The sequence below is a fragment of the Aristolochia californica genome, unplaced genomic scaffold (genome assembly GCF_029961685.1).
Source record: "Aristolochia californica isolate CCGP_79_NKW_82.1479 unplaced genomic scaffold, dmAriCali1.0.hap1 SCAF_10, whole genome shotgun sequence".
NCBI lineage: Eukaryota > Viridiplantae > Streptophyta > Magnoliopsida > Piperales > Aristolochiaceae > Aristolochia > Aristolochia californica.
Window position 1 is genome coordinate 6677734 of NW_027181771.1, and position 72089 is coordinate 6749822.

Consider the following 72089-nt stretch of genomic DNA (forward strand, 5'->3'; position numbering starts at 1 on the left):
CCACTGTCATCACCACAAACATGGCCTTCTTACTTGGCGTATCCAATTATTCAGGAGCGCCATACTTCATTTCGTCCGACAGGTCCGGGATTTCCCTAAGGGCATTGACACAATCTGTTTCAACATTGCGCTCGTTATGTTTCATAACACTATTCATTACTTGAGCGATTCAGTTAACTGCATCAATTAATTGTCTACTTTCTTCAATGGACAATTCACTTCTCTTTCTACGATGGCCTGAAGATGACCCTTTACTTCTACGAGATTGATCCGCTGTCGAATCATTTCTGCTAATGAATTGCGGGAGTTTCCCTAACTACTTCAACATTGTCAGGCTCGTCCATCGGGATAGGAGCCGACTCATGGATGAGTTCATCGCCCAGATCTATAGTTGTACTACCAGACCCTACGACTATTGAGTTTCCCACTACCAAAGCCAATTTTTCGTAAAGGGGGCAACCTTATTGTCTATACTTTTCAGCATCTTTATGCTCCTACAAGAATAAAACATCATGTAGATGACTTGGAATAGAGTTCTAGTGATGCAAAACAATACAAACTGTTTTACAATACATCATGATTTACTGACCTTAAAGTAGTTTTGCAATACAGAATGACATGCAGTAACTCGTTGTGTGATTGCATCCCAACCGAACCCACTAGTGTTGAGACAGCTTGTTACCGTTTGGTATGTTTTCTTCCATGATCTTGTTCGAATCTTAAGTTGCTCAACAGTTTTTTTATTGACTGCGTCTTCATTGAACTTATTGACACATTCCGTACATACCTCATGCTTCCAAACACCATTGGGCAACTCATTCCCTATATTTACCTGCTCGACTAAAAGATCGAGCATTTTGTTGTCTTCTTCAAAGCTCCAAAAGTCATATGATCAACCACTTGGTTGTCTTCTTACAGCCATTTATAATCTAAATCTAAGATTGTCCTCATGAAAAAAACTTTATTAGACAACCATTACCCATCACAACAACAAAAACCACAAATAAGAAAATACCATGTGGTGGATATTTATAACACCCGAATCTCCTCACCACATGGCAAAAACAGTCCATAACACTTCAAAAATTTTAAACAACATTCTAAAACAATCCAAAATTAATCAACTATTTCCATTGCAGATGCACTAAACAATACAAACACACACACACACACATCAAGTCCAAAATCACACAACACCCCTGGTAGAGCCCCATATGACTTCACAATCACTAAGAATTGTACCTCGACAATGATGGGGGTCAGGTTTCGTTGGCGAATAGATGCCCGTGTAGGCAACTCAACCTTGTTTCAACTGGACTAAACATCATTAACTCTAAACCGTAATTGAGAACCATAAAAACCCTATTAAACCCTAAACCCTCAACCCTTAAAACCCCTAACCCTAGACTCCAGACCCCCTAAACCATAAACCCTAATTCTAGAACTTAAACAAAAAACCCTAGATCTTAAAAACCCTAAAAGCCCCAAACCCTAAACCCTAAACCCTATCACCCAATAACCCTTAACTGAATTTTTTTTGAAAAAACACCTAAACCCTAACATTACCATAAATCCTTAACTCTAAACACTTAACCCCTAAATACAAAGCACCAAACCCTAAAAACACTAAACTCTAACCCTAATAAAAAATTTAGACCCTAAACTGTGACACTAAATCCCACAATTATGCACAAATAACCCCAAATTAGGCACTGAAACTAAAATTAAATCAAATACAACACTCATTTAATCGGAAAAAAAATTAGGGTTTACTCATACCTTCTGAAATTTGGGGAAAACCGAAGCCGAAGAGTGAAATCGAAGCCAAATGGGGAAATCGATGCCGAATCAAAGTAGAAATTAAAAAATTGAAGCCCAAATGTCAAAATCGAAGAAAATCAAAACTTAAATAGGGGAAATCGGTCGAAATCGGAAGGTATTTTGGGGGAAAAGAGAATAGCGAGAGGGAGAAGGGAGTGAGAGGCCGAAAGGGAGAAGAGAGGGAGAAGAGAGAGAGAGAAGAGAGGGAGGCCGAGAGGGAGAAGCGAGCGGGAGGTTTAGAGGGAAAGCAAGTCCGAGATGGAGAGAAGGATGCCGAAAGGACGTTCGTAGCGAGAGATGGACGCCGTAGAGAGGGAGACCGGAGAGAGACGGTGGAGACGAGAGAGGGAGCAGAGAGCTCGGGGTTTAGGGTGACGAGAGAGGGGGTGCGGGAGATAGGGAGAAAAAAAACGAAATGAGAAGAGAGCGTGAGAGGGTGTGGAGAGAGAGAGGGGGGAAAAAAATAAAATCGTTGAGGGTTCGAACCCCGGCGATCGTTTCATGTGGATGAAGGGCAAATATGGGCGGAAACCACATTCCGTCGCTTACGCCTTGGAGATGATTTTTGAAGTCATGTTAGTCATCTCCTAAGTCAAGTTGACTAGTTATAACATTAAATAGGACAATTGGTCAATTAATTAGCACAAATCATCAGGTATTCAATTATTTTCTTAATTGTTTAATTATTAAATATATTTTTTGCTAATTAATTAACTAGTATTTTAGCTTTAATCAAATGATTATGTATTACATCAAGGTTATTTGGTTTTTTAATACAAGAATAAGTTAATTGACTACTTAGTTATATAATTATACTTTATTAAGTTTTATTGATTAATTCTACACTAATCAATAGGTAGTTATTACATTGATCGATTAATATTTCTATTAAATTAAAAAAATTAACTACGTAAGGATTATGACAATTATGCTAATTATGACAATTAATATAGTATAGTGGCAATTATGATTAAAAACTTTATTTTGGTCTATTTGAGTTAAAAATATTGTTAAAATGAAAAAAAATGGAAAAATATAATTAATCGTACTAAGAAAATTAATGTATCAATTAATTAATTCATTAAATAATTATAATGTGTTCAATTAATGAAAGTATGAAAGTTATCTTTTCTTTCATTCTACTTAAATTAGTTAATTAATGATTAGTTACATAAGGATTTATACACATGAGATGTTAATAAATATGTAAATATGGAAGAAAAGAATGGAAAGGAAGATGAAAGAAGGAATAGATTTTCAAAGAGAGACTTTTAAAACTTTTCATAACGAAATTCAGAAATTCGTTAAGAGAACATTAAATTAACAATCTTTACCAAATTAATTATCTTTCTTCACAAGGAAAAAAAAGTGAAGAAGGAGAAGAAGAAAACAAGGGGAAGAAGGAAAGAATGAGAAACACCATAGAGAAAATAAAAGAAAGCATTTCCCAACAAGTTTGAAAATTCAGTGGGAGAGGGAACCCTCTCCCAAAATATTTCAAAATTCGTTGGGAAAATATTTTTCCCATCTTTTTAGTTTGATTCTCTTCTTTCAAAAGGCAGAAATTGAGAATATGGGAAAAAGATGAAGAACAAAGAAAAGGAAAAAAAGAAGGGGAGAAAACTTCTCCTAGCGAATTTCATAATTCTCTGGGAGAAATATTATTATTCAAGTTATTTAGTTGAGTTTCAAAGACAAATGAAAACAGCAAAAAAAAGTATGAAATAAAAAATAAAAAGAGGAAAAACTACAAAAAAATTATATTAAAATCTTTTCCAACAAATTTAAAATTCACTTGAGAAGGTTTTAAGATTTTTTTGCAATGAATTTTGTAAAATTCATTTGGAGAAGCTTTTTTCGAGATGGAGGAAAATTCGTGAGAAGGGATCTCCCAACGAATTTTTAAATTCACTTGAAGAAATTTTACTTCTACCAGCGAATCTTCCACCAGCGAATTTAAGATTCGCTAGCAAAAGTCCACTTTTGATAGAAAATTTGATTTCGTTGTTGGGTTTTTTATTGGCTAAACTTGTTTTTCTTGTTGTGTGAACGTTGTATTGAGGAGCAGGATCGTAAGATGAAGAACTTTGAGATGACTATGTTATGGTTCTTTCAGCAAATGTAGACTATGAGGCAGTCACCCCTAGATCCCTCATGTTGATGGTGTATATTTTTATTTTATTTTTATAATTATAATTTTTTTATATTTTTAAAAAATTTTGTTGTAATCTATAAAAAGAATTGGGATTTTATTTTATATTATTTTATATATTTAAATATTATAATATTTAATTTTTTAATAAATGTATTCATTAAATATGGAAAATATTTAAAGAGGTTATCTCTACAAACGAATTTAAGAAATTCGTTAGCAAAGGATATAGTACATAATGGGACCTCCGACCTACAAAAATGTGAAGTTTGCCGGGTAGGGGCTGGACTCTCTGTCATTCGCAGGCGCATATTCAAAATCTCAGCCAATGAAATTAATTCTCTGTGATTTTGACTGCATTAACTTTACATGTTGAAGTTGCCATACCGAGATGAGGAAGTTCTTTTGACCATCTATCGGTGGTTGAGGAATCTATAACTTTAAAATTATTTCAGTGATTGCCAATTCCGCCATCCCTTCAGGTTTTAATTAGCAATGACACGGGTCAAGCACAAACACCAAACGTGCCTCGCCCCTAGGGGTGGCATCGAGCCAAGTCGAGCCCGAACCTGCCTATGTTCGAGCCGAGCTTCGAGTCGAACCTCGTCTCAAGCCTAAAATTGTTATCGAGCTCGAGCCAAAAAATTTTAACCGAGTTCGAGCCAAGCTTTGAGTCAAGCTCGAGCTTCAACATACATTTAAAACTTTTTAAAAAATATATATAATAAATCATATATAAAATTATGCATATATTTTACATAAAATTGGGTATGACCTCTACATAAAATTGGGCATAACCTATATATATAATACATGTATAAGATTGGGTATGACCTCTACTTAAAATGAGAATAATCTATGTATATAATACTTATATAAAATTCGGCATGACCTCTACTTAAAATTGGGCATAATCTATATACATAATATCTGCATAAACACTTTGTAAATACTCCATAAAAATTTCTATACATTCCATAAACACTCCATGAAATTGTTTATATACTCCATAAAATAGTCTAAACACTCCATACAATGCATAACATTATGAATAAATTCCATACATTAATCAAACATAACAAAATTAAATGAAATATCACTATTAATTTACAATCACCCAAATAAAAACTATAAATCCTTTAAATAAAATCCTATTACTATTAGAGACTTACTATAAAATTACAAGAAATATTTTAAAATTTTTTAGGAAAGTTAAATGGACCTCTTATTACCTTTTCGAAGGAAATAAATAATAATTAATAATTAATATAATATATTATTATACTTATTGCTAAATTTTTAATCAAATAAAATGTCAAACACAAAATTGCTATGAAAATTGCCTCATGCTAAAAGGATTATATCATCAACTATCAAATACTTATTCAAAATTTTTCTATACGGTTTTCTTGCCCTTCTTGGCAAGAAAATCTTACTTTGAAAATTATATGATTTTTTTTAAAAAAATTATAATTAGAAAAATATTTTCAAAAAACATGAGGCGCTAATTGTCCCTATATTTCTATTAAAGATGTCTTTTTAACATTTATTGAAAAAACCACTAATAGTATCTAGAAACGTATTTCTACTCCAATATCTTTTCAATTTCTTTAAGAGCCATTTGGAAGGGACAAAGAGTTTTTTTTTTTCCTTGTTTATGATCTCGCACGTAGGGGTGACTTTGAATAAATTATATATAAAATTATGCATACATTTAAAAAACAATAATGATAGGGAAGGTTCAGGATTGAATTTCAATAATAGATTAAAATATACTAATATTATTTTTTTTTACTCCAATTGTTGTCCAACTTGTTTTGTAATTTTTGAATCTGGCTATAAATTTACTATGTCCTCCTTAGTGCCCCTAGATGAAAATTTACATTCTAGGATAAAGTAGAAATATTTTCCTATGATACATATTCCCAAAAAAAACCTTTAAATAAAATCCTATTACTATTAGTGACTTATTACAAAATTACAAGAAATATTTTAAAATTTTCTTAGGAAAGTGAAACAGACCTTTTATTGCCTCTTCTAGGGATATAAATAAAAATTAATAATCAATCAAATATATTATTATACTTATCGATAAATTTTTAATCAAATAAAATGTCAAACACAAAATTGTAATGAAAATTGCTTCATGCTAAAAGTATTACATCATCAACTGTTATATACTTATTCAAAAATTTTCTATATAGTTTTCTACCCATTTTGGTAGGAAAATCTTACTTAGAAAATTATATGATTTTAATAAGAATTTTCAATTAGAAAAATGTTTAAAAAAACATGAGACATCATAGAAACTTATTTCTATAAAATGTATTTTTAATTTTTTCCAAGAGCTATGAGGAATGAGAGTTTAAAGAATTTTTTTTTTTTTTACTTTATTATCTCGCACATGCAATTTCGTACGTGCGAAATCATCTTCACGCGAGGGAGGGGGGAGATTATTTCTCCCCTAATTTCTCCCCTGAACTTACTGGTTCAGGTTTTCCACCGAGACGACGCGGAGGGAAGGGGGTTACGACGCCGAGGAGGACCTGTCGTCGGGGATGACGGCTGCGACGGTGGCGACGGAAGCGGCGGTGACGACGAAAACAAAGGCGGCCGGCGAGCAACTGTCGACGATGGTAGAGGCTGCGACAACAACTGACGGGAGGGGCTCGACAGTGACGAGGGCGATGGGAGAGGCTCGACAGTGACGAGGGGAGGAAAATTCCCCCCCCCCCCCCCCCCCCCCCCCACCCCCCAATACCGATCTTGACTCACCTCGAGCTGGCTCGCGAGTCGACGAATCGAACCTAGCTTCGATCGAACTCGGCTCGTTAAGTTAAACGAGCCGATTTCAGAGCTTGAGCTCGATAGATAACGAATCAAACCGAGCCAAACTGGAGCCGTTCGCGAGCCATCTCGGTTCAAAGTCATCCCTACTCGTCCCCATCATTCACTAGCTACATCCCCCTGTCCCTCGAGAAAACAATGCAATGGTTTCAAATATATAAGGAAACTAACCTTCCTCTCTCAACGCTACTCACCCTCTCTTGAGCTTCTGTACCGATACTAGTCCCCCATGGCCCAAGTGTTGGCCATGAAGAATAACACCTTTGCAGCTCTCTCCACCTCCTTCCTCACCCTCACATGGGACACTTCCTCCGACGTCCTTACCAGCGGCATCACCGCTGGTTTACTGCCTACGCTTCCTACCACTGGCCTCATCGTAGTTGCTTCTTTCCTCTTCGTCCTCTTGCTGTTCAGATCTGATAACTTGAAGAAGAGCAAGTCAGTAATTGAGCTTTCGCTAGGACCGACTCCTGGCCATTTCTTGGTAACCTTGCTAGGACCGACTCCTTGGCCATTTCTTGGTAACCTTCCAAAGATCTTCTTCAACAGGCCGGCGTTCCGGTGGATCTTGGGACTCATGAAGGGTATGAACACAAACATTGCATGTGTCAGACTTGGGAATGTGCATGTGGTGCCCGTCACTTGTCCTAAGATAGCCCAGGAGTTTTTGAAAAAGCAGGATGCAATCTTTGCATCCAGGCCGTTCACAATGGGAACGGAGTATTCCAGTCGGGGCTATCTCTCCATTGCAGTGGCACCATGGGGAGACCAGTGGAAGAAGATGAGGAAGGTCGTGGCATCAGACATCATGATGTTAGATAACTTTAATCTTAAATCATAATCCATATTTTTCATCACGCTTGAATATTAGGATTCAGGATACATACCTGGATCCATTCCGAAATTACGTCTTTCTTATGCAGAATTACTATAACGAATGGAAAAACGAAGAACAGTTTTATGATCTTCCTCAACTAAATCACCCTTATTGTACTACCGGACCGTCGTCACTCTTCCGAATGGGGAGAAGAGAAATCGTGTTGGATTTAGTGTGTTGGGGACCACAACCCTGATGTCCTATTTATATTGCTTAATTAGGGTTCCCATAATTCCCTAATTAAGACAATATGGGTATCTACTCAATTAGCCCATATTCATTCTTTAGTAGTCTATGTGCTTACCAAAATTAGTCCACTTAATTTTAGCCAATATTAAATATAATTGAATAAAATATGTTACCCAACTTAGGAAATGTGAGTTTCCTAACAGTCTCCTGCTTGGGTTACATATCATTCCTGAAACAATTATATCACAAATTCTTTAGGCGCGCATATGTATACTATGGAACCATCTTAGATATTAATAATGGAACCACCGCGACTATCATCACAATACAATCATGACTAAACCACGATGATCACCATATTAATACACTCAATGACATATCTCAAATATGGATGAGTAACATGGAAATTACATGCAATGTGATCTCGTACTTGCCTATTTCCAACCGGTCCTTCTTTAGTCTTTAGTGAGATCTTTCCAAAGTCCTTAATGCAATGCGAACATTGCTCATAAAAAGAAACACAAGCAAGTTCAGAAATAGAATAATAAGCAATCAATTTTATTACGAAAAAAAATTGAATAACCCAATGTCTAAAGCAAACATATAGTACATAAATGACTCCCACTAAACCAAGGTATCCTCAGAAATAACGCTCATATGAGCAGTGTGCCCATGAAAAACCTTAGGCGTTAAGCCCTTGGTTAATGGGTCTGCTAGCATAGAGTCTATCCCTATATGTTCTATAGAAATCTGCTTATCCTGAATTCTCTCCTTAACAACTAGAAACTTGATGTCGATAAACTTCGACTTCGTCAAGCTCCTGTTGCTATTGGAATAAAGTACCGCCGAGTTATTGTCACAATAAATCTTTAATGGCCTGTCAATGCCATCTACCACTCGCATCCCAGTGACAAAGTTTTGCAACCATATTCCATGGTTGGACGCCTCAAAACAAGCAATAAACTCCGCAACCATGATTGAAGAAGCTAAGAGAGTCTGCTTAGCAGACTTCCATGAGATAACTCCTTCCCCCAACATACAGATATAGCTTGATGTGGAGTGTCTGCTATCTTGGCATCCAGTAAAGTTGGAGTCAGAGAACCCAATGATCTCTAATTGTCTTATCTCCGATAAGTGAGGATGTAGTCTTTTGTTCTCCTCAAATAACGCATCACGCGTTTGGCTACCTTCCAATATTGCATACTTGGATTGCTCAAATATCTGTTCAGAACTCCTACTATAAATGCTATGTCGGGACAAGTACAAACTTGAGCGTACATTAAACTCCATACTACAGATGCATAGGGAATTTTCTGCATCTCTTTTCTTTCAAGGTCATTATTAGGGCATTGTTTGAGACTAAACTTGTCTCCTTTAGCAACGGGTGTGTCTCCTGGTTTACTATCTTTCATGCCGAATCTGCTTAAAACCTTATCGATATAGCTCTTTTGTGACAACCTAAGGATACCTTGAGTACAATCTTTAAGTATCTGTATACCTAATACAAAAGAGGCATCACCAAGATCTTTCATCTCGAATTTCTTCGTCAGAAATTTCTTGGTTTCGTGCAGTAAACCTATATCGCTACTAGCGAGCAGAATATCATCGACATATAATATTAGGAAGATGTATTTACTCCCACTAAACTTATGATATACACTGTCATCAACAACATTCGCCTCAAAACCGTATGTGGTTATGATTTGATGGAACTTGTGATACCATTGACAGGAAGCCTGTTTGAAACCATAGATGGATTTCTTCAATTTACAGACTATAGACTTTGGATCACCAGATACAAAGTTTTTTGGTAACCATATAAATCGTCTCATCAATGTCTCCATTGATAAACGCAGTTTTGACATCCATCTGATGTAGCTCTAGATCTAAATGAGCCACTAGTACCATTATTGTTCTAAAAGAGTCTTTCGAAGATATCAGAGAGAAAATCTCTTTATATTTTATGCCTTCCCTTTGAGTAAAGCCTTTAGCAACTAGACGGACCTTATATCTCTCGACATTGCCCTTTGAATCCCTCTTGGTTTTAAATATCCATTTACAACCAATGGGCTTCACACCTTTAGGCAACTTGATGAGATCCCAAACGTCATTATCATTCATAGACTTTATCTCATCCTTCATGGCATCAATCCACTTTTGAGAGTTAGAACTGCGCAAGGCTTGATAGAAGTTAATCAGGTCATCTTCTGTCAATTCGACGCTATCCTCATGTTCTTGGAGAAATATGATATAATCATCTGGAATCGCATTTCTCCTCTCCCTAGTGGATCTCCTTAATGGCACTTCTTGACGTTGTTGAGTTTGTTCTAAAGGTGGTGCAGGAGGAAGAATCTCATTGTTGCCTTGATCTGGAACAATGTCAGGAATAGGAGTATGAACATTGTCCTCTAGTGCCTGAACTATGTCTTTAACAACAATAGGTATGGAGACCTCATCACTGTCAATAACAGATTCTTCTTCAAAGACAACATTTTTTATGTTTTCTTCCCCTCCAAACTCAATATCTTCAAGGAATCTCTCATTTCCCGTTTCAAAGAAGGATCTTGATGTGGGATCATAAAACTTATAGCCCCGAGAGCATTCAGCATAACCAACGAAATAACAGCTAACCTTCCTTGAGTCCAGTTTGTTTTCATGTGGCCTACAAGGTTGTGCCTTAGCTAGACAACCCCAAATGTGCAAGTACCAAATGCTAGACTTCTTGCCTATCCTCATAGGGGTTTTTGGCAACTGCTTTGCTCGGTACTCTGTTAAGGATGTACACAACGGTCGTTAAATTTTCTCCCCAAAGTGACTCTAGCAAGGAGGAATGACTAATCATACTCGGTTTTGTCGCTCTACAACACCGTTCATGCTAGGTTTGCCCGACATGGTGTATTGCTGAAAAATTCCACACTCTTTGAGGAAAATTGTGAAGGGTCTTGGACATTGTTCTCCTGGTTCGTCATACCTTCTGTAGTATTCACCACCACGATCAGATTTAACGCCTTTATTCTTATTCTGAGAAGATCCTTCCGCTACATCCTTATCTCTCTTCTTCTTCTTGTTTTGAGAGGTCGAGGCCAAGTGAGCACTTTTAGTCTTATCCTGCTATTGTCTCTCTTCCTTGTGCACATAGTGAGATATAAGGTCATTTAGGGATCAATTATCCTTCTAAGTTTTATAACTCACTTTGAATTGATCAAAGTGTGCAGGAATATATATCAAAACCAAGTGCACGAGCAAGTAATCAAACAACTCCAACTTAAGTGACTTGAGTGTTTGTTGCGAAATGAGACATCTCCTTGATGTACTCCCTTATGTTCCTTTTGCCTTTGTACTCCATCGAAACGAGTTTAGCCAAAAGGCTACTCGCCTCCAACTTTTCTTTCTTGGAAAAATATTGATCAATTTCCTCTAGGAACTTCTTGGCGCTCTTGCTCTCAGTCATCAAGCCCCGAAACGCCTCCGAAATGGAGTGTTTCATGATCATCAAGCACATCCAGTTGGAGCGCTCCCAATTCTCATTTTTCACCTCATTAAGGTTTTTCGGAGTAGAAGTGGGTGGTTTCGCCCGAAGTGCAAGATCCAAATCCATACAATCGAGGATAATTTCCACGGTATCTTTCTATGCCTTAAAGTTCGTCCCTCTCAGCATTGGAACATTGCTTATTTGAGCAGTAACATTTGTAGCAATAGCAATAGAAATTGTATATAGAACAAAATGAACAAGCATACTCACATTAACTAGCATGTCATATAAAGAAAAACAAGACATGTACAAACAATCCAAATTGGGGACCCATCTCAAGATACCTAGTACAACATTAATTTATAGTCTTTGGACATAGAAATTAACTGTAAGTGGTGCTCTCTGTGCAATGATCAAATACTGACAATCAGTTCCGTCAAACAATAGCCTTTCTTTGGACCGACTATTGTTCACATGAAAAGTCTTTATAATTGTCACACATTTATCATCACAAGTACGTTGTTGATTTGGCCAAATTGTGTCTTCCTTTGGGCCAATCACAGTTTGCATAAATAACTTTGCACAAACATCTATGTATTTTTATTCAAATTAATCTACACTACAGAGGTTACTTTGGTAACATGTAGTTTCAATCAATTTGATTAAGATACTAGACCAATTGCAAAAAATCTCAAGATACCTAGTACAACATTAATTCCTAGTCTTTGGACAGAGAAATTAACTATAAGTCGTACTCTCTGTACAATGATCAAATACTGACAATCAATTCTGTCAAACAATAGCCTTTCTTTGGATCGACTATTGTTCACATGAAAAGTCTTTATAATTGTCACACATTTATCATCACAGGTACATTGTTGATTTGGCCCAACTGTGTCTTCCTTTGGGCCGAGCACGGTTTGCATAAATAACTCCATACAAACATCTATGTATTTTTAGTCAAATTAATCTACACTACAGAGGTTACTTTGGAAACATGTAGCTTCAATCAATTTGATTAAAATACTAGACCAATTGCATAGAAACAATAAGAATTTTCAAAATTGAAAAATCAACTTAAATATGCACATTAAACAACTAAATGTGCATGCATAAATAAAAATTGCATAAAAAATAGATACTGTAATTTCTGAAATTTAATATATACACTATTTTTTATCCTATGATAACACGCGGATGCGAGTTGGTGTACTGGACGTATGCGTCAAATGCACACACTTGCGCACGGGTTTGAATCCCCACGGGCCCAAAAATTTAGATTTTTTTTAGGACTGAGTCAGGTCGATCCTCTCTTGGGCGAGCCAGATCAGCCCATCTGAGTCGACTTGAACCGTTCAATTCGACCATTGATATCCGAGTTGAGACAACCCGTCCAACTCGTCTCACCCTGGTCGAATCATCCCAATCGGTCCGAGTTGACTCAGCCATGTCGACTAGTTATTTAAATCAAAGGAAACCAAAGTTCAAAAAGAAAAATTTCTTTCTTAATTCCCTACCCGCGCGCGCTGGAGGTCATCTCCAACCTCCAGCCACGCACAAAGGAGGGCTTCGGTTTTCACTCGTGGCCCTCTGTCGGACATCGGACTCCTGTCTGACGTCGGCCGACATGCAGTGCCAAACCGAGTTCCGTGGAGAGCGACACACACAACGTCAGGGCTGTACAAAACCATCTTTTTTCTCCACAGAACTCCTCCATTCCAATCCCAATAATCTAACGGTAATGCTGCTCTGACACCACTTGTTACATAACTTTAATCTTAAATCATAATCCATCTTTTTCATCACGCTAGAATATTAGGATTCGGGATACATACCTGGATCCATTCGGAAATTGCGTCTTTCTTATGTGGAATTACTATGATGAACGGAAAAACGAAGAATGGTTTTATGATCTTCCTCAACTAAATCACCCTTATTCCACTACGGGACCGTCGTCACTCTTTCGGCTGGGGAGAAGAGAAACCGTGTTGGATTTAGTGTGTTGGGGACCACAACCCTGATGTCCTATTTATATTGCTTAATTAGGGTTCCCATAATTCCCTAATTAAGACAATATGGGTATCTACTCAATTAGCCCATATTCATTCTTTAGCAGTCTATGGGCTTACCAAAATTAGATCACTTAATTTTAGCCTATATTAAATATAATTGAATAAAATATGAAACGTGAGTTTCCTAACACATGAGCCCCGCCAGACTCCTGTGGCTCCATGATAAAAGAATCGAGGAGGCTGATAACCTCATCAGATACGTATACAGCGAGTGCAAATCCTTCGAGGAGGGTGCAGTTGTGGATGTTAGGGAAGTAGAAGGCAATATAGTGGCAATGTGATCAGGAAAATGATGTTCAACAAGAGATACTTTGGGAAGGGGAGGGAAGATGGAGGGCCCGGAATGGAGGAAGTGGAGCAGGTCGATGCACTCTTCACTGTACTCTCCCATCTCTATACGTTCTGCGTCTCCGATTATATGCATTGCTTGAGGTGGTTGGATTTAAATGGGCATGAGAAGACCATGAAGAAGGCCATCAAGATAGTGAACAAGTACCACGATAATGTGATTGGGCAAAGAATAAAAGAATGGAGGATTGGACTGAAAAAGGAGCCTGAGGATCTTCTTGATGTTCTTGTCTCCGTAAAAGACTGCAGTAGGAAACCTTTGCTTACGACGGAAGAAATCAAAGCACAAACAGCGGTAAGTTAACCAGAACTGAAGAACCGTATTTGTTTCTGTTATAAATCATTTTTTTTCACATGATCGTTAAAGACACGCCACTCATCCTTCTTCAAATAAATAGCATAACTTTGGAAATTCAAAACCTGGTTAAACAGAAGAGTTTGTAACGTGTGCTTAATTTGTTGAACTTTCAGGACTTGATCTACGCAGCAGTAGACAACCCATCAAACGCAGTTGAATGGGCCTTGGCAGAGATGCTGAACGAGCCGGACATGCTTCGCAAAGCGGTGGAGGAAGTAGACCGGGTGGTGGGGAAAGACAAGCTGGTTCAAGAGTCAGACTTCCCACAGCTGAACTACGTGAAGGCCTGCGCTAGGGAAGCATTCCGTCTCCACCCTATTGCCCCCTTCAACCTTCCGCACGTCTCCACCTACGACGCCACCTTCGCCAGGTACTTCATACCCAAGGGTGCCCACGTTCTGCTGAGCCAAATAGGCCTAGGAAGGAACCCCAAGGTTTGGGATGAGCCGCTCAAGTTTAGGCCGGAGCGTCACATGGGTTCCGCCGAGGTGGACCTGCTGGAGACGGAGCTCCGGTTCATCTTCTTCAGCACCGGCCGCAGATGTTGCATGGGTGTGCCCCTCGGCACCGCCATGACCGTCATGCTTCTGGCCAGACTTCTCCAAGGCTTCAACTGGAGCATGCCGGCCGGCTTGTCAAGCATTGATCTCTCGGAGTCCCCGAATGATCTCTTGCTGGCCAAGGCTCTGCTGGCTCAAACTAAACCTCGGCTAGCTGCACACCTCGATACACCCCACTAGAGTGGGTGGGAGCATTTCTTTTTGAAGATTTTTAACTACGTATATATATATATCTTGCATTGGTGGAGAGTAAGAGAAGAGAATGAGAAGTGATTTTTTTTTTGGCAATTATGCTCATTTAATTCTGTTTATTTCATTGAAATTTTTAATAAATGTAGAACTTATAAGGATGAATCGTTGATTTGTGTTGGCGGAATTAAAATAAGTCATAGCGTCCCAAGTTCCAACATAGAGGAAATATACTTGGATGTTGCCTTGTTAGTGATGATCCCAATTCCCATATAGTCAATGGTGAATTTAGTGGATCAAGCATCTCCTCTAGTGTACAACCCATTTTTTTTTAAACTAATAACACAAATAACCAATTTTTCAACTTGATATCACAAATACCTAACTTTGACCAGTCAACTACACATGTACACTGTCAAAGGTGACATGTAAGCTTTCACCACTGGTATTTGGCATCAATGTACATTCTCCATCTGGTATTTGGCATCAATGTCTCGGGCATCCTTCAAATAAAGTATTGGTTTCATTTCCTTTTTTTAATGAAAACTCTTGGATGTATATATTTTGCCTCCACTCATGCCCACAAGTCATCCAAATTTGATGCGCATGCAATCCGTTACATTTTTTTTGGGTACCCTTATGGACAAAAATGATATAGAGTATATGATCTTTAAATACATAGAGTGTTTGTCTCCCGAGAAGTTACTTTCTTTGAAAAATAATTATCTCTTAAACACATTTCCGCTGCAAATAGGAGTCCCATGATTCTTCCTCCCATAACATTTGGCTTTTATGATGTCCCTATACGGGACACACCTACTCAGTCAGAAAGTTATGAAATTGTAAATGTTGATAATGCTTTTTCCCTTCACATACCCTCTCCCACTCCCATGCCACCCTATGCTCATCTCCTATCTACCAGACCAATTAATTGTCTCAGCTTCCTTCAAAATTTTTATGTGGAAGTGACCCTACCTTCACGACCTGGACAATGATCTGCTTCTAGCGTGGTCACAATATTACGTATACCTTATGAACTCTCTCAAGTGTTTTCTTATGCCTAATTATCCACCTCTCATAAAGCTTTTTCCAATTCATTAACCATTACCAAAGAACTAACTGGTTTCTTATAGGCCATACAAAGTCTAGAGGATCCTAAATGGCATCAAGCCATGCAAGATGAAATTCAAGCATTACAAGCTAATCACTGATGGACACTTATCTCCCTTCCACCTGGCAAGAAACCCATTGGATGTAAATGGGTATACAAAGTGAAGCTGATGGCACCATCGAGCATTACAAAGCCCGCTTAGTTGCCAAAGGATACAACCAGGTTTGAAGACCCGATTATCAAGAGACATTCACCTTAGTTGCTAAGTTGGTTACTATATGTGCTCTACTGAGTGTTTCCTCTATTCAAGGATGACATCTTCACCAACTCGATGTCATTAATGTGTTCTTACATGGTGATCTTGATGAAGATGTATACATGTCCCTACCTCCATATTTTGGACGAAAGGGGGAGACTCGAGTGTGCAAACTCAACAAGTCATTATATGACTTGAAACAAGCTTCTAGACAGTGGTTTTCGAAGTTTTATACAACCCTAAAGACTGCTAGGTTTCATCAGTCAAAGGCAGAATATTCATTATTCATTTAATCCCACAAGGAAAGTTTTACGGCAATACTTGTGTATGTTGATGACGTGGTTTTGGCAGGTAACAATCGGCAACAAATTGAAGATGTGAAATAGTTATTATCCAAGCTATTCAAACTTAAGATCTTGGTCAACTCATATATTTCTTGGGCATAGAAGTTGTAGGGTCTTCAAAGGGGATTTCCCTCTCCCAAAGAAAATATGCCTTGGAGATATTAGAAGATACTCAATTTCTAGGAGCGAAACCTACAAGATTCCCAATGGAGCAAAACCTGGCTCTTACACATTCCGATGGAGAAATCCTACATGATCCTTCACCATATAGGCATCTTGTGGAAATATTGATCTACTTGACCATTACTAGACCAGATCTAGTCTACGTTGTCCATGTTCTAAGCCAATTTGTGGAAAACCAAGTAGATAACGAAAAAATCTTTTACTACCACTAAGACAATTTATTCTGAGACCATTATACCTGATCTATTGGGTAAAAGTTCAAGTAGGGATCCTATCATGCATCTATACAATTTTTTATTTGTGGTCCGGTCCAAGAATCGAGCATAACTAGTGGTTTAATTTTTCCTAACTTAGGAAAAAATTAAATCAGCGTCTTCTTCCTCACGGCGCTGCGACGGAGGCAACCTTGTGGGGACACTACGAGGGTTGCGACGGAGGTTATGTGAGAGAGGCGGCCCTGCAACGGAAGGGGGTGCTGCAAGGGCTGCGATGGAGGCGGTGATGTAACGGAGACGAGTTCTGCATCGGGAGGCCGGAAGGTACAGTGGCGTGTTGCGATAGAGACTTTGGGACAGACAGAGAGGGAGAAGAGAGGGAGGCCGAGAGGGAGAAGCGAGCGAACGAGCGAGAGGGAAAGAAAAAAAATTTGCCCTCCAGCGATGACGTGTCCCATTTGCTTCATCCGGATGATTTGAAAAATACTACGGAAACTGAAATTCGGAAATTAAACCGTGGGTGTTATCTTTGGATTCATCTAATTCATCAACTTGAATCAGGCGTTGGTGCACCACTAATGACATCAGGAGATGAATTGAGTAATGCGGCTGAAGTTCATCTCCTGATTCAAGTTGACTAACCCCCCTAAATGCTTTGACACTATTCATGTTTTCTGACACATCATCATGCCTTGTCATCACTCGCCACATAAGGCCTTGTCGACCTTCTTGTTTTTTTCATTGGCTCCCTCTCGTCGCTCGATCAATTGACTCTCCTCTAGCACTCTCGCCTTCTCATCGTTCCTGTTGTCGCCACAACTCCCCTATTGCCGCAGCTTTACCTCTGATCCTCTGCTACCACCACTCCACCAATACTCCGTTGCTGCCGCCGCTCGGCCTCGCCCTCGCCCTCGACAACCCTCTTCTCAACCACCCTCTCTTTCTCTCAACCTAGACTTCATCTCTGTCACGTCTTTCACTCTTCTTCTTCATTCCCTCTTGTTCATCCTCTCGTCGCCCCCTCTCAAAACAACAGCCCTACTCACCTCCAAACCCGAATTTTAGAAGCCAATCATTTCATCTCCTCGCCACCCTCTCTCTCAAAACCAAAGCCTATCATTTCCTCTCAGTGCCCCCTCTCTTAATACCCTATCATTTCATCCTCTCGCCGCCCCCTCTCAAAACAAAAGCCCTACTCACCTCCAAACCCGAATTTTAGAAGCCAATTTAGCAAAGTGATTTTTAGGGTTTTTGTTAATTGAATCTAATTACTGTGTTTAATTATCATATTATTTTAATTTGTATTTAATTATTGTATTTATTTTTGTGTGATTTACTATTTAATTTTTATTTTCTGTTAATGAACTTCTGTCAATTATAGATAAATCAAAGTTATTGCTAAGTTTAATTGAAACTTGATTGAATTGATCTCTGGATTTATTAGTTTTTTGTATTTTAGTTTATGGATTCCTATGCCATTGAATGTTGTATTTGATTTTGGTAATTTTAGCAATTTATTCAATAATGATGATTTTGAATGTAAAGGCTCTATGCCATAAACCCTCAATCCTATAACCTAAACCCTAAACCCTCAAACCCTATGCCCTATGCCCTCTATCGGTTTCATATTTATAAAATTTCAAGTTTACTTTATTGAGATAAGATTTGCAAGATTTGCAGTTGCTAATTGTTGTTAAATAAATTTGAAGTGCCATGGAATGATCATGCCGTGTGGTGAGGAGATTCGGGTGTTATAAATATCCACCACATGGTTTTTTTTTTTTTTATATTTTCTTGTGTTTTCCCTAGTTACTAGGATGGGTACAAAGTTTGATTAAGAGTAGGCCAGGTAACCAAGGGTGCATTAAACCCTCAATCCTATGACCTAAACCCTAAACCCTCAACCCCTATGCCCTATGCCCTTTATCGGTTTCATATTTATAAAATTGAAAGTTTACTCTATTGAGATAAGATTTGCAAGATTTTCAATTGCTAGTTGTTGTTAAATAAATTTGAAGTGCCATGGAATGATCATGCCATGTGGTGAGGAGATTTGGGTGTTATAAATATCCACCACATGGTTTTTTTTGTTTATGTTTTCTTATGTTTTCCCTAGTTACTAGGATGGGTACAAATTTTGATTAAGAGTAGGTCAAGTAACCAAGGGTGGGTTGAGCCTGATAAAGAGTAAGTTGGGTAATGGAGGGTGGGTTGAGTCCATTTCAAACTTGGTTGAGTTGCCTGCACGGGCATCCATTAGTCAATGAAACCCGACCCCCATCACTGACGGGGTATGATTTGTAGTGACTGTGAAGTCATATGGAGCTCTAACAAGGGTTTTTGGTGAATTTGGATTTAAGTGTGTTTTTGTATTATTATCACTAGTCATCTGCTATGGAATTAGTTTGATTAATTTTTAAATATTATAAAATATTGTTTGCCTTGTCCTGAGCAGATTCGGGTGTTATAAATATCCACCACATGGTATTTTTTTGTCTATGTTTTATTGTGTTTCCATGTGTCTCTTGTTACTAGGAGTGGTAGAGAGTCCGATTAAGAGTAGGTTGAGTAATGGAGGGTGGGTTCAATCTAGTTCAAACTAGGTTGAGTCACCTGCACGGGCATCCATTAGCCAACAAAACCTGACCCCCGTCACTGAGGAGGTATAGTTCGTAGTGACTGCGAAGTCATATGGGGCTCTACTAGTGGTGTTCGGTGAATTAGGACTTAGGTGTGTTTTTGCATTGTTAGGACTAGTCAACTGCTATGGAATTAGTTTGATTAATTTTTAAATATTATAGTAACATTAAATAATGTTGAAGTGCTATAGAATGATCTTGTCATGTGGTGTGGAGATTCGGGTTTTATAGATATCCACCACCTGGTATTTTTTTCTATGTTTTATTGTGTTTCCCTGTGTCCCTAGTTACTAGGACCGGTAGAGAGTCCGATTAAGAGTAGGTTGAGTAATGGAGGGTAGGTTGATTCTAGTTCAAACTAGGCTGAGTCACCTGCATGGTTGTCCATTAGCCAATGAAACCCGACCCCATCAGTAACGAGGTATGGTTCGTAGTGACTGCAAAGTCATATGGGTCTCTACCAAGGGTGTTCAGTGAATTTGGACTTTGGTGTATTTTTGCATTGTTAGGACTAGTCATAAAAATTTGGACTTGGGTAGTATTTTGGCATAAAGAGACTCTTACTAATGTATGTAGATTTTGTCGATAATATGGCATCAATTGTATTGTTCTTTTGTCGATACAATGGAAAATTGAAGGAGAAGTTTGGTTATGTTGTTAGTATGGCGAAGGTCAATCACGAATTACAAGGATTACAGTTTCGACTAATTTTAGTGAGTTCTTAGTAATGATGTACAGAGTCATGGGATGAGATGGTGATACTCATCAAACGATTATTAAGGCAAAAGTTCCATTTTCTAACAGGAGTTTTATTATCTTTAATGTGGAAGATGATCATGATTTGACTGAATTATTTGAGTTTGCTTCAAGTAATCAATCTATGATTGAGATTTACTTAGAAAAGGTCTTAAGACAAAAACCTTGTGGAACGAAAGGTACGAGGAATCGAAACTTTATTGGTGAAACATCCTATCCCCAAGAATTACCACGTAGATTTGATGATATAAAGAAGTATATATATTTATGATATGAATTGTAATAAGTTTACATGACTTATTTTTAAGTACTAACGATTATCTATATACGTATAATACACAAGGGCTTGAAGTGGAGTTTTTGAACCCCTTGCCTATAACATCACTATCTAAGGCTGGAACATCTTCTCCCATGTAATTTCTTATACCCTTTCTTTGTTAAATGTGTGATATGTATACTATCCCTACTAGGATTTTCATGTTTATTGTTGTGTGCATTCAAGGTTGTTAGTGATGATGATAGTGATAGTTTTAGTGATAATGATGTTAGTAGAAGTGTGTCAATTGCTATTGACCATGAGGGGGATGAGATATTCGAAGTCGGGGTTCATAGTAACAAAGTTAAAAACCAGATGGAATTGGGTACCCAGATATATATGAAGATGCATGGGAGGTTAAATATTTGGTGGATTAGTCCAAAATGCAAATTTTTTAATGAAACAACTCGATTGAAAGACATGTCGATTATAAGACATTGAGTTCTAGCAGTTATGATTATAAAATTTATCAAGATTTTGGTCTTGGGGTTGAGGTCTTGGCTATTCGGGTCAATTGGGTTCTCTTCAAGATTTTGGTCTTGTGGTTGAGAACTTGGGGATGATTCAAAGGGGTTTCCTTCTTCATCGTCAAAATTTAAAGTTGGAGTTGGATTTGGTGAATCTAATTCATCAAACTCAAGATGAACCGACTCCTCGACTCTCATAGATATCTTATTATAAACTATGTAAGCCTTTCTATGAGAAGAATAACCCAAGAAAATTCCTGTATCAACTCTAGAGTTAAATTTTCCTAATTTTTCCTTTGATTTTTTCAATATGAATATTGCATCCAAAGGTTCTGAAATATGTAATGTTGGGAAGAGTGCCCGTATACAACTCATATGGAGTGCATTAAGCTTACTTGATTAATGATATAACATGCGGTGTTCATAGCTTCGGCCTAAAACCTATGTGGCATGTTGTATGCATGAAGCATAGCTCAAGCCATTTTAATTAAGGCTCGATTTTTTCTCTCAACAACACCATTTTCCTTAGGAGTTTGTGGAGCTGAGAATGTTTGATCTATACCATGCTTTGTGAAATATTTCACAAAATGTGAATTTTCAAATTCTCCTCAATGGTCACTCCCAATTTTGATAATGCTATAGTCTTGTTCCTTTTGAATTGTTTCACATAATTTAACAAAGTCAGAAAAGCATAATCCTTAAGGGCTAGGAAGTCTACCTATGTCAACCTTGAAGAGTTGTCTATCACCACCAGGGTGACGCGTTTCCCATTTAAGCTTAAGGTTCAGGTGAGTCCAACTAAATCTATGTGGATTAGTTGAAGAGGACGAGCAGTTAAAATTACATTTCAAGCCATGAAAGAGGTTTTGTGTTACTTTCCAAGTTGGCAAGCATCACAAGGTTTCTCTCTTACCATTTTTTTATCCTATAGTCCTCTCACTAAGTTATTTTTCACTAATACGTTATAGGAATCAATTCCTATATGTCCTAGTCTCATATTCCATAACCAAAATTCATCAATTTTTGTGCCCAAATAGATGGCACTAGGTGAGGGAATATTGACTATGTGAGCAACATAGAGATTTGAATTTCGATGTCCCTCTAGAACTAGTTCATTATTTTCATTCTTTACTAAGCATTTGTCTTTTTCAAATGACACCTTATTTACTTTATCATAAAATTTACTAATACTAAGTAAGTCATGCACCAACCCTTCAACGTAATAAACATTAGATATGAAAGAGGTTGAGGTATCGATGATACCAATTTCTTTTATGGTACCTTTCGATATTGTCTCCAAAAGTTACATAACCTCCATCTTTGGGATTGAGTTCAACGAACTTCTTTTTGTCACCAATCATGTGCCTTGAGCAACAGTTATCCAAAATCAAAACATTTTTCGGTGCCTTGGTGGGAGACATACCTACACCATAAGATATTTAACCCTTAGAGACCCATTTAAGGGTGGTTCCCTTAGGGATAACATTTGGGGAGTTAGCTGATTTTGGCTTCCAAGTTTGTTTGCCCAAGTTATTTTGGGCTAACACAACCTTTGTGGTTGATTTGGGTACCCAATTTTGTTCGATGCAACTTTCAATCTTAACTTTGCAAATGTGGGCATAGTGACCCAATTCATTGCAATAGTATCATCTAATATGAGGAATGGGGGAGAACTTATTATTTTTATTTATTTTGTTCTTCCCAAATTTTCTCTTGGTTGTGAATTTGAGAGATAGAGTTTTGAATTGCTTCTCTAAGTCTAAGCTCTTATTCTCAAAAGCAAGTCTATCTCATGATAGCATCTCTATCAATATCTCTATCAATCCACTTTGTGTTGAGGCATTAGTTATGTGGCTTTCATTTGCCCCTTCAAGACAATTAGCTCTTCCTTGAGCTTTGAAATCTCATTTAATTGAGCATTATATTTTTTATATTTATTTAGACTATGAATGGATTTTTCCAAAAGTAATTCAAGTTCATGCTCATAGTCTGAGTCGCTTGCCTCTTTGGAAATTGTAGACTCGTTATCATAGTCTGAGTCACTTGAAAAGCCATGAGTCCTACATCACTGTCTTCTTCTTCTGATTGGCTAGACTCTCCCTCCATTGCATCCCAAGCTGAGATCCAAACTTTCTTCTTCTTGTTCTTTGGATCTTTGCTTCAGGATGGGGTTATTTATTCTAACTTGGGACATTTGTTCCTTCTATGACCTGATTTACCACACTCAAAACAAACATCGGTTTTCTTTTTAAATTTGTGATTTTGAGCTATGAATTGAACTTTTCTAAAAAAATTCTTCTTCCTATAGACTCCCTGAAGATATATAGTGAGAAAACTTATTTCATTTGAGCTTTCTTCACTAGAACTACTTCATGCACATGTTTTGACAGTAAGAACAATTTCATCTTCTTAGGTTTTTCTTCCTCTATATCTTCAGGTTCCATATCATAGTTAGAATTCTCATGAATGGTTATCTTCCTCAATTCCCATGACTTTGGATGTGCCTTCAGAAGGTTGTCATTTTGCCTATAAAAGGAATTTCTTCTCCTAAGATATTCAACTCATTTATAATATGAATGAACCTTGAATTCATCTCAGCAATTGACTCAACTAGTTTCATTTTGAATTCATCATAATGGGCTATCAAAATGTTGATCCTAGAGTCTTTTTAGTCTAGTGGTTCCTATGTACGAACTCAAGTTTTCCCCAAATTTTTTAGGGGTCTTACGTGTGGAGACCCTATGAACTCATTTGGTCCTAAGGGACATCAAAACAGATTTATGGCCTTGGAGTTTGTTTTTAGTTTCTCCTTGTGTTCCCTAGTTAATTCATTAAATATCTTTGCAACCGAGATGACATTGTCAAGTTTTTTTGGGCTGAAATGGTCCATTCTTGGTTACAAGCCAAATGTCTCAATCTATGGATTGAAGGAAGAACTCCATTCTTACCATCCAATATCCATAATTTGTTCCATTAAATAGCGATGGACGATAGGCAGATTGTCCTTTGGGAAGGAGCAATTTGTCTTGAGATGCTATTTATTGTTTTTCAAAATCAAGGAGGTTTTGAATTCAATTAAGTTATTGGTTTACTCTGATACCAATATTTGGCCCAGGTGACTTCTCAAGAGGAATGTGAATTGAGTTATTCAAATTAAAAATGATTTGTGCATGTAATTAAAATATCATACATAAAATCAATTCAATATTAAGCATGCACACACACACTAGGGACAAAAAGATTTTTTTTAATTTTTATGTTCCCCCCTAGTTGTAGTCATCTCCCAAGAACCCATGCTTGGTAAATTTTCCACTATTAGACTCTAATAGCTGGAAAAATACAAAGATATTACGGCTCTCTTTGGTTATGTGTAACTCTATACACGAATTTTACACCAACTAATCTCCCCAAGAGATTGTTGCTAGATTCTAGCTCTAGTTATGCATTTCTATCTAGATTAACAGGTTCTAGATGAACCTGTCACAAATTCATAAAAGAAAAGGAAAATTTTATACCCTTACATGGAGAGATGCTTCTCCTTGAGAGTTACATCTACCTCCTCATTTGTAGCACGTTGTGGAATGATCAAGGAGCTTACACTATAATGCATGCAAAGATGATTGAAAGAGATAGAATATTCTCAAAGGTAGACTCTCTCTTTCTCTCTAAATCACTTTTGATGGGAATTTGCAACGTAAAGCTTTGTGGCTTGAGAATATGCCAATTAATACTCATTCACTTCTTTACTCATGGTTTGGTGGGGTATTTATTACTTCCCCAACTCAAACTAGTTGTTATTTTCCCATTGGCAAAAATTAGACTATTGATTGATCGATCACTGGTAAGCGACTATGGTTGATCAATCATGCTTTATATTTTTGGCTTCCATAGTTCTGGATGATCCATCACAGTCAGTGACTGATCAATCATTCAAATGTCAGATAAAAATATGTCGTTATAAAGCACAGGAATTTCTCTATAAGTTCTTTAACATGTTTCTAACTAATATGTATGATGATTCTAAACATATCTATATGCAAATTAAATCCTAAACCTCCGATCTCCCAAGTTCATATGGACTAGGTGTTCGAACATTCTCTTACATAAATTGATTAAGTTTAAATGTAAGCCTTGATTCTTGATCTCAAGTCTTCTCCCTTGTGGGTACTTCTTCAAGAGTTGCTCTTCATTTTTTCTTGAGGTCTTCATTTTGGCTTTGAAGCTTTAAACCTTGAGATGCTCTTGAAAATTAAGTATATGAAATACTAGATTTTCAAATTACAATTAAATTTTTAATCATCAAAATCAGTGTGGGAGTCAACCTACAGTCAACACTTATTCGTGTATTTGGACTGCTTTACAAATGTGTCATTTTCAAGGAAGAATGTGAGTTTACCCATTAAACTCATTTCAAACTCATTCTTCATTACACTAACAAATTGTTGACATTGAGAGGGGATTGTATAACCAAATATGATATCATCCCCATAGATTTGAATGATAATCAAGCTTTGATCATGGTTCTTTGTGAATAGTGTCTTATCTATGCTTCCTGTGTTATAACCTTTCTTTTCTAAGAATTCTCTTAATCTTTCACACCAAGCTCTTGGAGTTTGCTTTAAACCCATATAATGTTTTATGCAATTTCTATACATGGTCAAGCTTACTCACATCTTTAAATCCTTTGGGTTGTTCAATTTATACCTCTTCTTGACCCATTTAAAAATGCACACTTTACATCTATATGGTATAATTTGAATTTCATGTGACAATCATAGGCTAGGAGGATTCAAAATTCTTCTAGTCTTGCCACAGGTGAATAGATTTCCTAAAAAACTATGCCTTCTTCTTGGTTATATCCTTTGGTAACTAACCTAGCTTTGTTTCTCACTACTTGATTTTCTTCATTGGCTTTGTTCCTTAAGACCCATTTTGTTCCAATGACTTCATGATTTTCGGGTCTAGGTACTAGAGTCCAAACTTTGTTTCTTTCAAATTGATTCAATTCTTCATGCATTACCATAATTTAAAAGTTATCTATTTCAGCTTCATCAAAGCATTTGGGCTTTATTTGAGAAACGAATGCACTATTTGCCATAGCCTCATGAGTTGCAATTCTGCCTTGAGGGTCATCAATGATTTGTTCTAGGATGATTAGCCATGAACATATAGTTCTTTGGCTCCATAGGTGGTTCTTCTTGGTTATTCAGGTCACTTGGGCTCTCTTCAAGAATTTGGTCTTGAGGTTGAGATCTCGGGGATGATTCGAAGGGGTTTCCTTATTCTTCATTAGAATTTGGAGTTGGAGTTGGATTTGGAGAATCATATTCATCAAACTCAAGATGAACTGACTCCTCTACTCTCATAGATGTCTTATTATAAAATCTATAACCCTTGCTATGAGAAGAATAACCCAAGAAAATTCCTATATCAGCTCTTGAGTCCAAATTTTTTCTAATTTTTTGTTTGGTTCTTTCAATTTGTATACTTTACATCCAAAGGTTCTGAAATATGTAATGTTGGAAAGAGTGCCCATATACAACTCATATGGAGTTTTGTTGAGAAATAGCCTTTTGCTAAGTCGGTTAATGATATAGCATATGGTGTTTATAGCTTCGGCCCAAAACCTATGTGAAATGTTGTATGCATAAAGCATAGCTCTAGCCATTTATATTAAGGTTCGATTTCTTCTCTCAACAACATCATTTTGCTGAGGAGTACGAGGAGCTGAGAATGTTTTTTGGTTTATACCATGCTTTGTGAAATATTCCATTAAATGTGAATTTTGAAATTCTACTCCATGGTCACTCTTAATTTTGACAATGTTATTGCTTTGCTCCTTTTGAAAATTTTCACTTAGTTTAGTGAAGGCTGGAAAAACATCATCCTTATGAGCTAGGAAATCTACCCATGTGAACCTTGAATAGTCATCTACGGTGAGGTGAGACACTTCTTGTTTAGGTTTAAGGTTTGTGTAGGTCCAACTAAGTCCATGTGGATTAGTTGAAGATGATGAGAGGTTGAAACTTTATTTTTAGATTTGAAAGAAGTTTTATGTTGCTTTTCAAGTTGGCAAACATCACTAGGTCTCTCACTTAAAATTTTTTGATCCGGTAGTCCTCTCACTTGATTCTTTTTAACGAATTTTTTGAATTAAATCTATTCCTATATGTCCTAGTCTCTCGTGCCATTACCAATATTTATTGATTTTTGCACCCCAAACAAATGACAGTAGTTGAGGAAAAATTAACTATGGTAACTACATATAAATTCCTATTTTTGGTCCCTCTAGAACTAGTTCATCGTTTTAGTTCTTTACAAAGACTTTTTTCCTATTAAAATAAAATTTTGTTTCCCATTTCGCAAAATTGATCAATGCTAAGTAAGTTATTCATCTACCCTTCTACATAATACACATAGGATATGAAAGAGGTTGAGGAACCGATTTTACCAATTCCTTTTATGGTACCTTTGCTATTGTCTCTAAAAGTTACATAACCTCTGTCTTTGGGATTGAGTTCAATGAACTTCTTCTTATCATCGGTCATGTGCCTCAAGCAACTGCTATCCAAAATCAAAACCTTTTTCGATGCCTTGGCTCGGAGACAAACCTCTTCGGAAGTGGTAGACTCAACATCATTGTCTTCAATTGCCATGAGTCCAACATCATTTTCTTCTTCTTTCGAGTGGCTAGACTCTTCATCTATAACATCCCAAGTAGAGATCAAGACCTTCTTCTTTTTGTTCTTGGGATCTTTACATGTGGATGGGATTCTTCCTTCAAGGTTTGGACATTTGTTCCTTCTATGTCCTAATTTTCCACACTCAAAAAAAATGTCACTTTTCTTATAAGAGATGTCAGTCTGAGTTCTGTTTGGCCTTTTCTGAAATTCTTCTTTTTCCTGTAAATTCTTTGAAGATTTCTATTGATAAAACTCACCTCATCGAAGCTTTCTTCACAAGAGTTGCTTTTAGCACTCATCTCGACCTTAAGAGTAATTATTTTTCTTTTGGGTTGCTCTTCCTCAACATCATGAGGTTCCATCTCATATGATAGAAGGATTCCTAGTAGCTTTTCCGAGCTCATGGTTCTAAATTTTGTATTCTCATGAATGACGGACTTCCTTATGTCACATGACTTTGGAAGTGGCTTGAGAAGTTTGTCATTTTGTCTATACAAGGAAAACTCTTCTCCTAGGATATTCAACTCATTTATAATATGAGTGAACCTAGAGTTTATCTCAGCCATTGGTTCACTCAATTTCAGTTTAAATTCATCATATTGAAGAATCAAGAAGCTAATTCTAGAGTCTTTAACTCTAGTAGTTCCTCATGTGTGATCTCTAACTTTTCCCAAATATCCTTGGAAGTCTTACATGTGGAGATCCTATTGAATTCCTTGGTTGCTAAGGTACATAACAAGAGGTGTATTGCCATAGATTTTATTTTGAGCTGCTCTTTATCTTCTCCAGTCAGCTCATTAAATTCTTTTATAACCGAAATGTCATTCTCAAGTTTTTGAGGCTCAAAAAGCTCATTCTTGGTTACATGGATTAAATTTCATTCTTACTTTTCATTCTTTCATTGAAGGAAGAATTTTATTCTTACTTTCCAATATATATAGTTTGTTCCATTGAACAAAGGAGGACGATTGGTAGATTGTCTTTTGGGAAGGAGGAATTTATCTTGAGATGTCATTTAATCTTTTTTTCAAAATTAAGTGGATTTTGATTTCAATCGAATGTTTGGCCTACTCTGATATCAATTGTTGGCCCAAGTGGCTTCTCAAGATGGGGGTGGATTGAGTATTTCAAATTATAGCTATGTACGGCGTGTAAACAAAAGCTCATGCAAATTCACAATTTAATTGAAATGTAAACATTGACACACCATACCGCAAGGAAATTTTTTGTTATCGATGTTTCCCTAATGGTATTCACTACCCAATAACTCTTGCATGGGAAATCCTTCTATTTTAAAGCTCTAATAGCTGGAATTTATACAAAGAGGTTCCAACTCTCTTTAACCGACGTATAGATCAATACAAGCTTTTTACAATCACAATCTCCCTAAGAGATTGTCTATATTCTAGCTCTAACTGGCCCTTTCTATCTAAATTGAACATGTTCTAGATGAACCTTTCACAAAGTGAATTTAAAGAAAGGTAAAAACTTACACCCTTTATCTAACTGGCTCGTTTACAAAAATCAAACCGTTAATTGATCACTCACTGTAAAGTGATTGATCGATCAATTGATCATAAATGGTTCTTTTTGAGTCAAGATGTGACATATTGATCAATGGACTGATCGTTCAATATGTTACCACTGGTCCTTAAAGGTTTGATGCTTGATCATTGTCAAAGGATGATCGATCACTTAGAATTCACTCTGGCTTTGCAATGCAAGTATGATCGATCATGCTTTAGTCCATGTCTGACAAGGTTCTGTAAGATCGATCAATCATGTAGGATGATCGATCAATCTGTTGGAAGATAAGATCAAGCCCAAATAACCAAGGAAGGCCCACATATGTAAGATTATTATAAGATGGGCCACATGACCAAGGAAGGCCCACAACATGGGCCCAAGCCCATAAGAAGTAGGACCCACAATGATTACCAAGAGCTAGCATCCTTATCTCTTCAGTAGGAAGATCAAGAAGGACTCACAAAAGTATCTTTATCTTAGGGTCACGACCAAGAAGAGTTTTAGTTTAAGTTATATTTGTATTTTATCAATATTGAGTTACCTAATTATGTTAGGACTTACCTTAAGTGTTAGAGTTTGGGTGTAATTGGGACAAAGGTAGTTTTATTGTAATTAAACTCTACTACCTTCCTCTATTATAAATAGAGGTTCATGTACTATGATTACAACAAGTTATTGATGTCAATGAAATATTTTACATTTCCATAAATTCAACATGGTATCAGAGCAGGTTCTGTGATTTGACTTGGTCAACTCACGGAGGTAATGTGATTATTTTCTCTAAACCCTAAACCAAGGTCTAGGTTCGTAGTTGTTGTTTTTTAGTCCCTACACCTGCATATTTCATTGCGATTTTCACCTCTATATGTATTTTTTTCATATTCAAAAATATATTGACGGAAATATATTTGAGTCTACTTTCCAAAAAAGAAATATTTGCTCCAATTGGAGTTATCGATCGAGAGATATCGATATTTCAATGAGCGAAGGTCAGAGTGCAAAAAGGTTCGAGTAGCAGCAGCAATCTTCAGATTCCAAGGTATTTTTTGCTATCAAGAATTAGACTTTATATGAAGAAATATATATCAAAAGAAATATCTGTAAGTCTATTCTTTTACCTATTCAACCAATTTTTTATCTGAGTTATCTTTCAAAGAGAAATTGATATTTGAAGCCAGAAAGATCAGATTGAAAAAGAGGTTCAAGCGGCAGCAGAAAGCATCAATTTCTGAGGTATTTTATGCTATCAAGAAAGAGACTTTTTATGGAGAATTATATATCAAACGAAATATAAGTAAGTCTATTTTTTTACCTATTCAACCAATTCTTGGAATTTTTTATACAGAGATATTGATCTTGGAAGAGTCAATGGTCTTTCTAAAAAAATTAGGAGAAACAAAACTTAGTTCAATTAGATGACAAAGACCAAAAACTATCAGATTATTTATCTTATGATAATTATATTTAATGAAGTTATCTCATACTTGGATGAAAGGTATTTAATTCTAGCTTCATAAGGAAAAAATTTCATGTCAATTTGATCTATATTGAAAGATATATTCGAATTGGAAGAATCAAAGGTCATGCTGGTATTCTATTGTATAGAAAAATCCGAATTTATGCCAATTGTTTTGAGTCACTTTTTGAGTTGATCAGGAAAATATCTCACTTCTCCCTGGTTTGAGGGCTTATTTATAAATCTCTTTTATTTGGGTTTATTGCTACATCTATGATATTTGGTTCAAGCTGGGATCATTGCCATTACCTCTCAGCTTGAGGGGGAGAAGTAGAAGATGAACAAGAAAGAGGTATTTTATGCCGTATGTTGTGGATAAGTTTATGTGACCAAAATATTAAAAAAAGGGGGAGCACAAAAGATTAAGCTTGTACATCAAAGAAGAAATTTTTATATCGAATTATTTCATGGGTTCTTTGACAAAGTTTACTATTTGGTTCGTGTTATATATGTTGGAAGATGGTCGTGTTATATTCAACTGCAGCTATTATGTCTCTTTGGGGACATTATTATTGAATAAGAGGTGGCCTCATGTCATCATTTATTTTACCCCGTCAAAAAGATCAAAATTATTTGTGGTTGGGAGTCCACGACGGAGGAACTTTATCCCCGTCAAAAAGATGAAAATTATTTGTGGTTGGAAGTCCATGGCGGAGGAATTTCATCCCCGTCAAAAAGATAAAAATTATTTGTGGTTGAAAGTCCATGACAGACGAACTTATGATTACATCTATGTTATCCCCCCCTATAATGGCTTTTATGTCTCCTACCACTAGAGATTCGTTGTCCTGTGGAGGGACACGGTGGTGGACACTTCAAAGCAATGCCAAGAGACACACTACCGATAGAAATGGAGTGTGCCCTACATCCAGCATTAAGACTGGAGTATGAAGCAATGGCTTACCGGCTAGGAGTGATTTTTACTCTCACTTATAATGCCACAAGGTGACATGGAAGGACGCAACAGCGTGAGGGGGAATGTTGGAAGATGAAGGTATATTGGAAGATGTGCTATTTTATACCAAAATATTTTATGCATCATTTGCAGCAAGCTGGGAGTTCATGTTGTTCTCTCACCCCCAGCTTGAGGGGGTTGGAAGAAAAGATCAAGCCAAAACGATCAAGGAAGACCCATATATGTAAGATTATTATAAGATGGGCCACATGACCTAGGAATGCCCATAACATGGGCCCAAGCTCATAAGAAGTAGGACCCACAATGATTACCAAGAGCTGGCACCTTATCACATCAGTTGGAAGATCAAGAAGGACTCACAAAAGTATCTTTATCTTAGGGTCACAACCAAGAAGAGTTTTAGTTTTAGTTATATTTGTCTTTTATCAATATTGAGTTACCTAATTATGTTAGGACTTACCTTAAGTGTTAGAGTTTGGGTGTAATTGGGACAAGGGTAGTTTTATTGTAATTGGACTCTACTACCTTCTTCTATTATAAATAGAGGTTCATGTACTATGATTACAACAAGTTATTGATGTCAATGAAGTATTTCACTTTTCCATAAATTCAACACAATCCTTGCGAAATTCATTTGCCTGGACAAAAGTTGACCAATCATTTCAATGCCAATTCAACTAAGTTAACTCTAAAAGCATGAGAATGATTTTGTCTATGTACTCCAACATGTTCTGAGGGATGTTTATGATGTTCCTGAACATGTTTATATGCAATTGATTACCTAAAGCTCCATATTCACTATTGTACTTAAAGAAGGGAGTTAGGAATTCTTTCTTACATTTGTGACAGACTTAGTCTTCTCGTTGTCTTCTTCTTTGTGGGTACTTCTTCAAGAGACATCCTTCAATGTTGTCTAAGGTCTTGAAATTGATTGATTGTTTTAAAGTTTTTGAAATTGAGATGCATTGACTCTTAAAGGTAAAATATCTGAAATACTTAGTTTTATAAATTATCAAATCTATTTTTTTGTTATCATTAAAAGTAATAAGGAGTCAACCTATGGTCAACACTCAATCCACCCCCCTCACGTCCACCTCCCGAGAAGTCACTTTGGGCCAACACAAATTTATCTAAATGCTCTATTCTCCGTTGACCACCCAACCTAGTAAACAATTATAATAAAATTCATTCAACGGTCCCATCATATTCCCCCTCTTTTACGATGAATTTTTTTCTCCTCGCTGCATGAAAAAATATTTTATAATGTTTCAAACAATTGCCTGATGTATCTCCCCCCTTTCCCAGTGGAAAAAACAAAAACAAGAATTCGGATGATGATTGCAATGGAGGTGGTGGAGACGACGACATGTTATGCACACAAAAATATTATTCTTTTAATTATTTTTTAATTTACTTTATTTTATTTCAGTTTTAAGACATAGGGGTATTTTTGGAATATTTTATTTATATGGATATTTTTGTAATATTTTATCTTAAACCCTATAAAGGTGAAACCTATTTAAGGGGTAAGAGTAATGAGAAAGTGAAACATTGATTTTAGGTTAAATAGGATTTTGAGTTCTCCTCAACAAGTTCAGGAGTGTATTTTCTCCTTAGCGAACCTAGAGTTTTTAAGCTTCCTTTTGACTTGATTTTCGTATGTCCTAGGGTTTTCCAGCCTCCCTTTGGCTTGATTTTTGTATATCCCAAGAAGAATGGATTGCTATATATGAGGAAGAATGGATTGCTATGCTCGATTCATTGGAAAAATACACAAACAAGGGAGAAATACGCGCATCGTATGAATCTTCCATTAGAACGTTCTAAGGGAAAAACTCTCTGCCGCAGAAAAGAAAGGCACGGTATGAATCTTCCGTTTGAACGTTCTTTGGGAGAAACTCTCTGCCGCAGAAAAGAACGTCATACGACCTAAATTCTCCGAGCACGAAAAATTCACTGAACGAAGGTAACAGACGCTCTCTCGGAGAATCCTCGACTTGTTAGTGCGATAGATAAAATCTCTGCCACAGTCTCAGACGGGCAGGAGACGCAAGAACTCAAAGAGCCTCTGTCCCTCCAGCGGCGGCGAAATCCGAAATTGGGGACTCAGAAATTCCTTCATCGGAAAATCCGGAATGGGGTTCGGCATCAAACCCTTTCTCACGGGAAGACATACGTCTTCCACAGGCGACGCACACCACCCTGAGACACCTCGCTCTCGAAAAATCGACAAGCAAAGAAGCCCCAAAGGCGTGCTGGTCATCGTCGAAAAAATCCCAGCGGGCGACCAACCACAACGCCTTTCCGTCGGTGTCCGTCGTTCCAGCGGCTGGCATGGCAAGGAGAGAAAAGAAGAAAGGTCGACGGGAAAAAGGAGAGCCAGAACGCCTCTCAGACCATGAGACGGAAAATTCCCCATCGGAGAAGCCACGGCGTCCCCCTGCTCTTTGCCACCAGAAACTGAGGAGGCTCCGTCGGCGCCGTCAGAAACAAGTCTGATGGGATTTGACTTCCGGGCACCTCCTCTCACTCTCAATCCACCTCTCGGCAGAACAGAGAGAACCCAATGCCCAAATTTTTCGGGGTAGGTATCGGCAACGTCAATTTTGTATTCAATTTTTCGCCAAGATAGGAAAATTTGTGCAGCTGTGTGATGAAGGCTCTACAATACAAGATAAAAAAAAATTGGGATTCAGATAAGGGACAAACAATCCAATGGATGATGTTTTATCTTTCTCTTAACGAGAACAGCAGCAATGTTCATGTTCTGTATCAATTTGACAACCTTGTGTTTAATTTTGTGGATGATTTGTATGTTGCTCGACAACTGTTTGTCAAAATTCTTCAACCAAGGCAGGGTGATGAACTTTTGTTGGGTATTCAACCTTATGTGTGGACTGCCTCTGGAGGAAAGGGTTCTTGTGCCTCAGGGCCAATGCCTTTCAAGCACGAGTTCACTTATAAATAGCCTTTGAATTTAGCTCTTTTTGTAGGAGGAAATGAGTCAAGAGAGAATTCTCATATTTCTACTCAACGATTTAAGAGGCCTCCTGAAGTGAACTTGAGAAATGTGTTGAGTGGTATAAAGGTGAGGAATGCCCAGAATGTTGGAGCCTCAGTTGTCCTTGTTGTGGATGACACCAAAGAACCGCTAATAACCATGGATTCGCCTCAAGAGAATGAAACATCTGCCAAATATATTCAGAATATAACCATCCCTTCTGCCCTTATTGATAGAAACTTTGGTGAGAAGTTAAAGAAGGCTATTGCCAATGGGGAAATGGTTCATGTGAACCTTGACCGGGTGGAGTATGAGTGGGACAAGATTGTGAAGTTTAATAGACATGAGGTTATGGTTTATACTGATGAAATCAACAAACCTTCACTTGGGCAAGGTCTTAACAAGGCGGCTGAAGTTACACTAATACCATCAGCTTTAAGGAAGTCACCACAAGCCTTGCTAGAGTATAAAATTACTCTAGAGTTGGATCCATCTAGGAACATTCTTATGATCCAGCAAAATAGAAGCTTGCCACTTAGAGCAACCAAAGTAGAAGGCTTCAAACTGGATTGGAAACAAGAAACTCCTATAACCAATAGTCATTCTCTCAATGTAGTTGATGCGGCACTTTTCATGGGAAGTTCCTTCCGTGTTGGGTGGGGGGACCTAATGGCATCCTTGTTCATACCGGCACACCTGTAGGCAGTACTGGTTACAAAAATGAATTGTCTCCCATAATCCATGTAGAGAAAATTGCAAGCAATAAAGCAGTCAGAGATGAAAATGATGAAGAAAAAGTGGCACTTGTCATTTCTTGTTTTGTTTCTCCACTAGAGCTCCACAAATCAATAGTCCATGAAACTACTGGTGTTGTAGCGGATGGCTTCAGATTAAAGCTTCGAAAGCTCATATGTAGTCGTTTAACACTACCAGAAATTTGCAGGGAGTATATTAGGATTATTGAGACATAACTTGAGGTCTCTGGGTCTTCTGCTTCTTCTTCTATGTATTTGATGCACCAGGTCATGGAGTGGGAGTTGATCAAGGTTCTGTTTTCAGAAAGGGAAATAAGTAGTCAATCTAAACAGTGGAGGCCGATGTGGATGATGGAGGGGATATGATTGATGATGTCAAGGATGGTCCAAGGGACTAGGATCCTGAGGCCTACCCTCTTGTTCGCAGAGCTGAGTTCAGTTATTGGTTGTAGGAGAGTGTTTGCCACCGTGTGCAAGAGGAGGTGAGCTCTTTAGGTGACTTGAATGATTTAGAGCACATATTTTTTCTCTTCACTGGGCAACACCTGGATTCAGCAGTGCTTGTTGTTAATAATCGACAGTATCGAGGGAAGTTAGAGAAAGGTGTTGTACTGAAGGCTATTTGTGCTGGTTTTGCAGCAACGGGGTTCTTCCTCGTTTTGTGTTGTTGCTATGGCACTGCAACAACCAGTGTTGCCACCAATGGCACTGCTGAAACCAGTGCTGCCAGCCAACCAAGCAAATAATGTTGTTGTGGCAGTCCAACATATATTGCTGCTAGGCAGCCAAGCCAAGGTGCTTCTTGCGGATTCAGTTGGCTATTTTCATGCAATCAAGGCACTAAACCAGAGTGCTGGAAAAGGGAAGTATGATTCAGGTCCTCTTACATTAGCAGGTGTTGAAGTTGATCAATCTGTTGAAGATGTTCCTTGTGGGAAAACAGTTGCTTTGATTGAATTGGATTAGTTCATTACTAGAAATGCTACTTTGACAGGTGAGAAAGACGTTGAGGCTCACCCAATTCGAGCTATGAAGTTCTTTGTGTCCCCTGTTGTGCGTGTTGTTGTACAATGCAAAGTTACTTCTGATCTTCCCAAGGGTGTTGAAGGTTTGAAACGGCTGGCCAAGTTAGATTCTATGGTTGTTTCTACAATTGAAGAGAGTGGTGCTCATAGTGTAGCACGAGTTAGAGAACTCCATCTTGCGATCTGCCTTACGGATTTGCTAGATGACTGCAGGGGTGGAGCTGAAATCATTGTTTCTCCTCCAGTTGTTTCATTCTGTGAGACTGTTCTCGAGAAGTCATGTCGTACAGTAATGAGCAAGTCTCCTACTACACACAATCGACTTTATATGGAAGCGAGGCCAATGGAGCTCTACACTCTTCCTTTGCATCCAAATATTGTAAAGATGCTTCTCATGGGATGTATTTTCCAGGTATTGATCCTGCATTGACAATTGTTGTTGCCATGTTGGAAAAGTGGGGGTTGTGACACTTGGCAAAAACACAAAAAAAAAAAAAATTGCTTCTCTTGTTGGATGCTCCAGTTTTGTAGTCCAGAGGGTTGACACAGATACCGCGATTGATACTTGAGAACAGATGGAGACGTCAACACGGGCAAGTAGACCTACATTCGAGCTTGAGAACAAGCTCTTTCTTCCGGGGGTGTAATGTTATGCACGCAATAACATTATTATTTTAATTATTTTTCTTTAATTTACTTTATTTTATTTCAGTTTTAAGCCACAAGGGTATTTTAGGAATATTTTATTTATAGGGGTATTTTTGTAATATTTTATCTTAAACCCTGTAAGGGTGAACCCTATTCAAGGGGTAAGAGTAATGAGAAAAGAAAACATTGATTTTAGGCTAATAGGATTATGAGTTCTCCTCAACTAGTTCAGGGGTGTGCGGTTTCCTTAACGAACCTAGGGTTTTCAAGCTTCCCTTTAACTTGATTTTCGTCTTTCTCTTCTTCCTCCCTATGAATCCATGTGTCAAATCCCGGACCATAACAGATAGCGGAGGCAATGGTGGTGACTGTAGTAAAGAGGAAGAGAAGGAAGGAAATGAAGGAGAAAAGGGGAGAGGTGGAAGAGGCAAGCACGTGACCCAAGGTGCCGACAACTGGAAACCCATGGTGGGGAAGGGGAAATCGAGGAGAAAAGGGAGGCAAAGTAAAAGGGAAGAAGAACGAAGCAAAAAAAAAATAAAAGAAGAGAAAAAAGCAAGAAGAGGATAGGAAAAAAAAAGAAAAAAAGAGAAAAAAGAGAGAAAATAAGGGGAAAGTTAAAAACAAAAAATAAAGATAAAAATATTAATGGAAAAGGAAAAACAAGAAAAAATAAAAAATGGAAAAAAATTTAAAATAAAATAAAAAATAGTTTTTAATGAATTAAATAATACAAATAAAAAATAAGAAAAATGAAAAATAAAAAAATTAAAAATATGAAAAGATTAAAGAAAAGGAAAAATAAAGAAAAAGGATAATTAAATAAAAATAAAAAAGTAAAAATAATAAATAATAAATAAAAAAGAAAAATAATAAATAATAAATAATAAATAAATATGGAAAATGGAAAGCAAAACAAGTACAAAAAATAAAAAAATAAAAAATAAAAATAATGGGAAATAAATTAATTTAATTTTAAAATATTGTAAAATAAAGAAAAATCAAAGCATAATTAATCCTACTAAGAAAATTAATGGATCAATTAATCAGTCATTATACAATTAGAATGTGTTCAATTATTTAATTAATTACATAATTACTACCTTTTTCATTAAATAATTGATTAGTTATTACATTAAATAGGTCAATTGGTCGATTAATTATCACAAATCATCACGTGATTAATTAATTTTTTACCTAATTAATAAATATTAAATATTAAATTATATTAATTTCTAATTAATTAACTAGTATTAGTTTCAATCAAATAGTATATCATTCTTGTTTTTTTCACTGACTCCATTAATTCTACTATCCAAATTAATTGAATCAAATAAATAGTTAATAGTATAGTTAGAATGTGTTTAATTATCTAATTAATTAATTACTATCTGCTCCATTAAATTATTTATTAGTTATTAAATTAAATAGGTCAATTACCCTATTAATTAGCACAATCATGAGGTATTTAATTATTTTTTACCTAATGATTAATTATTTAATTAGTAAATATATTAATTGCTAATTAATTAATTAGTATTAATTGCAATGAAATAGTATATCATTCTAGTTATTTGAACTGACTCCATTAATTCTAGTAACCAAATTAATTGAATCAAATAAATAGTTAATTATATAATTAGAATATGTTCAATTAAGTACTTACAACCTATTTCATTAAATAATTGATTAGTTATTACATTAAATAGGTCAATTAGTTAGTTAATTAGTACAAATCATCAGGTATTCAATTATGTTTTTACCTAATTTGTAATTATTAATTATTAAATATATTTATTGATAATTATTTAACTAGTATTATAGCTCTGATCAAATAGTTATGTATTACATCAAGATTATTTGGTTTGTTAATTCAAGAATTAGTTAATTAACTAGTTAGTTATAAAATTAGGCTTTATTAAGCTTTATTGATTAATTATTCACTAATCAATAGGTAATTATTATATTATCCGATTAATATTTCCATTAAATTTAAAAAAGATAATTATGTAAGTATTATGAAAATTATGTGAATTATGACAATTAAGATAATGAAGAAAAGGGGAGAAAACTTCTCCTAGTGAATTTCATAATTCTTTGAGAGAAATATTATTTTTAAGTTATTTAGTTGAGTTGTATTCTTGCAAAAGGACAAATGAAAAGAGGTAAAAAAGTATAAAATAAAAATAAAAGGAGAAAAAACACAGATGAATTAAATAAATTTTTTTTCCAACAAATTAAAAATTCGGTGAAAAAGGTTTTACGATTTCTCACAATGAATTTTGGGAGAAGCGTTGTTTTTAGGAGAAAAATTCGCAAGAAGAGATCACGCAAGGAATATTAAAATTCACTTAGAGAAACTTTACTTCTCCCAATGAATTTCAGATTCGCAAGCAAAAGTCCTAATTTCGTTGTTGGGATTTCTATTGGCTAAACTTGTTTTTCTTATAGTGTGAGCGTTGTCTTGAGGAGCAAGATCGTAAGATGAAGAACTTCGAGATGACTATTCAATTGTTCTTTCAAAAAATGTAAACTCAATGCCACTCACCCCTAGATCCTCCAGGTGATGGTGCATAATTTTTTTATTTTTTTATATTTTAAAAAAGTTTTGGTATAATCTATAATTTTTTTGGGATTTTATTTTACATATTTTAAATCTTATATTCAATTAAATGTTTATAACTAATTTATTTACTAGACATTAAAAATATTTTAAGAGGTTGTATCTCTACCAACAAATTTATGAAATTCGTTAGCAATGGATGTAGGCACATATTCAAAAACTCTTAGCTAATGAAGCTTCTCCTAGAGGAATGTGCCAGTAAATTTTGCTAGTGAAATAATTTGTTGACAAAAGTCTAATTTCTTGTAGTGTTAGCATCGAACGATTATTTTTCTATATTTTTTATTTTTTCCCGCTGCAATTATTTATTTGATTGTCAATTCCGCCATCCCTTTCAGTTTTAATTAGCAAGTTCGATACAATGATTAGGTCTGGAACTTCCTTAAAATTCAGGAGCTAGTAAAGAAGTATAAACATGGAGCGCCATAAACAAAACTGGAAGGGATCGAGGAAGTTGTTTTGACCAGCTACGGTGATTTAAGTTGGTTCTTTTGATCAACTACTGTGGCTGAGGAATCAATTCCTTCCAGTTTTAATTAAGCAATGACTAGGTTGAGGAATCCATAAAACTATAAACGTGATAGCTATGGTTGATTAAGTTTTGACTGTCGGTTGACCCAGATCACATTATAATAATTCCTTATTTTATTTTATTTAAAAAACAAATCTAAAAAATTATTTAGCTTCTCTCCCACTCCCCATTCGATTGGCCCAGTCGGTTGAACAGGGTCACTTAATCGATTCTTAAATGAATTATCGAATGTAGGGACAGTGGACAATTGTAAACCACTCACTCCTAGATCTAGTGTAACAATTACACCTTGTAACATATTCATGGAGGAGTTTCAGAATAGCATTTAGAATTTGTAAGCGTTTGTACATACTTTTATTTAAATTATATTTATGAATTTTATAATATAAATAAAAATTCATTTATGTTTACAACAATATCTATCAATTTCAAACACTGCACCCGTTGGTAATTGGTAGCACTGTGCGGGTAGAACGAAGAACGACAATCAGAGGATCCAGATGCTTCACGCAATTGTAGAAAATGATTCATTGACCGCAAGCAAAAAAACAAACTGCATAGTGCCCTTTATTTAGACGCTAAAGAAAGCACTAAGCAATAAGGAAACTGACCTACTTTTGACTGTGAATTGGGAAAGAGTCAGTGCCACCTTAGCTCTGACCAATTGTCTCTCTCTTCAACAAACCCACGGATTTCACGGTCACTGGTCACCCCCATGTACCATGCTGGCTCCTAAACATGGACCTAAACCCCCCTGTTCCCTTCCCACACGCTCCCACAAGCGTCTCATTTTCACGAGAAGTCCGTGTCTTATTGGTCACTCTTCCGACCTCCCATATAAAATCCCGCACTCCATCTCTTTCCCCAGGAGCCGCCTCTCGCCTATCCAGTCTCCGACTCCGCTTCATGCATACGCTACCTGATATATAAATACCCAACTCGCACTACCTTCCTCTCTTAGCGCTACTCACCTTCTCTTGCGCTTCTGTACCGATACTAGTCCCTCATGGCCCAAGTGTTGGCCATGATGAACAACACCTCTGCAGCTCTCTCCACCTCCTTCCTCACCCTCACATGGGGCACTTCCTCCGACGCCCTCAACAGCGGCATCACCGCTAGTTCACTGCCTACGCTTCCCACCACCGGCCTCATCTTAGTTGCTTCTTTTCTCTTCGTCCTCTTGCAGTTCAGATCTGATAACTCGAAGAAGAGCAAGTCGTTAATTGAGCTTCCGCCAGGACCCGCTCCTTGGCCACTTCTTGGTAACCTTCCGGAGATCTTCTTCAACAGGCCCGCGTTCCGGTGGATCTTGGGACTCATGAAGGATATGAACACAAACATTGCATGCGTCAGGCTTGGGAATGTGCATGTGGTGCCCGTCACTTGTCCTGAGATAGCCCGGGAGTTTCTGAAAAAGCAGGATGCAACCTTTGCATCCAGGCCGCTCACAATGGGAACGGAGTATTCCAGCCGGGGCTATCTCTCCATTGCAGTGGCACCATGGGGAGACCAGTGGAAGAAGATGAGGAGGGTAGTGGCATCAGAGATCATGAGCCCCGCCAGACTCCGGTGGCTCCATGATAAAAGAACCGAGGAGGCTGATAACCTCGTCAGATACGTTTACAGCCAGTGCAAATCCTCCGAGGAGGGTGCGGTTGTGGATGTTAGGGAAGTAGTGAGGCAATATAGTGGCAATGTGATCAGGAAAATGATGTTCAACAAGAGATACTTTGGGAAGGGGAGGGAAGATGGAGGGCCCGGAATGGAGGAAGTGGAGCACGTCGATGCACTCTTCACTGTGCTCTCCCATCTCTATGCGTTCTGCGTCTCCGATTATATGCCTTGCTTGAGGTGGTTGGATTTGAATGGGCATGAGAAGACCATGAAGAAGGCCATCAAGATAGTGAACAAGTACCACGATAAGGTGATTGGGCAAAGAATAAAAGAATGGAGGATTGGACTGAAGAAGGAGCCTGAGGATCTTCTTGATGTTCTCATCTCCGTAAAAGATTGCAGTGGGAAACCTTTGCTTACGACGGAAGAAATCAAAGCACAAACTGCGGTAAGTTAGCATAATTCTGGAAATTCAAAACCTGCTTAGGACAGAAATATTAACGATAGCTTAGAGACTATCTGTTCGGATCGGGCTTGGCTGTAAGGTTTATAAGGCCTGCAATAGAAGTAGATATGCATGATGAAAAGGAGAGGAAATATATGCTGCTACAGACAAGTAAAACTGACTTATAGCTATGTTGAACTCGGGATTGTTTACTACTGTTGGGCAAGTCGAAAAGGATTTTTATTTATAAAACATGATTGAGATTATTGTGATTAAGATGATGAGAAGCGAGCAATAAACAGAAGAGTTGCTAACGTGTGCTTAATTTGTTGAACTTTCAGGACTTGATCTACGCAGCAGTAGACAACCCATCAAACGCAGTTGAATGGGCCCTGGCAGAGATGCTGAACGAGCCGGACATGCTTCGCAAAGCAGTGGAGGAAGTAGACCGGGTGGTGGGGAAAGACAGGCTGGTTCAAGAGTCAGACTTCCCACAGCTGAACTACGTGAAGGCCTGCGCTCGGGAAGCATTCCGTCTCCACCCTATTGCCCCCTTCAACCTTCCGCACGTCTCCACCTGCGACGCCACCGTCGCCGGCTACTTCGTACCCAAGGGTACCCACGTTCTGCTGAGCCGAATAGGACTAGGAAGGAACCCCAAGGTTTGGGATGACCCGCTCAAGTTCAGGCCGGAGCGTCACATGGGTTCCGCCGAGGTGGACCTGCTGGAGACGGAGCTCCGGTTCATCTCCTTCAGCACCGGCCGCAGAGGTTGCATGGGTGCGCCCCTCGGCACCGCCATGACCGTCATGCTTCTGGCCAGACTTCTCCAAGGCTTCAACTGGAGCGTGCCGGCCAGCATGTCAAGCATTGATCTCTCGGAATCCCCGAATGATCTCTTCCTGGCCAAGGCTCTGCTAGCTCAAACTAAACCTCGGCTGGCTGCACACCTCTATACGCCCCACTAGAGTGGGTGGGAGCATTTCTTTTTGACGATTTTTAACTACGTATATATATGTTATATGTTATAAATAGATTAATTGTCTCCTTCTTTGCTTGGATTGGTGGAGTGTGAGAGAGGACGAACGTTAAAGAAAAACAAAAGGGAGGAATGTTTGCAGGTTGCTGTGCTTGGTGCAAACATTTCTGGGGGAAAATGGGAAGTGATTTTTTTTTTCTTCTTCTTTTTGGCAATTACGTTTCATTTAATTCTGTTTACTTCATTGAAAAATTCAATAAATGTAAACGTATAAGGTTGGATCTATCTTTTCCGTTCTCTCTATTTGTGTAGTGGAATTAAAATAAGTCCAAGCATCCCAAGTTCCAACGTAAGCTTTCACATCTTATGTAGTACCACGTCATCATGCCACATCAGCACCCAAAGAGTCTAACATGTCACACTCCACATCATCAGGGAAGCCAGGTCATCTTGCCACATCATCAAATAAATATTTTTAAAAATATTTTAAATTTCATAAATTAAATATTTAATTTATTTTAAATATTTTAAATATTTTGTTAGTTTTAATATTTTAACTTTTTTTATATTTCTATAAAAATTAAAAAATTTATTTTCAAAATTTATTTAAATATTTTTACATGTTAAATAAGATTTTTAAAAATATTGATTTTTTAAATATAAGGTAATAGAACATGTACCAATAAATTAGATTTTTAAACTCTAAAATAATTTTTCAAAAAAATAGTTTAAAAAAACATATTTTGAAAAATAAGGTTTTTTTAAAATAATAGTTTCAAAAAACATATTTTGAAAAATAACGATGCCATGAACTTATTTTCAAAACTACCAAACTTTGACCGGTCCACTGTACATGTGTACAGTCAAAGTGACACGTAAGCTTTGACTGCGTACGTGTTGCCATGTCATCCATGTAGTGTGAGAGGACGAAAACATCGGTTGCCCCGTCATTATTCCGACATATCATCTAATAAATTTTAAAAAATTAAAATATTTATTAATTAAAAAAATGATTGTTACATTTTTATTACTTTATATTTTAAAAATAAAAAAAATAAGAATACTTATTATATATAAAATACTAGAAATTTTAAAATATTTAAAAATTAAAAATATACAAAATTTTTATTTTAGAGTTTAAAAATACAATTTATTTGTATACTTTTATGACCTTATTTAAAAAATAATAAATTATTAAAAAATATATTAGTTAATTAAAAATCTTACTACACCTTTTATTATCAATTTAAAATATTTATTAACTAAAAAATATGAAAAATTTATTTGAGTTTAAAAAATAAATGTATCAATAAATTTGTAGGTTTAAAGCCCTCAATGGAAGCATTGAAGCAAAAAATGTTAAATTGTGGTCAAGGCACAACAGAAAGTAAATATTGTACAATGATGTCAAAGAGATCGTTAATTGGAGCCATGGCGTCCCAACATATTTGACATGGGTTCGAAAGACTGAAATTACATTTCTTGGACCAAGTTATAGCACACCCAATTTTTCTAATAACATTCATAGAGGACGAACCAAATAGACTGAAACTGTAAAGCAAACCCAACATAGAGGACAAACTTCATTTATTTAGCAAGATAAAATTATGCATTCAACAAGTTTAAAAGCTATCTCAAGTCTCAACAGCCAAAGGTACACCTAGCTTATTCATCATCATAATGTTTGCGATGGTGGGGATGTTTGCCGTGGTGACGCTCCTTTTCCTCATCATCAAAGTCATCCTCTGCCAAGTAGTTTCATCAATAAGAGAAAAACTAAAATCTCCCTGTGACTCTCATATGATATTAGTGCATGACTCCATGCATAATCTACAAAGCCATTCTAGTCTGTCTCCAAGTCTATCCACCCATTACCAATCTGCACACAGTTTTCAATCTTTTTTTCTTAATTTGAAAGTTCTAAATATGATCAATGGAAAGTCATATATTAATAAATAATTTTACATCAAAATGTCAAAGAATATTAAAATTCTCATTCCACTCGTTTGTCTGATTATAACAAAGGGCATTGCCTGAAATTTTTGCATTTAGATAAACGTATTTGTCTTTGTCAAAACAACTCTTCCTTCTTTGTTCTGAAAAAGGAAAAGCACATTGAGGCATGAAAGTGATGGACCATGAAACTAGCATGACTTCCATTACAAAAAAAGTTAAAGAGGGAGAGAGAGTACTCACCTTTTACAGTGTTATCACAATGAAACTCATCGGCTCTGGTTCTGATGTTTAGACATTTTCTCAAGACAATTTTCGTCCATGATGACTGAAAAGATTCAAACTCATGGGAACATACTTATATTTCCTACCAAATAAACGAAGTTGTGGAGTTTCTGAAATTCATTAAACTGAAAATACAAAGACAGTTACCTTCTGGTATCCACTTTGATTTGTTCTCATTTTTATCGCTCAAAAAATACTAGCTAACATTTCCTGAAACAAGACAAACCTTACAAGCATTAAGACCGCATTTCTTTACAAGCATTTCAAGAAGCAGCTTGACTTGATTTGAAAAGACACTGGATGTAGTTGTTTAAAAGTGAATTATCTCAAAAGTTGACAAAGCCATTTAAGTTTTTTTTTAAAAACAGAGCAAAGAAATTGAACAATAATCATGTCGCTATCTTAGTTTTTTGCCAAATGTATTCTGCTAACATGGAATAAAAAAAATCAGTTAACCAATGAAAAAGATTAGGATTCCACATTCACTATTTCAACTTCTAAAGAATATTAGGAAACTAAATGGGAATCTGATACAAATTAGTCATGAATTATATCCGAAAGGTCTTCTGCCAAACTCTTATCTGTTGGACAAGTTCTACAAACAAATCCAGAGGACCCATCCAAGATTTTGATTAATTATTTCCAGATAGAGAGATCAAATCTTGAACCTACATGAAACGAGAAAAAATAAACCTTAATGCATTCAACTAAGTACTCTATAAGTTGAAATGAAACAAAAAATATAGAGGAAACGATAGAATCATTACTAGTCTTTACACAAATGGTGAATCATCAGGAAACTCAACCACTGACGTGTCCTCATCTTCAAACAAGGGTTTTACCAAATGGATACTAACCACAACTTCGACTAAGAACGACTACAAAATATAAAATTTTAAAATGACTGATTAATACATATAGAATACCAAAATATAAAAGGTAGTTAGTTATCAATAGTAATACTTAAATTTCACGAGTAATAAAAATGTTCACCTTGGATTGCTACTTCCTGGAGGCGTATATCGGGGGGGGGGGGGGGGGGGGGTGCTGGTTAACTAGCGGGTTTCGACATTTTCTAGAGTTATGCCCCGATTGTTTACATCTACCACAAACATAGGTACCACGTTCTCCTTTATCCATTTTCGTACGTATACGAACTGAACGTGGATGACCTAGTTGCTTCCTTGCAATTGGTGGAACAACTCGAACACCCGTATTAGGCCAATAGAGTTTATCTTTAGGAGGATAGAATCCAATTGCATATGTTCCTCTATATGCATCTATTGTATACCAAGGACCACACAATTGATTGAAATCATAATTGATTTTTGCACACACTGCAATGGTATGGGTACAAGGAATTTTTTCCATTTGAAAATGGGTGCATGTACATGTCATATTTGCCAAATCAACCTGATACAACCTTTTATCATCCATAGTGATTTCATACATATTATTCAGATACTGATGTACACGACATGCACTTGCTATATTCATCTTATTTTTTAGAGAAGCATCAATAGAGGGAGTACAGAACGATGCCATCTTTCCTGCAGATTCATGTCTTTTCACAAAAAAATTATTCAATCTATAAAGTTGTGCCACCAATGCTTGAATTGGAAGCCTTCTAGCACCTCTTAGAACATTATTAAAGCTCTCAGACATATTGGTGGTCAACACACCAAAGCGAACATTGTCATCGTGTGCCAATGACCAAAACTCATGACTCAATTGTCTTTCTGTCAATAATCCTCTCTCTCTGACTTTGTTGCTCAATCAACTCCATCGTATGATCAAATTCAATAATATTTGTCTTCCTTGCTGTAGACCATATGAGAGCATTCAATGTTTCATTTTTGAACATCTTCTTGAAATTGGCAACTAAATGACGCACACAAAAACGATGAAAACATTTTGGAGGTGGAAATTATCTCTGGACCGCCCTTATTAAACCCTTTTGACGATCTAAAATTAGAGTAAATGATTTTTTTCCTTTAATAACAAAACGGTCTAGACAAGCTAAAAACCATTCCCAACTTTTTTTTATTTTCTGATTCAACAATAGCAAAAGCTAGAGGAAAAAAACCATTGTTCCCATCAAGAGTAGTAGCAATCAACAGACAATGAGGATACTTCCCATATAAATGTGTTCCATCAACACTAATAAGAGGTCTACAATATTGGAATCCTGCAATGGATGGCCCAAATGCTCAAAAAATACACTTAAACATCCTTTCATGGCCAAATTACTCACAACACTTTATAAATTCATTAGCTAGATTCGCCTAATTTATTGCATCTAAAAACCGTGGCAAAAGATTATATGATTCATCCCAATCACCATAAATTGCTTTTATAGCCTTGCATTTTGCTCTCCATGCAGATATGATACTTATCTTTCATGATCTGCTGTATATCATTAGGACTCAAAGTAAATTTCGTCCTCACTGTTGACATAATGACTATACAAATGAAAGATGATGTACACACTTGATTATCTTGACGAATAATACTATTAACACAAGTGTGATCTCCACCATACTTTCTTATCTTAAATTGACGAATCCTTCAATCACATGATGCAGAAACACTCCAAGGGCATCCATCTACACCACATTTAATTTTATAATCACAAATGCTAGACCTTAATGTCTTATACTTAACATGTCTTTCAATCGAGTATTTTCTCAAAAAATATACCATGTGGGACTTATCCTCAAATATTTGACCCACGCTGATATTATTTGATGTTGAGTCTAAAACATTTATTATTCTAGAATCATTTTTGATACATCTAGTATTAACCTCCCAAGCATCTTCATACATATATATCCGGGTACCCAATTGAATCTATTGTTTCAACTTTGTTTCTATGAACCCCGGCTTCGAATATCTCATCCCCATCCCCTTCATTATCTTCTGAACCAATATCATTATCACTAAAACTATCACTATCATCATCGTTAACAACCCTGAATAAACACTACAATAAACATAAAAATCCGAGTAGGGATAACATAAATATCACACATTTAACAACGAAAGGGTAAAAAAATTACATGGGAGAAGACGCTCCACACTCAGACAGTGATGCAATGGACGAGGGGTTCAAAAACCCCACTTCACACCCTTGTGTATTAAACCTATATAGATAATAGTTTGCACCTAAAAATAAGTCATGTAAACTTAACAATTCATATCATAAATATACGAACATAAATACTTACTCCTATATACGTGGTAATTCTGGTTCTTGGAGACAGGATGTTTCACCAATAAAGTTTCGATTCCTCGTACCTTCCCTTCCATGGGCTCTTTGTCTTAGGACTTTTTCTAAGAAAATCTCAACCATAGATCGATTACTTTAAGCCATCTCAAATAATTCAAACAAATCATTATCATTTTTCACCTTTGAGATAACAAAAACCCCGTCAGAAAATGGAATTTTGGCCTTAATAAATATTTGATGATTATCACCATCCCACCCCGTGAATCTGTACATCATTACTAAGAACTCGCTAAACTTAGCCGAAACTGCAATCCTTTTCATTTGTGATTGACCTCCATCATAACTATCAAAATATCCAGACTTCTCCTTCAATCTTCCATTGTATCGACAGAAGAACCCAACAACTGACGCCATATTATCTATAAAAACTACATACATTAGTAAGAGTTTATTTATGCAAAAAATTATCTAAGTTTTAATTTTTATGATTAGTCCTAACAATGCAAAAACACACCTAAGTCCAAATTCACTGAACACCCCTGGTAGAGCCCCATAAGACACTATGAACTGTACCTCGTCAGTGATGGGGGTCAAGCTTCGTTCGCTAATGGACGCCCGTGCAGGCGACACAGCCTAGTTTGAACTAGACCCAATCTACTCTTAATCAATTTCTCTACCCATCCCTAGGGACACATGGAAACTCAATAAAACATAGACAAAAAAAATACCTTGTGGTGGTTATGTATAACACCCGAATCTCCTCACCACATGGCAAAATCATTCCATAACACTTCAAAATTATTCAACAACATTCTACAACATTTAAAAATTAATCAAACTAATTCTATAACAAATGACTAGTCCTAACAATGCAAAAACACACCTAACTCCAAATTCACCGAACACCCTTGGTAGAGCCCATATGACTTCGCAGTCACTACGAACCGTACTTTGTCAGTGATGGGGGTTGGATTTCGTTGGCTAATGGACGCTCGTGCAGGCGACTCAGCCTAGTTTGAACTGGATTCAACCCACTTTCTATTACGCAACCTACTCTTAATCAGAATTTGTACCCATCCTAGTAACTAGGGCAAACATAAGAAAACATAAACAAAACAAAAAAACCCATGTGGTGGATATTTATAACACCCAAAGCTCCTCACCACATGGAATGATCATTCCGTGACACTTCAATTTATTTAACAATAACTAGCAACTAAAAATCCTAAAAATCTTATCTCAATAGAGTAAAATGCAACTTCATAAATCAGAAAATTAAACAAAATTAACTAAAATTAAACTAGCAACTTCAGAAAATACAACATTCAATGGCATAGGAACCCATAAACTAAAATACAGCAAATTATACAGAAAATCCATAAACAAAAATTAAACTTTACAATTATTTTAATTTATCTGCAATTGACAGAAATTTCATTAACATAAAATAAAAAATTAAACAGTAAATCACAAAAAACAAATATAGTAATTAAACACCTAAATTCAAATCAACATTATAATTAAACACAGTAAATAGATCAATTAACAAACGCCCTAAAAAATCACCCTGCTAAATCAGCTTTTGAAATTCAAATTTGGGTTTGGAGGGTGAGTAGGGCTTCGTTTTTTAGAGAAGGGGCGGCGAGAGAGTGAAATAATAGGGTATTAAGAGTGGGGGCGCTGAGAGGAAATTATAGGGTTTGGTTTTGAGAGAGGGGGTGACGAAGAGATGAAATGATAGTTTTTGGTTTTGAGAGAGGGGACGACAAAGAAATGAAATGATAGTTTTCGGTTTTGAGAAAGGGGCGACGAGAAGATGAACAGAGGGGAACAGAGAAGAAGAATGAGAGATGAGGTTGAGACAAAGAGAGAGCGGTTGAGAGGGGGGCATCGAGGGCGAGGCCGAGCAGCGCCAACAGGGGAGCAGCCGAGGCCTAGCGGTGGCAGCAGGGGAGCGAGTGGCAGCAGAGGGGCCGAGACAAGAGGCGAGGAGAAAGATCCAGAAAGAGATTATAACGAAAAACATAAGTGAGGGCTTACGTGGCGGACACTTACGTGGCCATAGATGATAGGGCGAAAAGATGATAATACATAATGACATGGCAGCTTATGTGTCGGGATAATAACGTGGCACCATATGTTTTAATCTACTCACATTACACTGATGACGTGGTGACACGTAAGCAGTCAAAGCTTATGTGTCACCTTTGACTGTACACATGTACAATTGACCGGTCAAAGTTCAGTATTTTTTAAAATAAGTTCATGGCGTTGTTGTTTTTCAAAATATGTTTTTTGAAACTGTTATTTTGGTAAAAAGCTCTTAAAATAAGTCCAAGCATCCCAAGTTCCAACGTAAACTTTCACAGCTTATCACATCAGCACCCAAAGAGTCTAACAACATGTCACACACAACATCATCGGGAAGCCAGGTCATCTTGCCACATCATCAAATAAATATTTTAAAAAATAGTTTTTTAAAATTCATAAATTAAATATTTAATTTATTTTAAATATTTTAAATATTTTGAAAGTTTTGAAAAAAAATTAAATATTTTGTTAGTTTTAATATTTTAACTTTTTTTATATTTCTATAAAAATTAAAATATTAATTTTCAAAAAATATTTAAATATTTTTACATGTTAAATAATATTTTTAAAAATATTGATTTTTTAAATATAAGGTAATAGAACATGTACCAATATATTAGATTTTTAAACTCTAAAATAATTTTTTCAAATAAATTTTAATTAAAAATATTTTAAATAGATAATAAAAGGTGTTAAATAGGTAAAAATAAAAAATTATAATTAATCAATATACGAATTTTATATTTTTTATTAAAAAAAAGAAGGTACAAAATTTGCACCAAAAAATAAGTTTTAAAAACTAATTTATTTTTACTAAATATTGTATTAAATTAAAAATATTTTAAACTAAAATAATACATTAAGGTATTAATAAGGTATTAAGTAAAATAAGGTATTAATTACATGAAAAATATTTTTAAAAATTAATAATTAAATTTAATATTTTTATCATTTTAAAGTGAAGGTAATGAAATGAAATGTGTAAGACTTTTTAAAACTATAAGTTAATGTTTTTAAAATATTTTTAATTACAAAATAACCTAAATGAATCATGAAAAGAAAATGGGAGAAAAAAGGTAAACTGATGTGGAGGGTGGCATTCGATGATGTGACATCCTACATGGAAGATGATGTGGCTTCTCGATAATGTGGCGGGTGGAATGTTGTTAGACTATTCGAGTGATGATGTGGGCATGATGATGTGTTACCACTTAAGTAGTCAAAGTTTATGTGTCACCTTTGACTGTATACATGTGTAGTTGACCGGTCAAAGTTGGGTATTTATGATGTTAAGTTAAAAAGTTGTTTACTTGTGTTATTATTTTTAAGAATTTGGGTAGTACAGTAAAATTCCCATTAACTTACTAGTATCATAAACCAATATGAGGTATTTCTTTCAAGGAACTCACGAAAATATTTATTGAACAATCTTCATTCCCCCTCCCAATATGCCATTGGCTTGGTTGAGATTTGTTACTATGTGTACTAACAAGAGGACTAATCTCCTCCATTCATATGGGATGTATAAATGCGACCCATTTATATGGAAATATAAGTTCCATCAATCCTCTTCGTGTTACTGAAGTACCATGTCAATGCTTGTACTGTGCATAGTAGATCTTAACCGCAAAAATAATGTCAAATTTAAAAATGATTAAAACTCTTTTTAAAAAAATAATAATAGAGATAGTTGATGGCATCTACATTTTGACATATGTTATCTCTTCAATTGAATGCAGTCTCATCTTGATGCATGGCTATAGGTTCCATATATTGAGGAGGATTATGGTATTCTATGTTAGCATTCTCTTTATATATACTTACATAAAATCAGAGTCCTTTTGACTCTAACACGAATTCTTCATCTAACGTTACTTTTCACTCAAACTAAAACTCTACATAAACAAAATGTCACTAACTATTTATATGAGATTCGTGTGTACAATTTTTTAAACAAAAAAATTATTCTCGTGAAGTATATAATTAATTATTTTTAAAAAACTATAATTTTATATGTTTGTAAGCATGAAAATTTAATCTTTAAAATTGGTGTCCCAATCAATGTTCCAGATCATCAACATTTATCAACAATCAAGATTGAAGGAACCTAATTATCCATTAACCGACGCTCAAAGTTAAGGATCTAGATGATCAAAGTACAAAGATTTTGTCAAATAATCTGTCAATTGACAAATTCAAAGTTTTAGTCAAAATCTAGAATGATTGTTGAGATTATAGCCTTATTGATTGTCAAGATGAAACATATTGTAACAGGACCACCATTTAAAATTAAATTAGATAAGAAGGCCATGTAAGCACCGCATAAGTAAGTAAGGTGGCAAATGGGTGACACAAGATGTTATAGGAAAGTTCCACCTCTGCAAAGAAATTGCAAAGAAATTGACAGAAGTGACACATTGGTAAAATAAAGATGTGTGTAGGAAAACTTCACTTAAAAGGAAGAGGTAGCACTATTTGAAATGGGTAAAATGAGGTGTCATGCTTTCATGGGAATAAGAAAAAGTATTTACTATATATCTCTCTCCCCTTGCATGAGTACCAAATAAAGGAGATGTGTACCTAGTTTAGGAGAGAGGGAGAAAATAAGGGAGAGAAAAAGGTGGGGTGATTGAACCACCCCCACCACCCTATAATTAGAGGTATCCCTAAGGTGTAGGGGTAACCTTCCAATAACCTTTTGGAAGAAGAAAATTGTTTAGGAGGAAAATTGTTGGACAATTTCTTTAACTTTCAATGTGTTAAACTTCACTGTGCTTTTGAAACCACAAATCTCAAACTAGTTGAAGCCTTGCAAGGTTCATAGCAACAAACAATCATCTTTGTTACTACTTTGTTGCTATTCTTGGTGCCGCTACATGCAATTTGGGATCAAATCTTTTCGTCAAACACCGAGTTGAAGCTAGCTACGAAATTGAGGCTAGTCAACCGAGGGAGTTCTAGTACATTTTTCAGATTAAGCAAGGCTCGAATCAAGTTCACGTGTGATATAAAATCCGAGGACTTTTTAGAGATCAAAACTCACATCACTTGAAACTTTGTAATTTTCCTTGTTGTTGTACTTATGGTTGTGTTGCTTAACGGACCAAACCTCTTTGTATGTTGACATTTTTGGCATACCCGATGGGACAATTTCTACATCCGATCTCACTCACCACTTTCTCATTCTCAACTTATTTTCTTCTTTCAATAATGGTAGAGAAAATGGAGTTAATGCCACTAGCTCAAACCTGGCCCAAGCATGAGTCACAACGATCCAATTGTTGTTGAAGCCAGTAAACACATATTCAAAAGCTACTTTCTCTCAAAGGGAAATACCTACCAGTGTCTCATCCAAGGTTCATGTGGGTCCGATTACTCGTTCGATGTCAAGGAATCTTTCTACCAACCAGGTTTTGTTTAGTAGTGAACAAAAACCAAAACATTGTCTTCTCTCTAGAAAAATTTTTAAGAGAAACTGGGTTATTCAAGCATAAATGTGACATGATATAATACTTAATTTCCTAAAAATACCCTAAGACAAGAAGGAAGGAAGAATTATAAAGGACATCACTTACCAGAGAAGAAGGAAGGGCATCATCACCTAGGAAATTAAGAGGAGACCCACATGCATGAGAGATGTGAAGCTTGAAGGGTAAAAATGGGTTTTTGTATGAGAATCTCAAGAGGCTGGTCAAAGAAGTCATATTTACATTTCTTTAAAATACCTCTAGATATAGGATTTTAAATAATTTAGGAATCCTTGGAATGTCTTCTTAAATAATATAATCTTCCTTTGATGTATGCAATTAGGGAATCCTAATCAAGTAAGGAGTTTCCAAAATAATATGAGAAAAGTATTGTTAGAAGATGGCTCAAGCCTACAAACTCAAGGCTAGAAACACACACGTCAAAGGCGTGGTAATTTATGATAAATTCCATAAGGATAGCATAGAGATGTAAATACGTTGTCTGATTATGTCTTTTGATCTATTGAGTTGTAACCCTCAGGGCATTGTAACACTATAAATAAGAGCTTTGGCTAAGAGGTAAGACATTCAAGCCTTCTCCTATCTTTCAGATATCGTCCAACCACCCTCTCTTCTCCCTTGATGCATTCTCTCCTTCCCTTAATCTAAACTCTCCTCTCTCACGTCCTTCTCCTTCCCCTCTCCTCTCTCTCTTCTCTCCTTCTTCTTTCACGTTAACCTAGAGTCATTCTCATGGGATCCTAACTTTTACAAGTATAAAAAGGGGTATTGGTTGAATGAAAAATTAGTCAAGCCTTTTTCCAAAATCCTCTTACTTTTCTTTCCTCTCCCTCTCTCTGCCTTTCTTTCCCTCTCTTTTTCTCTCCTTCTCCTCATCATCCTCTCCCTCTCTTTGCCTTTGTTTCCCTCTATTTATCTCTCCCTCTCTTCCGCCCCTTTCTCTATAAGGTCTCTTGCTTCCTTTTCTGAATTCCCATGTGGCCCCTCTTGTCCCCAAGAAGCCCTCGCATACTCCGTCAACCCCTCCATTGTTCCTTCAAACCTCTTCCATTAAAACATCCCATTGACACCTCTAAATTCCAGCCTAATTCAATAAGATAGGACCTTGAAGAGGTTTCTGGTATCAAAGAAGCTCTATTATGAGACCTTCTTTGTCTCAACCACTAACAAAATCCTCTTCCTCTTATGAACATTTTCCAACCAGTTAAGGTTCAGTTTTTTTACAACATTTAGTTTGTTTTCCATCTTTTTTTACAACTTGTCTGCAATTTCTCTATGTTAACACTCCTTTTCAGACACTTTCTCCCAAGCCAACCATGCCCCTGCGCGGTTCCCTTCCCACATTAAATTCCATTGAGCCACTGCATTAAAAGGTAGATTTGGGCAAATGAACACAGACTCGGACACAATTTTGACATAGCATAGCACTCGGAGGTGTAAAGAGCAGACAAACAGTCTTGTCTATTACCACCATTTGCTGTTTGTAAGATGCTCACATTAAAATTCAGCTTAACTTCCTCACAGTCACTCCCTGGCATCAATCAACCAAAAACTAGGTCTTGGAGAAGCAGAGCAGAATTCATTGCTTTCAATCCATGTGAATATTCCTCTTTCATTGATAAGTTACTATAAGCTTATCTCTAAATAGTACAAAAGATGATTTCATCAAAAAAAAGAAAAGTACAAAAGATGAAGAATGAAGAAACAATCCATTTTTTTTTTTGTTTTTGTTGTTGTTTTTGAGAAACTCCTATCTAAATTCTTTTGGCAGGCAATATCCAGTCATAACTATTTTAGCAGCAAACATTTTTCCTGTGTTGGGCATGACATGCCATTGCAGGGTCAGATTAAATTCATTCCCTCACAGATTGATTCCCTACAGGAAAGAAATAAAAACACAGTTACTAGGATTGGAAAAAATATGTAGGATGGCAAATTGCTCATAGAAATCCTTCTCAGTATACAGGTTTTGATTAAATACAATGTAGGACTCCTATTTTACTTAAAACCTCAGCAAGCTTGTAAAAGGTGCCAAGTCCAAGGGGGATGGCCATGGTGAGAAAAAAGGGGAAGCGAGAGGTGGACATCCCCCTTCATTTTCCATCTCTTTTGGGGGAGTCCATCCCATGAGGTGGTGTTGCAAAATCTGTCTGCACTTTAGAACCCAGATGTTGCTTTTTGCTAGACCTCATCACTCTCCCGCTGGATGAGGCAGCACTCCTATCCTCTCATTATGCAGGAAAGGCCTGGCTGATTCCCTGTTTTATCCCACCCCACTCGAACCCTATTAGCAGGTCTACACATTCACTCATGGGGCTGAAGCTGCTCTAGACGTTAGGGTGGTAAGATAAACTGGAGAAGTAGAGAGTTTATTGGACTGTTTTGGTGATACGTGAACACAATGATGTTGACAACTTACCTGTAGGCACTTCAGAAATCGTCTTGATCTATTACTTGAAATGTAATTGACCGAACCAAAAGGACAGAGTTGCTCACCTGATCAATAAAACGGTACTTGTTTGGGATCTGAATCCAAAACTTAGCATTTTCTTTTGCTGGTATAATACCATCCCAGAGTGAAACCTGTACAAAACACTCAATTAAAAGTCAAATACAAGAATTAATGTAACTACTGGGTATGAATATTAAAGGTAATTATTTTTAAATAAAAAATAAAAGGAATTTATCATGTAGTACACATATCAAAATCAAGATATAAGATTGAAATTACAAACTCTGAAATTTTTAAATTAGTCATATGTCTGGATAGGCTGGATTTCTTTTGTTTTTTTGTCACGGGGAACAAATCTAATATGGTACTGTGAATCCACTATCATTTGACAGATATAAATGACGAATAGAAGAGAGCCCAATACACTGATCCCCTTCTGTTACCTCAGAGAAGGATAAAGTTGATTTTATGTTTAAATAGTGAATTGATATTTGTTTAAAAAACTATTTAAAAAAAGAGAAGGTGTTGCCTCTTATTGACTTCTCACTCTTCTCCACTCCTCCCTCTTCTCACCTGGAGAGGAAAGAAGGTTGAGATGAGGTGGGAACTGTCCCTGACCCTCTTTCCATGTGCACAAAAGCAAGGAACAGCTTCACTATTGGTTTTGATAATAGGAAAAAGTGCTACTAGCAAGCAGCAAGTGAAAATTCTCACAATAAAAATAGTAATGGTATGCATCGGATCTTGAGAAATAAAAAAGCAACAAATTAATTTCACTCTAACACATACATACATATATGATATCGTATTAAATAGAAGAAAATGAACAACCTATCTATAAAAAATTTCATTTACTAATAAAAAGCCATTCAACATTTAAAAAAAAAGAAATTTTTATGTACCAGTTGAACAATGAGAACTTCTCTGGGGAGAAATGGGGGTTGAAGCCTCACAAAACATAAAGCAATGGGGGAGACATAATTTACAAGGTCACACTTAAAATCAAATATGAACTGGTTTTGCAAGAAAAGACTAGCAAATTAACAGGCCAAAGTGAGGGAACAAAAACAAAACATAGGATCCAGAACACCTCGAAAACATCGAAATCTACTTAACCCATGCTCCAATAAACAAGCAGCGACAGAATTAATATAACCGGTCTCTTCTACTATTTCCCCCAAGATTGTGGATGTTAGAAGAGTTAATTTTTACTTTTACTTTTACTTTTGAACTCAGAACATCGATGTTTTATAGATACAAACCCACATAAAGAAACAAAAGTAGTAGTCTGGCGCAAGATAAAGGTGTCATAAAACTCTACCTGATTTAAAGAGTTTTCTGGGGTCTCATACTCAGCTGCCAGAAAAACAAAAACCTGTAAAAATAGAATAGATTAAAAACTTATAGTAGCAATGACTGAATGAAAGAAACAGCACAAATTGCTACCATACAAAAAGAGCAGCAGTATTTAACCCAAAGTGTTTTTCCTTAGGAAGAAAAACCAAGCAACCAAAAAGTATTATAAATAATCAAAGTCGAATTCAAAGAGTTGCATAAAAATGTAACAGTACATATACAGCATACAGCTACAGCATAGAGGATCATTTGTAAATTGCAAGTTTGAAAAGTTAAACATACGTTGATCAAAGTTTGAAAATTCCATTCTACATGCACAACAAGTGGCCCGGAGTCCATTAGTGGAATGTGCTAAGTAGTCAATGTCATTTTTCAACACTCATCAGAAATTGAGGTCCAAATTTTCAAATTTTGAGGAACAAGTTCCATATGGAGAGACATTGCTAATTCAGATTTACATATGACAAAGAATGGATAAAACTGGTACAACACAAGATGAATGACTTGAATCTAAAATTGACAATCAACAGTAAGACACTTTATAAACAAGGACTTTCTAATCCAAACACAGAATAACAACAATATCTTGCTCTTGTGGAATGAGGTAAATATTGAAATTGAGAAAAACGACCACAAGTACCTATAGAACAATTTAGGCATATAAATGAGTGAAAAAAAAGTACCATTGACAGCAGTAAGAAGATATGTTCATGAGGAAAACCTGTTTCGTATTCCAAAAACAGAGACTGCAGGTCTGCCGATATATTCAACGTCAAGCTGACCTGCAACAAGCCAGAATAAGTATTCTTGCATCTAAAAGGACTTCAAAACTGAAGCAATACAAAGACTTTCAATAAATTCTTCACAGATAAATGCTAAAACCATATGCATAACAATATAAGAAACAGAAGAAAAAATATTTGGTCCATAAATTGATTAAAACGACATAACAAGGATATTTGGCAAATTTGTCTCGCCAATGGTTTTCATCATCTTCTAATTTTCCTTCTTTATTGCTCTATTATAAATCATTGCTTGATCTTTTGCTGTTGATGCCATGTAATTTGTTCCAAGACAGCTGTGCAGTGCCTCCATGTTAGTTTGTATTAAACAGTAGTGCAACTGATTTTTTATTTTTTTTACTCTGGTCCAACCATTCTTGTCAGTCGTAATATTCATTTTCACTGAACTCCCATTAACAATAGCTTGAATTCATAACGACCATTTGAATATTTTGTCAACAGGATTAATTTTCCTTGTAAAATAAAACATGAAGACCTTTTCCATGTTTCAGATCAATGGATGGACACTCTAGTGTTTAAGGTGTTTTGCGTAAAAATGAGAAAATGTTTAGCAAGTATTCAGTTCAGATGGTCTCACTTAAACTAGTTGAGCTCCAGCAGACCGTTAAAATAAGCCAAGAAATAAGATATTTGCAAAATATATATATATTAAGAATCATTAACTGTTTTATGCAGTTGTAGCTCCATAAGTGCAAGGCACAATTTTAAAGGAAGGGGCAGATGAAGACGAGGTGGTTTATCATGCTAATGTCTTAATTCACTAAACTTCCTCAGATTAAAGAGAAGAAAGCTAACAAGAAAAAGTTCAGATCTGTCATATTATGAACAGCATAACAATGAGTATACACAATGAGTAACAAATCACAAACTGCATCTGTTATGAACAGAGGAAAAAAGGCATATAAAAGGAAATTCATATCACCAAGAAGCATAGAAGATCATCTCGTCATTTCCATTTGCTTGCTTTTTAAACCAGTTTACATTCAGCACCTGTATCAATATCACATCAAACAGATTAGAGAAACATTTAGTGAGCAAACAAAAACTTAATTGAAGGGAGACGAAAATGTCCAGGCCAGAAAATCAGATTTAGATTAGATCTTGAGGGCATTAAAAGGCATTGAAGAAGAAACCTAAGCAGACGTATCAAGACATCAACACAAACAGGACAGACAAATTTTAACAGTCTCATCCAAAAACATTTGTCCAGTGGCCCATAATTCTTTCAGAAACTACCAATTTTTTTATAAGAAAGGATAGGTTAAGATCACTCCGAAAAAGGATTTATCTGCAATACGTAATCTGAATATAAGGTCAAAGGAAGAGAGACAGATGGACAAGAATATCGTGTGGTTATGAAAGAGAAGAAAAGTACCTCAACTTGTGCAGTTGGAGAAGGAACGTTGAGGTTGTTAGAAAGAGACGCCATGGCACAGATCACACCGAGTATCATCAAAGCAAAATTTATCAGAGCATTAGATCTATATGCAAAGGAATGCATCTCTCCGTCCCTCTCCGTCCCTTTCACAAGTTACTCCTCCAATGGTTTCTACAGGAAATATAATGAACTGAATATTCAAATGCATAAAACGATTATCTTGACTTTTCACATGAATTTCATATATAACTAAAAAAAACAGAAGAAACAGCAATTCTACTTGTGATAGAAAATATAAAACTAAATAATGTGATTCAAAGCCAGGTGTTACAGGAAAAAACGCAGCCCAACTAAGACAAAAACAAGTAAACTAGTAACATCAAATCACAAACATTATCTGTGGTGATCTGTTGACCAGACTAATATTGAGAGTATCATGAACAACTAGAAGCTAAAAAAGAATCAAGCCAAGAACAATCAATAACATAAGCACCGGCAGCTCACACCACACTATCACTGATTGAAATGAAAAAATAAGGAAACAGCCCATTTCAAAATTGATTCAAATGCATTTTTGTATAAGAATTCTACAATCTGAATTGCAACATCAAGTTGATATACCTACCACGAAGAGTTAGTTGCCAGAGATAATAACATACGTATCGAGTTCAATTTGGCCGTTGGAGAGAAGTTTTCTTTATAATCAATGTCATAACATTGTTGTTGGAAGATAAGCCCAAACCTATACGACCAAAGAAGACCTACATATCTATGAGTATTATAAGATGGGTCACACGACCAAAGAAGGCCCACAAGATTGGCCCAAACACATAAGAAGTAGGACCCACCATGACTATTACGAGTTGCCATCCTTATCACATAAGTTGGATGATCAATAAGGACTCACAAAGGCATCTTTATCTTATGGTCACGTCCTAGAAGAATTCTAGTTTGAATATGTTTGTCTTTTATCTATATTGAGTAATTTAATTATGCTAGGACTTATCTTCAAATGTTAGAGTTTGGGTGTAATTGGGACAAATATAGTTTTATTGTAATTAGACTCTACTACCTTTCTCTATTATAAATACAGGTTCATGTACTCTGATTATAAGGGGGGTTAGTCAACTTGAAGTCAAAGATGAAGATTAGCCGCATTATGTTGTTCATCAGTTTACGTCGTTAGTGGAGCGCCAGACTTCATGTCATCTGGATGTTGGGGATGAAGCGGAACATCATCTCCACGTTATAAAAAATGGAAAGTGGTTTCCGGCCCTTTTTGTCATTCATCCAGATGAAGGGAACGCGGGGGTTCGAACCCCCGACGTTTTTTTTTCCTCTCTCTCCTTGCACCCCCCTCTCTCGCTCTCTTCTCATTTTCGTTTTTTCTCCCTCTCTCCCGTACCCCCTCTCTTGTCTCCCTGCGTCCCCGACGCTCTGCTCTCTCTCTTTTCTTGAACTCTCCTTTCCGGTCTCTGTCTCTCGGTCTTTTGTCGGACTCGCCCTCTCTCGTCTCTATGCCTCCCTCTCTTCTCTCGAACTCGCTCTCTATTTTTTTCTCTCGCTTCTCCCTCTCTCTTATCCCTCTTGGCCTCCCTTTCTTCTCTTTCTTCTCCCTCTCTTCTCCTTTTCACCCTCCCACTCCCTTCTCTCTCTCTCTCGCTAATCTCTTTTCCCCCAAAATACTTTTTGATTTCGTTCGATTTCCCCCATTTCCCCCATTTCGATTTCCCCCATTAAAGTATGCATTTGATTAATTAATTATTTTTAATTTTGTCAAAATATATTATTAATTAATACCATGTAAAAAATCCATCTTATGTTATTAATATAATACTTTTTTATTTATTAATCATATTTATTTTTTATTTACTCTATTGTATTAGTGATTTAATAGTGGTAATTAAAATATTTTTAACTCAAGCACTTGGTTTAATTAACTCATTTTTATAATTAATTAAAGCAATGGTTTTAAATTTAATGGAAAAATATTTTTAATTAATAATATGTAAAAATATATAGTGTGTTAAAGTTAGTATTTGATAGATTTTTCCTATTTAAGCATGATTTTTTTATGTTAAAGAACACCATATATTATCAATAAATTAATAACTTAAATGTATTATATTCGTTTATGTTATTTTTAACATTATTTATTTATTTTTTATGATTAATCATGTGCACAGTTAATTGACTCATGTAATTACTGTATTAATGTACAATAAACAGTAATCTTTAACTAATATAATATATAATTAAATTAATTAGTACATTAATATATTTTAGTTATACATTAAATTAGTTATTCGTGTAGTAATAATGTTTATTTTACCTAATTTAATATTTAAGTATTATATTTTAATTAAATATACTTTACAAGTTACTAATTCTCTTATTTTTTGCGTTTTCCTCATTTTGGGGCACTAACACTAGAAATTGTTTTCCAGTGGACATGAACTTGTCCACACTAACACCCATTTCGAAGATGAAGATCATGTAGATGCATGAGATGAAGATGAAGATCAAGATCAAGATCAAATTTTATTTTTGTTGACTAACCCCCCCTAATAAGTTAATGAAGTCAATGAAGTATTTCTCTTTTCCATAAATTCAACATGGTATCAGAGTAGGTTCTGTGAGTTGACTTGGTCAACCCACAAAGATAATCAGATCATTTTCTCTAAACCCTAAACCCTAAGTCTAGGTTCGTAGTTATTTATTTTCAGTCCCAACACCCATAGTTTGCTTTGCCTTTTTCACCTTGATAATGATATTTTCATATTAAAAATTATATATTGATGGAAATCTATTTGAGTCTAATTTCCAAGAAAAAATGATTTTTTCCAATCATAGTTATCTACATAGAGATATTAATATTTGAATGAGCATAGGTCAGATTGCAAAAAAGGTTTGAGTAGCAGCAGAAAGCTTCGGCTTCCTAGGTATGTTATCCTATCAAGAACAAGACTTTATATGGATAAATATATATCAAAAGCAATATATATAATTCTATTTTTTTTTACTTATTTAACCAATTTTTTATCTGAGTTATCTACAAAGAGAAATCTATATTTGAAGTAGCAAAGGTCAGATTGCGAAAGAGGTTCTAGTAGCAGCAAAAAGTTTCAACTTCCGAGGTATTTTATGCTATAAAGAAAGAGACTTTATAAGGAGAATTATATATAAAACGAAATATATGTAAGTCTATTTTCTTACCTATTCAGCAAATTCTTGGTATGATTTTTTTATAAGGAGATATTGATCTTGGAAGAGTCAATGGTCATGCCGGTAAAAAAAAGAGAAATAATGATTAGTTCGGCAAGATGATAGAGACCGAAATCTATCAAATTATTTATCATCTGATAATTATATTTTATGAAGAGAAGTTATACTTGGATGAAAGGTATTTAATTCTATTTTCATAAAGATAAAATTTCATGTCAATCTGATCTATATTTAATGATATATTTGTATTTGAAGAATCAAAGGTCATGCTGGTATTCTGTTGTATTGCAAAATCCCAATTTATGCCCATTGTTTTGCGTCACTTTTTGAGTAGATATATTAGGAAAATATCTCACTTCTCCCTGGATAAAGGGCTTATTACTACATCTATGTTATTTGGGCTTATTGCTGTATCTATGATATTTGGTTCAAGCTGGGATCACTGCTATTACATCCCAGATTGAGGGGGAGAAGTAGAAAAAGTACAAGAAAGAGGTATTTTATTCCATGTGTTGTGGATAAGTTTATGTGACCAAAATATTCAAGAAAGGGGGAGCACAAAAAGTGAATCTTATGCATCTAAGAAAAAATATTTATATTGGATTATGATTATTTCATGGGTCCTTCTACAAGGTTAAGTATTTTGATTCGTGTTATAAGTGTTGGAAGATGGTCGTGTTATATTACAGTTGCTACTATTATGTCTCATTAGATGAGACATTATTATCGAAAAAGAGGTGGCCTGAGTACCTTTTCTCATACCATAATTTATTTGACTCTCAAAAATATCACGGTTGGGACACCATGCGAGTCGGTGCTCGGATTGGGACACCATGATAAATTTAACTCTAAAAAATATCACGGTTGGGATACCATGAGAGTTGGTGTCCAGATTGGGACACCATTACACCATTATAAATAAACCCACTACCCCCCTGTAATGGCTTTTATTACTCTACCACTTGAGAGTCTTGTCCTATGGAGGGACACAGTGGTGGACACTTCAGAGCAATGCCGGTAGACACACTACTTACAGAAGACAGAGTGTGCCCTACATCTAGTATTAGGACTGGAATATGGAGCAATTTATTACCGGCTAGGAGTGGTTTTTACTCTCACTTATATTATGCCAGCAGGGCCTCATGGAAGGACGCAATAGCGTGAGGGGGAGTGTTGGAAGATGAAGGCATATTGGAAGATGTGCCATTTTATACAACGATTCAAAACATCATTTGTAGCAAGTTGGGAGTTCATGATGTTCTCTCACCCCCAGCTTGAGTGGGAGTATTGGAAGATAGGCCCAAGCCCATACGACCAAGGAAGACCAACATATCTAAGAGTATTATAAGATGGGCCACACGACCAAGGAAGGCCCACAAGATGAGCCCAAACACATAAGAAGTAGGACCCACCATGACTACCACGAGCTGGCATCCTTATCACATAAGTTGGATGATCAAGAAGGACTCACAAAGACATCTTTACATTATGGTCACGTCCTAGAAGAGTTCTAGTTTGAATTATGTTTGTCTTTTATCTATATTGAGTAATTTAATTATGCTAGGACTTATCTTTAAGTGTTAGAGTTTGGGAGTAATTGGGACAAAGGTAGTTTTATAGTAATTAGACTCTACTACCTTCCTCTATTATAAATAGAGGTTCATGTACTCTGATTATAATAAGTTAGTGAAGTCAATAAAGTATTTCTCTTTTCCATAAATTCAACAATTGTGTATAGCCTTTAGCAACAAGACGAACTTTCAACCGAGCTACGGACCCATCCGAATTGTGTTTCACAGTAAACACCCATTTGCAACCAACAAGTTTCTTATCTGATGGAAGTGGGACTAGAGTCCATGTCTAATTTTCATAATGGGCCTGCATTTCTTCATCCATAGCCGCCTTCCACCCTGGATGTTTGAGAGCTTCCTAATAGGACTGTCGAACAGGTATGGAGGAAATAGCGAACAAAATTGACAACAAATAGGGGATAGACGATGATGAGACACAAAGTTTGTTATGGGATGAGAAGTAGAGGGCATGGTGCATGATCTGGGCTCTTTTCTGATTGCAATAGGATGAGTATCATATTGTGGGCCAAAAATAACTGGAGAAGATGGACTTACCTCGGTAGGATTTGAAAACTCATCAGGTGTGGTGCCAACCAATGTTTATGGGGGCTGAGTAGTTTCTGTAGCACGGGGCACAACCGGTCGAGGAGGACCTGGTACGGAAGATAAACCTGGAGGAGTATTATCTTAATAATATGCAGAGTCTTCAAAGAATGTGACATTCCTAGACACAAGTAAACGTTGAAGAGTGGGATTATAACAAACATAAACCTTTTGTGTACGAGAGTACCCTAAGAAGATACACTTGATAGATTTTGAATCAAATTTACTGTGTCTGGGGGAGGAAATATGAACAAAACATTCACAGCTGAAGACTCTCAAGGGTAGTGAAAAATGATCATCATCAGGTAATAATTGAGAGTAGAGAGATTTTTTTTCCAAGAACGGAAGAGGGTAACCGGTTTATAAGAAAATATGCGATAAGGACTGCATGCAACCAATAAAAGTATGGAACTTTCATGGCATATAGTAATCCATGAGATGAACAACCTCAAGAATATGACAGTTCTTCCGTTCAACTACACTATTGTGTTGAGGGGTGTAGTGTTACGGTCCCGAGTCATGGATCGAGTAACACGGCGTGGGATTTGTGAATCCAGCACTAGTACTAAGTTGCTGGACTCGGTAAAGAGGGTTAAAGATCCCTTCTCTGACTGATCTTCCACACGTGATCAGTCTCCCTTTTTATGAATCCCCTCTAGTGCTAAAGTTATAGCTAGAATGCAAATAATTCACGTGGAGAAGAATATGAAGAGATACCTTTTGGTTGCTCACGAAAATCAGGGTTTCAACCCTGATTCTGATTGCTGCTCGTGCTGGAATGCTCAGCCTGGCTTGTAGAAGCCTTGGCCCACGTGAATGGATTAATTCTTCTCTCCTTCCTTGCTGGCACCAAGCTAGGGGCAACAACACCCCCTTATCGTGAAGAAGTAGAAAGCTCCCTACTTTTCTGCTCGTCAAGAGGGTTAGAAACCCTTGATTGCTGTTGACACTGATGAGGAGGGAAGACCTTCTCTTTGATCTCGAAAAAGGGGCAGTAAGCTCCTCTTCCAACTATGGATGATGAAGGATGAAGATGGACGAATATGGATGAGGATAGAGGGTGAAGGATAGGTTGGATTTTTGGAGTAAACCCTAAACTCGAGATCAAGAGGTGATCTCAACCTGTTTACACTAGGTTATTCTAAAATCTCAAACCTTACCTATTTCATTCATTCTTTCCTTTAAATAGATCACGTCACGGAGTTTTAGGGTTAAGGTTACAATAATTCCCATAATGCCCCTACATATAAAAGTAATTAGAAATAACTCCTACTTAAAACAATACAAGAAATAAATCCTACTCAAAGTAATATAAGAAATAAATCCTATTGAGTGAGTTGTTGTTGCCTCCTTTATTGTGTGACTCGATGTGCTATTGAGTCCACAACATCTGCCTCCCCCTGGAGAAAGAACTTGTCCTCAAGTTCAAAAGCTGGGTATACTTGTTTGAAGATGTCCACACGTTCCCATGTTGCAACATCGGGGTCAGTGTCCGTCCACTAAACGAGAATCTCCCAATGGTCATTGGTCAGCCGAGCGCGTAACACCGGAGCAGGGGTAAGAATAACCTCGCCATTATCAATCGGTGGTAGGAATGGAGTGGATGTAGGCTGCGCCCCGGAATGTGGCTTCAAAAGAGAGACATGAAACACATCATGAAGTTTGGCCGTGTCCAATAATTTGAGCTGATAGGCGATTGGTCCCACGTGTCAAAGAATGGGGAACGACCCAAAAAATCTAGGAGAGAGCTTATGTATTGGAGGTCCCGCAAGAGTTTTCTTACGGTAGGGCTGGAGCCGTAGCCACACATAATCCCCAACCTCAAAAGAGACCTCACGGTGGCCTTTGTCGTAGACATCCTTCAACCGAACTTGGGCGTGTCATAGCCGTTCTGTCATATTCTGTAGCAGTAGATCCTGGTCCATGAGTGCATGATCAATCGCGTCCACGCGGGTGGACCCTTGGTTGTACGAGAGAAGGCGAGGTGGATCCCAACCATATATAACCCGGAAAGGAGTGGATTGCAAGGCAGAGTGGAACGAAGTGTTGTAACAGTATTCGACCCACGAAAGCCATTGAACCCATTGCAGCGGACGATCACCCACCAAGCACTGTAGATACATCTCAATGGTGCGGTTCACCATCTCTGTTTGCCCGTCTGTCTGCGGATGATAGGCGTAGGAGAACTTCAATTTAGTCCCACTCAAGCGAAAAAGTTCCTGCCAAAAGGTGCTCGTGAAAACTGCATCTCTGTCACTCACAATGAATTCTGGAATGCCATGTAAACGGACTATATGCTCCAGGAAAGTCTGAGCAACCCATGTTTCTGTATAAGGATGATCCAACGGTATAAAATGTCTGTACTTGGAGAATCTATCAACCACCATGAAAAGTACAGATTTTCCAAAGGACAGGGGTGGACCTTTCACAAAATCCATCGAAATGTCTGCCAAATATGCGTAGGAAGGGCCAGAGGCTGGAGAAGACCGGTTGGACTCAAGTGCTCGGCTTTGTTGCGCTGGCAGACCTAACAGTCGCCTACATAAGTCGCAATAGAGGGCTTCATGGCTTGCCAGTAAAAATCAGCTCAAATTCTGTGCAAGGTCTTTTGTATCCCCTCGTGTGTACTGTCATGGTAGGCCGAGAGAATAGCTGGAATCAACTCGGACTCAGGTGGAAGGAAAAGCCGCTGCTTGTAATAAATAAGTGAATCCTGGATGGACCACTTCGAATTCATTGTCCCTTCCGAAATCTTCTGGTGTAGTTCCTGTAGTGCAGGGTCAGTGGCATGTACATCTCTCACCAAGTCCAAGATGAGAAATCTCGGTTGGCTGATCGAATAGACCGACTGCTGATCCTCAAAACACTGCGACAAGGCATCTGCAACCTTATTCAATCTCCCCGCACGATATTCCACCGAGAAGTCAAACCCCAACAACTTACTGATCTAATGATGTTGTGGTGACATCGTCAAACGCTGTTTTAGTAGGAATTTAAGGCTATAGTGATCCGTTCGTATGAGAAAAGCCTGGTCCCAGAGATAAGACCTCCAATGTTGGACCGCCTTGGCCAACCCAATCAATTCGCTCATAGGCTGCCAGCTTGAGATGGCGGACTGCCAATTGTCTTCTAAAATACGCAATAGGATGGCCCAGCTGCTATAAAATGGCCCCAATGCCCACGGCCAAAGCGTCACACTCTACCATGAAAACTTCGTTAAAAATTGGGAAGTTTTAATACTGGTGCGGATGAGAGGGCAGATTTTAGTGCCGCAAACGACTTGGTGGCCTCCTCATTCCAAATAAAGGAATTTTTCTTGAGCAGACTGGTCAATGGTGCTGCCATCGGCCCATAGTTTTGAATAAATTTGCAGTGGTAGCCCGCAAGACCCAAAAAACCCTGTAATACAAAACAAGACTGTGGCTTCGGCCACTCATAAATAACTCAGATCTTCTTGGGATCCACCGTAACCCCCTCATGTGAGATAATGTGTCCCAGATAAGCCACATGTGAAGCCGCAAAATAACACTTGGAATGTTTTAAATAGAGCTGATGTACTCATAACAAGTCGAAAACAATCGTCAAGTGTGCCAAGTGCTCCTCAACCGACTTGCTATATATAAGAATATCATCGAAAAACACAAGAACAAATTTTCGAAGATAGGGGCTAAATACCTCGTTCATCAAAGCTTGAAAAGTGGAGGGTGCATTGGATAACCCGAATGGCATGATGACAAACTCAAAGTGGCCATGATGCGTGCGGAACACCATCTTCTCGATATCAGAGGGGTGCATCCGGACCTGATGGTATCTCGAACAGAGGTCGAGTTTAGTGAATAACCACGACCCATATAACTCATCTAGGAGCTCATCCACTACTGGAATCAGAAACTTGTCTTTCACTATATGTACGTTCAACTCCCGATAATCCATGCATAATCTCCATGTCCCATCATGTTTCTTCACAAGTAAGACGGATGAAGAGAACGGGGAGTGACTGGGATGAATAAGACCCTGTTTCAACATCTCCTGGCACTGACGCTCTATCTCGTCCTTATGAAGATGTGGGTAACTGTATGGTTGTACGACCACTAGATCCTGGTTTTAGACAGATCTTGTGGTCATAGTGCCTCAGGGGAGGCAATCCCAAAGACTCCTGGAAGAGGTCAGAGAACTCCTCAACCAGACCATCACTAGTACTGTCAGGTTGTTCTTGTGTCTACAAAGTGTGCATGCAGGGGCCCTGTCCACCTGACAACCCTGTAAGAGCACTCGACTCCCGGCCAAATCAAAACTCATGGTTAAAGCCAAAAAGTCCCACAGAATGGGCCCCAACGTTTGTAACCATTTAATGCCTAATACCATATCAAATCCCGCCAGGGGAATAACAAAAAATTCAGCATTAAACGAAGTAGAGCCAATGGAAAAAGTTACCGCCTTACTAATCCCATAGCTAGGGACCTTCTCGCCATTGGCCACTGAGACGGTGGCTGTCGGATGAGGATGTATCTGGAGCTAGAGGTGTTGTGCAGCTGTCAAACTCAAAACATTGTGTGTACTCCCCGAGCCGACTAGTCCCACCAATTCTCGGTCGATTACATGAGCTCGGACTTGCATTGTGTTTGGAGATTTCTACCCAGTAATAGGATGCAAGGATATCTTCGGTGGTTCCTCCTCGATAATATCCTCTAGTTCCTCTGGATCCTCTGAATCCGCCACCTCGAACCAAAACAATCGTTTACATTGGTGCCCCACCCGATACTGCTCATCACAGTTATAACATAAATTTTTGGATCGCCGTTCAGCCATCTCCGTACTCATTAATTTTTTGATAAAGTTTGGTAGGGGATTACCAGGGCGGGGATTGGCTACCCGAGTCGTAGTCAGAGTGTGTCTGGAGGATGGTGCTACTGGAGATGCTCCCTGAGATGAATTATAGCGGTGCCCTTGCCATGTGGAGGAAGTGTTCCTCTCACCCGACCAACCCGGCTTACGTTGCTGCAACTGTTGTCGTTGTTCCATTGCTCGGGCCATATTCATTGCATGAGCTAAATCCGTAGGCATAAGGAGTTCCACCTTTAGCCGTAAATACTCATTGAGACCCACTGTGAATAGGGAGACCTGTTGGTCAACCAATACCCTCTCACCAGCATGAGCCAACTTTTCTTGGAAGAGTTTTTGATATTGTTCCACAGAACCAATTTTTCGCAATAGGACTAACTCCCCCAGGGGGTTATTCTTGGCAGGAGGGCCAAATCTAACTGTGCATAAAATTTTAAATTCTCCCCAAGTCATCCCTGATCTCTCTTTTTCTACTTGAGTAACCCATAACATGGCTTCATCTGTCATATGGAAAGAGGCTAGTTGCACCTTATCCCATTCAGTAGTCCCTTGGTTAAAAAAAAAATTTCACATCTATGCAACCAAATTAAGGGATCAATTGAACCATTGAAAGAGGGAAACTCTAACTTGGTGTACCTTGGAACTGTGCCTCCATGCTGGGTTCCTTGGACAGTAGTGCGCCCAGGCCACTGGTCCCCTCTTCTGTGATATGGTTGAGCAATCTCTCTCGCCTCTGGGCTCTGATGTCTCTCTGCCCTCAGCTCAGTTAGCATGTTGATGACTCGGCTCATCTCTTCTTCCAAACCACAAACTTTCCCCAACACTGGTTGTGCTGTTTCAAGGCTATCTTCTATCTTTGATATCCTAATCTGGATTTCTTCATTGCTGAGAGTATCCCCCATGTTACCCTGCTTTGATACAACATTGTTACGGTCCCGGGTCATGGATTGAGTAACACGACGTGGGATTTGTGAATCTAGCACTGGTACTGAGTTGCTGGATTCGATAAGGAGGGTTAAAGATCCCTTCTTTGATTGATCTTCCACACGTGATCAGTCTCCTTTTTTATGAATCCACTCTAGTGCTAAAGTTATAGCTAGAATGCAAATAATTCACGTGGAGAAGAAACTGAAGAGATACCTTTGGTTGCTCATGGAAATCATGGTTTCAACCCTAATTTTGATTGCTGCTCATGCTGGAATGCTCAGCCTGGCTTGTAGAAGCCTTGGCCCACGTGAATGGATTAATTCTTCTCTCCTTTCTTTCTGGCGCCAAGCTAGGAGCAGCAACACCCCTTCTTCATGTGAAGAAGCAGAAAGCTCCCTACTTTTCTGCTCATCAAGAGGGTTAGAAACCCTTGATTGCTGTTAACGCTGA

General features: G+C 36.9%; 1 protein-coding gene, 1 long non-coding RNA gene and 1 pseudogene across 2 annotated transcripts; 2 read left to right on the forward strand and 1 right to left on the reverse strand.

Moving 5' to 3' along the window:
• Window positions 1–7067: 7067 nt before the first annotated feature.
• LOC137941056 (tryptophan N-monooxygenase CYP79A68-like) lies at window positions 7068–14876 on the forward strand (annotated as a pseudogene).
• A 26546-nt stretch (window positions 14877–41422) lies between these two features.
• Window positions 41423–43688, forward strand: LOC137934715 (tryptophan N-monooxygenase CYP79A68-like). The gene is made up of 2 exons (XM_068779220.1): window positions 41423–42460; window positions 42799–43688. Exons 1-2 carry the CDS (start codon window positions 41423–41425, stop codon window positions 43423–43425), a joined length of 1665 nt encoding a protein of 554 aa, XP_068635321.1. The 3' UTR covers window positions 43426–43688.
• Window positions 43689–56235: 12547 nt separating this feature from the next.
• LOC137942770 (uncharacterized) lies at window positions 56236–58313 on the reverse strand. The gene is made up of 3 exons (XR_011110593.1): window positions 58256–58313; window positions 56979–57065; window positions 56236–56358 (listed from the first exon to the last, which is right to left on the reverse strand). It is a non-coding gene; the product is annotated as an uncharacterized lncRNA (long non-coding RNA).
• Window positions 58314–72089: the final 13776 nt, after the last annotated feature.

What these genes read in the sequence shown, in the direction of transcription:
- LOC137934715 (XM_068779220.1), top strand. Translation starts at nt 41,423, where the DNA reads ATGATGAACAACACCTCTGCAGCTCTCTCCACCTCCTTCCTCACCCTC. An exon ending in AAATCAAAGCACAAACTGCG is followed by an intron (nt 42,461 to 42,798) that starts GTAAGTTAGCAT and finishes TTGAACTTTCAG; the next exon opens with GACTTGATCTACGCAGCAGT.